Raw genomic sequence first — 72089 nt, 5'->3', positions numbered from 1 at the left:
CTTGAAGTTACATTAAAGTGAAAGTATTTGAGAGAGAAAGGAAAAAAAAAAAAAAAACCTTATCATTTCCAAGGACGGCGTAGTTATGGTGCCTTTTCCTTTCACATCCTGTCTGTCCCCTAGGGTGAATTTCCAGCATTAAGTACACACTTCAAGTATACTGGGGGCTTCCCTGGTGACTCAGATGGTAAAGAACCCAGCTACAATGCAGGAGACCTGGGTTCAATCCCTAGGTTGGGAAGATCTCCTGGAGAAGGGAATGGCAACCCATTCCAGTATTCTTGCCTTGGAGAACCTCCACGAACAGAGGAGCCTTGGCGGGCCACCGTCCACGGAGTCGCAAAGAGTTGGACGCAACTGAGTGCCTGACGCTCAAACACGTCGTCCGTGGCTTTAGTTGTAAACTGCATCGCGTGCTGGCAGAGTAGCACTCCCCGCGACCTGACCGCAAGCCTGGGACCTCTCTCTCTGACCGTAAAGCAGCGGGTGGTGGTGTCACTCCCGAGGGTAACCATGGCTGCCGGGAGCGTGGAGACGGTGCTACGCCGTTCCAGGGTTCTCAGCCAGGGTTCCTGGAGCAGCAGTGCAGCGTCCCCGGGGGAACCGGGTGGCCCTTCAGGGACTTGGGCCCCCCCAGGCCTCGGACACGCGGGGTGGGGCCTTGCAGGTCACTGGGATGCGTGCTGAAGTCTGAGAACTGCGGGCTTTAGCTGCTCCGGTGTAACCGATTTTCTACATCAGATTCCTAGTTTGGTGAGGTTTTAAATTTAAGTCTTATTTTTATACAAAACGATTGCCAGACTTTCACTAAGCTTAAGAAGCAAAATCTCCCTGTAAAATGTGCGTGGCCCTGGCCAAGAGCTGTCAAATGAGAAGTTCTGTGCTTAAGCAGATTGTCAGTGTGTGTGTCTCTTCTCGACAGTATGAAGAATTTATTTAGGCTTGACTGTTTTTAAACACCATAATGAATGTATAATTTATGTTAAAAGTGTGAACCCTTTGTTACAAGGGAAAAGTAATTTTATGATTGGTTGCCTCCTGCCCCATCAACTCCAGCTATTAACTGTCGCATTAGTTCCGCCCCTGCTGTTTGCTCGGAGCCTTTAAATTTCTGTATTTAATTCTTACGATAAATGAGTCACCATGATCCCGTGGAATTAGGTCTTTTCAAAACTGAAACTCTCTCAAGTCACAGAAGATAATCAGCTGTTCAGAATGATACTCTGGATGGCCAGCATTCCAAGAATGTATTCAGACCGAAACTCTGCCTACTGCCTTTTTCCCCCTTTTACACATTAAACAGGTTGAGAACCAAAAAAAAAAAAAAAACTAGGAAACAAAAATTGAAAAGACACATGTCCCATTGTTCATTGCAGCACTATTTATAATAGCTAGTAAATGGAAGCAACCTAGATGTCCACTGACAGATGAATGGATAAAGAAGTTGTGTTACATATACCCATTGGAATATTGCTCAGCCATAAAAAGGAAGGCTTTGAGCCAATTCTAATGAGGTGGATGAACCTACAACCTATTATACAGAGTGAAGTAAGTCAGAAAAGGAAAAATAAATGTCATATTCTAATGCATATATATGGAATCTATAAAAATGGTACTGAAGAATTTATTTAAGGGCAGCAATGGAGAAACAGACATAGAGAATAGACTTATGGACATAGGAGAGGGGAGGAGAGGGTGAGATGTATGGAAAGAGTAACATGGAAACTTATATTACCATATGTAAATTACATAGCCAATGGGAATTTGCTGTATGGCTCAGGAAATTCAAACAGGGGCTCTGTATCAACCTAGCTAGAGGGATGGGATGGGGAGGCAGATGGGAGGGAGGTTCAAAAGGGAGGGGTTATATGTACCTATGGCTGATTCATGTTGAAGTTTGACAGAAAACAAAATTCTGTAAAGCAATTATCCTTCAATAAAAAAATTAATTAATTTAAAAAAAGACGTGTTTGCCTAGGAGAAGTGGAGGGTGAGGGTTGGATTGGGAGTTTGGGACTAGCAGATGCAAATTATTATACAGAGAATGGATAAACAACAAAGTCCTATTGTATAGCACAGAGACCAATACTCAATATCCTATAATAAATCATAATTGTTAAATGTATACAGAGATGCTCAACTCAATAGCAACTAAAAAATATTAAGTTAAAACAGCAAAGAGATGGCATTCCACACCTGATAGATGACCAAATATTAGCTAACAATTATTTATGAAAGAAACTTACAAGGATTATAGTGAAAGTTATATCATCTCCATTGCATGAGTACTTGATCAAATTATACCTACATATAAAGACTCTGATGCTGGGAGGGATTGAGGGTAGGAGGAGAAGGGGACGACAGAGGATGAGATGGCTGGATGGCATCACCAACTCGATGGACGTGAGTTTGAGTGAACTCCAGGAGTTGGTGGTGGACAGGGAGGCCTGGCGTGCTGTGATTCATGGGGTCACAAAGAGTCAGACACGACTGAGCGACTGAATTGAACTGATACACTATGATCCAGATATATTCATCCAGGTATAATTCTCTAAAATATTATCATATAAATTCTTGAGGAAACATGTATTAAATGTTTATTGCAGACAATCCTGTCCAACTTTCAATGTCCCACACTCTTGGCATGGACTTCCTCGGCTTCCTGTTTGCCTTCCCTACCTCTTCCTCACCTCCTCCAATAACCATAGCATCCAGGGACTGGGCTGAGCAGGCAGCAGAATTTTCCAAGAAATAACTTCTCCAAGATGTCCAGTCTGGTGAATGTCTCATGATGAGAGCCACAGGCCGACGTGCTAATTCAGACACGGACTGGTGAAATCCAGCCACTCCAAAGCCTAAAAACAAGTGAGAAAAATTTCTGCCACCAGGAGAAGAAAACCACCACACTCTAGCAAAACCACTGCTAAGTTATCCACTAGCAACATAAGAACTCAGAAGGAGCTAGCTGAAATTACCTTGATTCTCCCCTCCTAACTTGCTGGGCCAATGGAAACAACATTGATGAGTGGAAATCGACCACATTTGGTCCATCAGGTTCTGTATGTGAAAGTGATATGCTCTTTCTGGATATCACACTTTCATCTTATTGTCCACACCAAATATTTCTTTTAAATTTTTTATTTTATATTGGAATATAAGCTGGCTAAAATGTTTGGCTAGTTTCAAGTGTATAGCAAAGTGATTCAATTATACATATACATGCATCTCTTCTTTTTCAAACTCTTTTCCCATTTAGGTTATTATGGAGTATCGAGTAGAGTTCTCTGTGCTACACAGCAGGTCATTTTGGGTTATCTATTTTAAATAAAGCAATGTGTGGCTTTCCCTCAGTGGTAAAGAATCAGCCTGCCAATGCAAGAGACTCGTGATTGATCCCTGATCCGGGAGGATTCCATGTGCCTGGGAGCAAATAAGCCCATGTGTCAGAATTATTGAGCCTGTGCTCTAGAGTCCAAGAGCCACAACCACTGAGTCCACATGACACAACTCCTGAAGTCAGCGTACCCTAGGCCCTGTGCTCCTCCACAAAAGAAGCCGCTGCAATGAGAAGCCCATGCACCCCAAGAAAGTAAGCCCACGCACTACTAAAGAGTAGCCTCCGCTCTCTGCAACTAGAGAACACAGCAATGAAGGCCCAACACAGTCAAAAATAAATAAAAAAATTTTTTAAATATAATACAATGTTCTGCACCAGAACCTATAACAGCAACATCCACAGTCTGTCTGGACATCCTTAAAGACAAACAGAGTATCTTTGACAATTTCAAAGGTTTTGCTGTCAGTTTGTTCTTTTGACTGACTGCAACCCTGTGGATCCTCTGCTCAGATGTATAGACATTCAGTATTTGATCAATAGAGCAGAAAATGACAGGATAACTGGTAAGTGAACCAAGAAATATACAACATAAATCACATAATTTCTGTGCAATGTTAAGGAACTGAAGGCATCTTATCAGGATGCTGCAAATCTTCAGAGCCTCTACTTACAAACTCTGTGGACATCTTACACTGATTCTGCTCTCTGCTTTGTCCTTTGAAGACTGGGAGACTCCCCCAAAACATAAATACTACCAAGAACAGAATTTTATAGCTATAGACACTTATGTTTAAAATGCATACTTGCAAGTTGTTTTTTTCCTCTGTAAAAACATGTTTTTATTTCCTGAACCTATAAAATATTAGAGTGCGTTTTAGCCTAATTCATTATTTTCATGAAGTTATAAAAGACTGGAATCAAGATTGCCGGGAGAAATATCAATAACCTCAGATATGCAGATGACACCACCCTTATGGCAGAAAGTGAAGAAATAAACAGCCTCTTGATGAACGTGAAAGAGGAGAGTGAAAAAGTTGGCTTAAAACACAACATTCAGAAAACTAAGATCATGGCATCTGGTCCCATCACTTCATGGCAAATAGATGGGGAAACAGTGGAAACAGTGACAGACTTTATTTGGAGGGCTCCAAAATCACTGCAGATGGTAACTGAAGCCATGAAATTAAAAGGTGCTTGCTCCTTGGAAGAAAACTTATGACCAACCTAGACAGCATATTAAAAAGCAGAGACATTACTTTGCCAACAAAGTTCCGTCTAGTCAAGGCTACGGCTTTTCCAGTACTCATATAGATGTGTTGGACTGTAAAGAAAGCTGAGCACCAAAGAATTGATGCTTTTGAACTGTGGTGTTGGAGAAGACTCTTGAGAGTCCCTTGGATTGCAAGAAGATCCAACCAGTCCATCCTAAAGGAAATCAATCCTGAATATTCATTGGAAGGACTGATGCTGAAGCTGAAACTCCAATACTTTGGCCACCTGATGCAAAGCGCTGACTCATTTGAAAAGACCTTGATGCTGGGAAAGACTGAAGGTGGGAGAAGAAGGGGAAGACAGAGGATGAGATGGTTGGATGGCATCACCGACTTAATGGACATGAGTTTGAGTAAAGTCCAGGAGCTGGTGATGGACAAAGAAGCTTGGCATGCTACAGTCCATGGGGTCGCAAAGAGTCGGACACAACTGAGTGACTGGACTGAACTGAACTGATAAAAGACTAGGAATTATGTAACTTGTATTAAAATGCAGATATATTTCCAAGTATGCAGTTTAAGCTTTTGCAAAATAAAAAACTTCTACTTTTTACTTTTGTCAGTTCATAATAAGATTTCCTATTACCATTTGTAGCTCAGAGAACACCTAACATACATCTCAAATATAAAAGAAATGCTTCTGAAGGCACTAAAAAATTGTTTTTTGCAACCTTATTTTTGGCGGTGGGAAATTGGAGATAATTGGAGTTAGTTAGGCAATCTGTTTTAGAAAGATAAAGGCTAAGCTGTTACAGAAGAGATCCCAAAATAAAATGCATCAAACAAAATAAAAGAATATTTTCTCCTAAGTCCAGAGATGTATTAGAGAGTCCAGAGTTAAAAACCCAAGTTCCATCGATATTGTTGCTTTGTTATTTCCTAGGTATTTTTTCAGTCAACCATCATTCAGTCAGTAACCCTGGGAAAGACTGATAATTTTTCATCAATACTTATCCTTCCCTTCTACCTTTGAACATGTCCATGTTTTAGACACTTGACTATTCATGTAATATGGAGACCACATTTTTCGGTTCCATGTGGCCAAAGGTGCATGACAGTAAATGAGTTGATAAATGCTGAAGCTGGATAATGGATACAGAAGGATTATTACACTATTCTTCTTACTCAGCATATTAAAAACAGAGACATCGATTTCTGGCAAAGGTCTGTACGGTCAAGGCTAGGGTTTTTCCAGTAGGCACGTATGGTTGTAAGAGTTGCACCATAAAGAAGACTGAACCCTCAAGAACTGATGCTTTCAAATTGTGATGCTAGAAAAGACTCCTGAGAGACCCTTGGACATTAAGATCAAACCAGTCAAACCTAAAGGAAATCAACCCTGAATATTCATTGGAAGGACTAATGCTGAAGCTGAAGCTTCAATACTTTGACCACTTGATGCGAAGAGCCAACTCATTGGAAGAGACTTTGATGCTGGGAAAGATGGAAAACAAAAGGAGAAGGATGAAATGGTTAGATGGCATTGCCAACACAATGGACATGAATCTGAGCAAACTCCAGGAGACAGTGAAAGACAGATGAGCTGAGCGTGCGGCAATCAGTGGAGTTGCAAAGAGCTGGACACAACTTAGTGATTGAAAAACAATCCTTAAATTTTTCAATAATAAAAAGTTTTTATGACTGCTAAATTTTTTAAGCTTTTTTACCTTTATAAAATTGAAGTTAGATGATTTAAAATGTTCTGTTAATTTCTGCTATACGTCAAAAGATTCTGGAATACATACATATATACATTCTTTTTTTATATTCTTTTCCATTATGGTTTCTGATAAGATATTGAAATACTTCTCTGTGTTGTACAGTTGGACCTTGTTATTTATCCATTTTATATATACTAGTTTACATCTGCTAACCCAAAACTTCTTACAGCTTTTAATCTATTTGGATTTTTGAGAATTACAATAAATTAATGAATCAATTTTGGATAACGTAATAAATTTGTATTTTCTCCTGTTATCAAGAAAATATCTTTAATATAGTTTTTCACTTTTAAAATACCTTTTCCATATTGTATCTTTTATCATTGCACAGTCAGTTGCTTCAGTCATGTCCAGCTCTTTGTGACGCTATGGACTATAGCCTGCCAGACTCCACTATCTATGGGATTCTCCATATAAGAATACTGGAATGGGTTGCCATACCGCCTCCAGGGGATCTTCCTGACCCAGTGATCTAACCCACATCTCTTGAGTCTCCTGCATTGGCAAGCATATTCTTTACTACTAATGCGACCTGGGAAGCCCAGCTTTTATCATTATATTTCTATAATCATAAATATTACTTAAATTTAACAAAAAGAGGACTTCCCTTGTGGCCCAATGGATATGAATCTGCCTGCCAGTGAAGGGGACACAGGTCCAATCCCTTGTCAGATAAGACGTCACATGCTTCAGGGCACCTAAGCCCAGGCACCACAACTTCTGAGCTCTTCAATCTAGAGCCCACAAGATGCAACTACAGAGCCCACGTGCACCTCCTGAAACCTGCAAGCTCTAGGGCCCATGAGCCAGAACTAATCAAACCCTGTGCTGCAACTACTGAAGCCTGTGTGCCTATAGCCTGTGCTCTACAAGAGAAACCACCACAAGAAGAAGCAACACTGCAACAGAGGGGTAGACCTGACCATCCACAACCAGAGCAAGTGTGCACATAGCAATGAAAACTCAGTGCAACCAAAAATACCAAAGTAGTTTCCTGAGACATACAGCAAATTCTCATTGGCCATCTATTTTACATATGGTAATGTAAGCTCCACAGGGGCTCTGTATCAACCTAGATGGGTGGGATGGGGGTGGGGTGGGGAGAAAGGAGGGAGGTTCAAAAGGGAGGGGATACATGTATACCTATGGCTGATTCATGTTGAGGTTTGACAGAAAACAACAAAATTCTGTAAAGCAATTATCCTTCAACTAAAAATAAATTTCTAAAAAATATCAAATGAATAAACAAATATTGTTTTCAGTTAACAAAAACAGAAGGAAAGGAAGGAGGGAAGAGACGAGAAGAAGGAAGGAATTCCAAGATTTAGAACTAAGAAATTTTAGAACTCTATATTTTTATCTTGAGAAATTCTTGGCCACCCAAGCGTACCTGTTAGATGATGCAACTCACTGAAACAAGAATAACACAGGGAAGAAATAGTTGGCCCAGGAACTCATTTACATCAGTGCAGGCCTCCTATCTAAGGGCCTCTCCAGGGACCATCAACACTTTCTAAGGTCTAGAGCTGAGATCAAGTCCCTCTGGTCATTGTTAATTTGGAGGCAAAGTCAAGAAATCTTCCTGTTGGACAGAATGACTATAGGGATATTTCCTTGCTCAGAAGCACCACCTCTGCATCTTCTAAAGGAAGGACAAAGTTCAGGGAAGCCCAGGAAGCCTTAACCATATTTGTGGCTTTTGCTCCAGTGTTGGAAAGGATGCCATTCAGGCAGCCTCCACTAAGAGCATCTCTTGTTGGCCTAGAGAACACAGGTGAAGACAAATATTATTCTCATTCAACTCCATTTTCTCCTAAAACTATCCATTCTGAGAACTCATGAGTGTAAAAGCCATAAATAGAGATCAGATTCTTATTTATCATCCTCCTGAATTACCCTTCAGGGGGGGAGAGGTGGACGCTTTTATCTTCCTTTGTTCTAGACTAAACCCTCTATTGTTCCACACGTTCTAGGTTGTCTTTTATCTCTCCTCTTTTTTCCTTTACCATCTCTCTGATACACAGAAGGTGCTCCAAATTTGACTTGATTTTATCCAAATCCTCTGGTAAAAGCTCAGAGAATAGCACAGTCTTCATGGACTCTCATGTTAAATCCTGAGAGTACAGTGTAAATACTGGATATTATAACTTCACAGAAATCCCTTGGAGTCACTGATGTGCACAGCCGTTGCCCCCAATTTGAGGGCTTCCTCCTATCTGGTTTCTGTGAAACCAGCATCTCCGGGGCCACTTCTGCTTGTGTTGACACAGAAGGCGAAAAGGTTTCCGTTTTGTTTTTTTTTTTTTAATTTTTTTTTTAGGTTTCCATTTAGTATCAGAGATATCCATGGAAGACTGTCCCCCAATCTTCAGAATTTCTCAGCTGGAATAGACTTTAGAAACCATCTAGTTTTCTTGATTTGGTTTTTTTTTTTTTTTTTTTTTTTGGTAAGAATGTCAAGTGAATTATCCATGAACTTACAGAGGAAGGTCTTGTGCCATCATCAGCTGTCACAATACCTCTGTCAATCATGCAAACATGCATCATGGACTACCAGCCAGATGGCCAGCCAACGTGTTTATTGCTTGCTCACTATACCAGTGAGCCTTCCTGTGCTTTGAACTCCATTCTTTTTGGAACTGGAAACCGTACTTCTCAGTGCACTGGTGGCTATTTCCAACTCCCTTTGTTTCCTTCTCCAATCTCAATAATCTCTTTTTTCTCTCTTTCCTCTCTAAGTTTGATTCTCTATACTCTTCCTTCCCACTGTCTCCACCTTAGCCAATAGATTATTGCCCTGAGCTGGAAAGGGTTGATGAGGTCTGACATGGCAAGGCTGCCTCTGTCCTGGGTCAGCCCTGAAACTTCTTCATGACACTTCATCCCCAGTAATGCTCCAAGACTCATAGCACACTGGAATATTCTTTTCTGTTCTTGTGCCTCTGAAGGGAATCTCTAATGGTCCATGGAAGTTGGCAACACAACCAGAGTCACTGTGTTTGTTCTCCAAGGACTATCCAACAACCCTCAGATCCAGGTAGTACTCTTTGTAACATTCCTGGTGATTTACCTCCTGACCCTCACAGGGAACCTGCTGATGCTGCTGGTGATCAGGACTGATTCCCACCTGCACACCCCCATGTACTTCTTCCTCAGTCACCTCTCCTTCCTGGATGCTTTCTATGCCTCAATCATGGTGCCAAAGCTGCTAAAGAACCTTCTTTCCAACTGGAAGACTATATCCTTCTTTGAATGTTTCACCCAGATCTCTTTGGTCATATTTTCTGGGGCCACTGAAGCTTGTCTCCTTTCGGTCATGGCCTATGACCGGTACCAGGCTGTGTGCCGCCCGCTGCTGTATGTTGGGACTATGAACAAGAAGGTGTGTGCTGGCCTGGCAGGAGCCTCCTGGGCCATAGGAATGGGGACTGGCCTGCTTAACACTATCCTCCTGGCTCAGCAGGATTTCTGTGGCCCCAACCTCATCCGCAGTTTTGCCTGTGAGCTTCCTCCAATGCTCCTGTTAGCCTGTTCTGACCCCTACATTAGCATTGCCTCCATCCTGACCACCTTGGTGGTCCTGGGCCTTGGTTCTCTTGTCCTATTGGTGGGTTTCTTACACCTGTATTATCCTGACAGCCCTGGGGATCAACTCTGCCACAGGTTGGAACAAGATCTTCTCTACCTGTTCATCTCATTTTCTTGTGGTCACCACTTTTTATGGTTCAGGAATTTTCAGGTACGTCATTGCTATACCTTTGAATGTAAATGTGGGATATTTTTCACACTAAGTAAACTTTCTCTGTAGACAGAGCATTGCAGAGTAGCAGGAAAACAATTGTGCTAGAATCAGTAGGCCTAGATTCTAGTTCTGGCTCTGTTCCTGATGTGTGAATTATTTTTAAAAATCCATTTTCTTTCTGAGGCCTCAATTGTCTACTCTGAAAAATAAGTTAATACAAGGAGTCAAGACTTTCTTACTTTCATTAACCTATGATTTTCAGAGTCATCAAAAGAAAATCACAGGGCCTCTGGTAGACATTTATTCAGTGCTAGACAAGAAAATAAAATAAAATACATCATCTTGAAACAGATGCCATTTCTCCTTCTTTCTGGAAGTTCATGTCTCCACAGATTATTTCTGGTTTATTTATTAGGCATCTACTATACAATAGCTCAACTTTAATATGTATTACAACACAGGAGGAATATTATTAATGTCAACTTCTGATAAGAAACCTGAGTTTCAGGAGTAACCAAGTACCTTACAAAAGTTGCCAGAACCAGCTAGGAATGGAACCTAAATATAAACCAAGTCTCCCTGACTCGAAACTGCAAGTTCTTTTCTACCATGTCTCTCTCAAACATAAACAGCTCTAGCTGATGTGTCCTTGCTTCCTAGGAAACAGTAACTAATGGCCTGTGCTCTCTACTAGTGAAATGGAGATGGATTTACACAAATTGCTCTATACTTTTCTCACTTGTTTGTTACTTGGTAAGAAGTGTGGCATGGGAAAAAATAAAGAAAGGTCTAGGAGAGCTCATCTGAGCCTGAGGACAAATCTCTGCAGCTCTCTTTGTCTCAGCTTCCTCATTTGCCACAAGGGGGTACAAGATTTCTCCTACCTACTTCACAGATATGTTAGGAGGGATAATTTAAAAATTAAAAAATGACAGTAAAATGAATACCTTTTTTAATCAAGCACAGCAAACCCAAAAAGAACATTTCAATGATAATGGCACAATTGCAAAAAAAAAAAAAAAATTAATGTTTCTTTGGAAAATACTCTCAGTAACACTTAACAAGTTACATTCAAACTTTTAATCTTACTCTTTTGGATTCATATCTCAAGCTAAACACAAAATTTTTATATTTCACTTTATTTACAAAGCTTAGCTTGTTTTCTAAGCCAAAGACAAACATACGAAAAAGGACAAAATTTTATTCCACTACACATTATAACAATAATGTGCTATGATTCTGAGGTAACTCCCCATAAATGTTCGGGGAAAATGACAACATTATTTGGACTAGGATATAGTTTTGTAAGGAATAATCATCATATAATGGGAATAAATAGCTGTATATATTAAAAAAAAAGAAAAGGAAAAAATCCTCATATTGTCAACATAATTATTAAGGAAAAGTACTTTGAAAAGTGAAGTGTTACAGAAATGCATGAAATTATTTTTTGTTCTAATCTGTAGCACTTGATATGCTACAGAACTTCCTTTTTCCTTGGGGCAGCTCCTATAATGTTTTGTATAATTCATCTATGGAGGTGTTTAAAGGCAGAAATGACAGACTTCTCACAGATAATAGTCATCTCTAGATGCTTCTACCAGTGATAGCTGACTCAGCCCTGAGCACCCTCTTTGCAGAGTCTGGGGTGGAATGAACCGTGGCTGCCAACATCATTGTGGCCACTGTCCTGAGCTCATTTTATTCCTTTGTGCAATTCTCTTCAAGGTACATGACTCCACCTTCTGGCTCAGCCCTGGAGCAAGTGCTATCCTTGCAGTACAGTGTGGTGACCCCACTACTGAACCCCCTTATCTACAGTTTGAAGAACCAGGAGGTGAAGGCAGCTCTAAGGAGGATGCTGACCAGGAAACCCAGGCTTACCTTCTAAGCAAGGCTCTACTGCTTCTTCATAAAAAGAGGAAAAGTCATGGGAAAGAAGAGGAGATGGAGAGAGCTTCATCTCTAAGCTTAGTTATTTAGAGATGTTTTTCAGCAAGAAAAACAGAAGCCTTAGTTCCTCTGACCCCAGTGCCTTCCCACAGTCAAGCAAGATGGGAAAACCTCCACAGAACTAATGGCAGCCATCCATAGAGGACCCAATCACCACACAAGAAAATCTTCTCAATAAACATCTGGATGATCATCAAAAACCAAAAACAGAACCACTATCTATCCAGCAATTCCACTTTTGGGACTATATCCAAAGGAAATGAAAATACTAACTCAAAAAGTTATCTGCACCCCCATGTTCATGGCAGCATTATTTACAATACCCAACACATAGGAAGAAACTAGGTTTCCTTGATGGATGAATAGATAAAGAGGCATGGATAAAGTAATGGAACATCACTCATTCATAAAAAAAAAGAAGAAGAAGAAACTCTACCATTTGTGACAACATGGATGGACTGTGAAGGCATTATTGTGCTCAGTGAAATAAATCAGACAAAGACAGACAAATACAATATGATCTCACTTACATGCAGAACCTAGGGAAAAGCTGAACTCATAGAAAAAGAGATCAGACATGTAGTTACCAGGAGTGGATGGTAGGAGGAAAGTAAAGTAATTAAAAGGTACAAATTTTCAGGGTAAGATAAGTCCTAGGTGTAATGTACAATATGAAGATTGTAGTTAACACCACTGTATGATGTATAGCAAATCTGGTAAGTGAGTAAATCCTAAGAATTTTCATCACAATGAGAAAAGTTTTTACTTTCTTTTTCCGCTTGCTTTTCTGTATATTATATCTTTATGAGATGATGGAATTTTTTTGAGGAATAGAAAAGAGGTTTATTTCACTCAAACTGAGGACTATCACCCAAAAGACAGCCTTTCAGATAACTCTGAGAAAGTGCTCTGTTTAACCATTTTTTTTAGCATAGACATATACCTTACCAGAACACAGAATACCCATCAAAGATGACCTGGGAATATTCTTTCAAGGTTCCAAAAGAGATAGGTTTAGTAAATATCGAGCGAGATAGCAGGACCCTGGTGTCTAGGAAGAGAACCTTATCTTCAAGAGATTAAATATGGATGTCATAACAAGGGAGTTCTTTATCCTTATCTTCAAAACAGACATTCTTTACCTTAACGTTAAAAATCAGACATGCCGTGATGTGGCAGGTTTTTGACAGGCTCTTCAAGTTCACACAAACTTCAGGCTGAACCATGTATAAGGCAAAATGACTCCCTCAAAACTCAACATATGAAATTTTCTCCATCAGAGGGAACTTTCAAGATTTTCCCAGTTAGAAGTTTCAAGATGATAAATATTAACTGAACATATTGCAATACTCATTTATATATGTATATCGAGCCACTCTGCTGTATGCCTTGAACTTATACATTAACGTATGTCAGTTATCTCTCCATAAAACTAGGGGGAAAAAGTAAAGACTATCTTCACAGCTCCACCAGCCATTTCCACAGCCACTGCTTCTCTCTCTCGTTTCGTGCCTGTCCACCCCTCCTCTTTTGTCCTTCCCTCACTCTTTTACTTTTGTCTATGCACAAAGTGGAAATCTGACCACTAGCAAATTTCCCACTTCGTACTGTGAGGGTCCCGTCTTAATACTGAGACCCAACTCCTACTTGGTTCCCACACTGAAAACTACCTGGCAGAATCTAAAGCTCCAGAGTAACCTGGAAAGAAGTGAAATAAAATAAGTGTGTCATCTGTATTTTTCTTAACTAGAAATACCTAAATCAGAACATAACAAATAATAAATCCTGAATAACTATTTGTTGATTAAGGAATGCATGAAGGAATGAATGATCAGTCTGTCTCAGGAGTCCATTCTCTTGCATGATCCTAGGAAATAGGAGGGCATATTTTCCTCTAAAGCATAAGCCCTGAGAGCAAAATCCTGTCTAATGATTCTGTACATAGTCCTATCACTTAATTGGCTCTCAATTAGTGTGTAAAAAAAAAAAAAAGAATGAATGAATGAGAGAGAAGGGAGAGAAGAAACATATGAAAAGAAACATTTAATTTTGTCCAATAAAATTCCTGCCTTCACAACAATATACATGTCAGCAGAAAGTAGCATGAAAGAGAGATCAGGATAGAAAGAGAGAAAAAGAGCCCATATTTTGCGACACCACTGAGGGTCATACTCATAAGAGCTTGCTGAAACACATGCATTTCGTCACCCCAGCCGGAGTCTCTCCACCACCCACCTGAGCCCAGACCATTTGAGATCCCTGACTTAGCTCAAGACTTGTTCCAAGCCTAGAGGAAGGAGAAGCAGTTGGAGAAAGTAAAACAAAAGCTCAGCTACCAGCCCATCTCCCATTCAGCTCCAAAGAGAGCTCCTTGAAAGACAATAGCAGTTGTTCCATCCAAAAACAGACAGGTCTACAACAGCTGAGACCACTTCTATGCCAGCTTCCTGATTTCTATCTGTTCTCGATCCTTTGACCCTTAGACTACGATCTTCTCTGCAACTGCCAGTTTTCTTCAGCAAAGGCCTCTGAAAATCATGGCCTCATATGTGGCACACTAACAGGGGAAATTTCCAAGATGAAGATATTTCTCTATAGAATGAGGCCAGGGCTAGGAGCTGAGCAAAACAGTCCCAGCTTCAGTAGCATTTCTGTTCTGACCTCTTGGTCCTTTACATTTTCCAGAGCATATGCCTTCCTGAGGGTGTCAGTTCAGTCACTCAGTCGTGTCCAACTCTTTGCGACCCCATGGACTGCTCCAGGATTCCCTGTCCATCACCAACTCCCGGAGCCTACTCAAACTCATGTCCATCACGTTGGTGATGCCATCCTACCATCTCATCCTCTGTCATCCCTTTCTCCTCCCACCTTCAATCGTGCCCAGCATTAGGGTCTTTCCAATAAGTCAGTTCTTCGCATCAGGTGGCCAGAGTATTGGAGTTTCAGCTTCAGCATCAGTCCTTCCAATGAATATTCAGGACTGATTTCCTTTAGGATTGACTGGTTGGATCTCCTTGCAGTCCAAGGGACTCTAAAGAGTCTTCTCCAGCACCACAGTTCAAAAGCATCAATTCTACAGTGGTCAGCTCTCTTTATAGTCCAACTCTCACATGCATACACGACTACTGGAAAAACCATAGCTTTGACTAGACAAACAAAGGGCATGAGGGTGTAACTGAGGCAAAATAATAAGCAGATTGTGAGATCAGTGGAGGAATGGCCATTCAATCCTTCCCTCCCACACAACCACACACAGGGATTATTCCTACAACCCTGTAGACTTGGAGGAAAGCCTTTCACCCCATGATTAAGGAGGGAAATGCACACCTCTGAGAGATGTGACACATTGTGTTCAAATTCAGACCAAAGTCATAGGATGAATATCAAGTTATTCCCTGTGACTTATTTTTCATTAAGTATAGGAAAGGGATGCCCTGTCCACCACTTGCCTGACCCTATATGTCCATAAACAGGCTACTGACCCTCCATTAAGGAGCTGCTGGTCTCTGAAATGAGTGAAACATGGCCTAAATGCCAAAATGCCCAGTGGGTATATAGGGTGTAGGTGCTTTGTGGGTGCTAAGTCGCTTCAGCCATGTCTAGCTCTGTACGACCCTACGGACTGTAGCCTGCCAGGCTCCTCTGTCCATGGGATTCTCCAGGCAAGAATACTGGAGGGGTTTACCATGCTCTCCTCCAGGGAATCTTCTCAACCCAGGGATCGAACCCATGCCTGTTAGTTCTCCTGCATTGGCAGGTGGGTTCTTTAGCACTAGAGCCACCTGGGAAGACCAGGTATATAGGGGAGAATGAGGGAATTAGAAAAATAAAACTTGGCTAATACAGAAATGGGAAATTTAAAGTTTTGGAATACTGGATTGTCAAAGCAAGAAAAGATCTCAGGAAAATCACTAGACCAAAATCTTCGTTTAATAATGAGGAAACTGAGCCACAGAGACAGAGATGACTTAACCAGCTTTGGACCATCAGTGAAAAGCAGAAATAGATTTAGGACTCAAATCTCCTGATTACCCTTCTTCACATTTTTCATAATCAAATTAGAATAAAGTTCTGCAAACACAGTCCTTAATGACCAACCAACTAACAAGAAGGAGTAATGAAATATAGAGTCCCAACCACAAGGCCCCAAGGGTCCAGGTTCTTCTATTGCTCAGCTCTCCTCATCTAGTGGTTCTCAGAAAGAGTTCCTCTCACAGCAATTTGTAAAGGGTGTTTTCTTATCTCAGAGGTAAGGAAATACCTCAAAGCTGCCTCAGGTCATTCATTTCAGAGTCTTTGAGCTCCTGCCCTTACTGTCCTTTTACCACCCCACAACTTTACCTGTCAGAATCCCACCAATACTTCAAAACAAGCTTAAATCTCACTCCTCTCATGAATCTTTCCTTGAGTGCTTTTTCCCACAACCCGCCCCCCCCCCACCAAATATAAATTATCTTTCCTCTTATGAACATTTAGGGCACATTTCTAATCTAATGATACTTATGATACTATATCTTATACTTTAATTACTTCTTAATGTTTATCTTATCTTCCCTACTATTCCTTGACGGAAGAGATGCTTTTAGCCAACATTAGATCCCCTCCATCTAAATGTGGAGGTGACAGAATACTAGTTGAACTATTTCAAATTCTAAAATGATGTTGTTAAAGTGCTGCACTCAATATGCCAGCATATTTGGAAAACTCAGCAGTGGCCACAAGACTGTAAAAGGTCAGTTTTCATTCCAATCCCAAAGAGGGGCAATGCCAAAGAATGTTCAAACTACTGTACAATTTCACTCATTTCACATGCTAGCAAGGTAATGCTCAAAATACTTCAAGCTAGGCTTCAGCAGTATGTGAACTGAGCACTTCTAGATTTACAAGTTGAGTTTAGAAAAGGCAGAAGAATTAGTGATCAAATTGCCAACATCCACTGGATCATACACAAAGCAAGGGAGTTCCAGAAAAATATTTACTTCTGCTTCATTGTCTACACTAAAGCCTTTGACTGTGTAGCTCACAAAAAAACTGTGGAAAATTCTTAAAGAGATAGGAATACCAGACCACCTTACCAGTGTCCTGAGAAACCTGTATGTGGGTCAAGAAGCAACAATCAGAACCGAACATGGAACAATGAACTGGTTCAAAATTGGGAAAGGAGTATGACAAGGTTGTATATTGTCACCTTGCTTATTTAACTTATGTGCAGAGTACATCATGTGAAATGTTGGGCTGAATGAATCACAAGCAGGAGTCAAGATCACTGGGAGAAATATCAACAACCTCAGATATGCAGATGATACCACAGTAATGGCCAAAAGTGAAGAGGAACTAAAGAGGCCCTTGATGAAAGAAAAAGAGGGAAAATGAAAAAGCTGTCTTGAAACTCAACATTCAAAAACATTAAGACCATGGCATCAGTCCCATCACTTCATCACAAATAAAAGGGGAAAAAGTGGAAGGAGTGACAGATTTTATTTTCCTGGGCTCCAAAATCACTGCAGACAGTGACTTCAGCCATGAAATTAAAAGATGCTTGCTCATTGGAAGGAAAGCTATGACAAACCTAAATAGCATGCTAAAAAGCAAACAGATCACTTTACCAGCAAAGGCCTTATACAGTCAAAGCTGTGGATTTTCTCATGTATGGATGTGAGAGCTAGACCATAAAGGAGGCTGAGCGACAAAATTTGATGCTTTCGAATTGTGTTGCTGGAGAAGACACTTGAAAGTTCTTTGAACTGCAAGATCAAACCAGTCAACCCTAAAGGAAATCTACCCTGAATATTCTTTGGAGGACTGATGCGGAAACTAAAGCTCCAATACTTTGGCTATCTGATGTGAAGAGCCAACTCATTGGAAAAGAACCTGATGCTGGCAAGATTTAAGGCAAAAGGAGAAGGGGGCAACAGAGGGTGAGATGGTTACATACCATCACCGACTCAACAGACGAGAATTTGAGCAAACCCCAGGAGACAGTGGAGGACAGAAGAGCCTGGTGTGCTGCAGTCCATGGGGTCCAAGGGGGTCACAAAGAGTCAGACAAGACTTAACAACTGAACAATAACAACAATAAGATCCTCTCCATAGTTCTTTGAATAATCTAAGTGATCAATGAAACTTTGTTGAATTGAACTGATACAGGAAGGAATCTCCATCCTTGGGTTGTTACAAGTTGAGTCCATTTCCTCTTCAGTGGAGATGAAGGTGGCTATGAGCTATGGCCATGTCTACCTCTCCACTCTATTTCCTCCCTTGTCCTCTGGGGAAAAAATACACCCAGCCACTCAAAATCAGGCCCTTTATTCAGGATACCATCTAGCCATCTCATCCTCTGTCGTGAATAAAGGGCCTGATTTTGAGTGGAATACAGGTGGAATACACTGTTGTAGTGCCTTCAGGGGGACTGTTGTTGTTGTTCAGTACACTTCCAAGATTTTCTACAAATAACTTAAAGCCACAAGTTATATCATTTCTAACTCTCTGTGGTTTCTAGCCAAACCAACGAAGTGCTTAGGTTACAGTCCTGAAGAGACCCTTCATACCCTTACTTTAAGTTTCTAGTCTTAAGTTTTATTAAGAGCAATAATATGTATTAAACAGCAATATTTGTGTGATCACCAGCAGCTCTGAATTTGCATGTGATGCAGGAGACCTGGGTTCGATCCCTGGGTGGGGAAGATCCCCTGGAAAAGAAAATGGCAAACCATTCCAGTAGTCTTGCCTGTAGACAAGGACAGAGGAGCCCAAGGACAGAGGAGCCTAGTGGGCTACAGTCCATGGGGTCGCAATGAGTCAGCCACGACTGAGCAACTTTCACTTTCTTTCAAAACCAAGAAAAGATATCCTTTTCATCACTGTTGTTCAGTTGCTCAGTCACGCCTAACTGTTTTCAGTGCCATGGACTGCAGCAAGCCATGCTTCCTTGTCCTTCACTACCTCCCAGAGTTTGCTCAAACTCGTCTCCATTGAGTTGATGATACCATCCAGCCATCTTATCCTCTATCATTCCCTTCTCCTCCTGCCCTCAATCTTTCCCAGTAACAGGGTCTTTTCCAATGAGTCAGCTCTTCGCATCAGGTGGCCAAAGTACTGGAGCTTCAGCATCAGTCCTTCCAATGAATATTCAGAGTTTATTTCTTTAGGATTGACCGGTTTGATCTACTTGCTGTCCATAGGGGAAAGAAAGAAAGTAAGAAAACTTTCTTTTCTTTCTTTTTTTTTTCCAGTCCATAGGGGAAGGGAATGCAAAAGTGGGAAGTCAAGAAATACCTGAAGCAACAGTCAAGTTTGACCTTGGAGTACAAAAGAAGCAGGCAAAGGCTAACAGAGCTTTGTGAAGAGAATGCACTGGTCATAGCAAACACCATCTTCCAACAACACAAGAGACAACTCCACACATGACATCACCAGATGGTCAGTACTGAAATCAGAGTGATTATCTTCTTTGCAGCTAAAGATGAAGAAACTCTAAACACTCAGAAAAAGAAAAAAAAAAAAAGACCTGGAGGTGACTGTGGCTCAGAACATGAGCTCCTTAATGAAAACGTCAGACTTAAATTGAAGAAAGTAGGGAAAACCACTAGGCCATTCAAGTATGACCTAAATCAAATCCCTTATGATTATACAGTGGAAGTGACAAATAGATTCAACAGATTAGATCTAATAGATAGAGTGCCTGAAGAACTATGGACGGAGGTTTGTAACACTATACAGGAGGTGGTGACCAAAATCATGCCCAAGTAAAAGAAATGCAAGATGGTAAAATGGTTGTCTGAAAAGGCCTTACAAATAGCTGAGAAGAGAAGAGAAGTGGAAGGCAAAGGAGAAAGGGAAAGATACACCCATCTGAAGGCAGAGTGCCAGAAAATAGCAAGGAGAGATAAGAAAGCCTTCCTAAGTACACAATGCAAAGAAATAGAAAAAAAAAATAGAATAGGAAAGACTACAGATCTCTTCAAGAAAACTAGAGACACCAAGGGAACATTTCATGCAAAGATGGGCACAATAAAGGACAGAAGTTGCAAGAACCTAACAGAAGCAGAAGAGATTAAGAAGAGGTGGCAAGAATACACAGAAGAACTATACAAAAAAGGTCTTAAACCTGGATAAACACAATGGTGTGTTCATTCACCTTCAGCCAGACATGCTGGAGTATGAAGTCAAGTGGGCCTTAGGAAACATTACTACGAACAAAGCTAGTGGAGGTGATGGAATTCCAGCTGAGTTATTTCAAATCCTAAAAGATGATTGTGTTAAAGTGTTGCACTTGATATGTCAGCAAATTTGGAAAACTCAGCATTGGCCACAGGACTGGAAACAGTCAGTTTTTATTCCAGTACCAAAGAAAGGCAATGCCAAATAATTTTCAGGGTCACTGAAAAAGGGTCAAAAGTTCAGAGCATCAGTCACGCATCTCTGGAGATCAGTCCTAATGTCCAATGGTGTCAATACGGGGCCCAGGGCTCAGAGACAAGTTAGCTTCATGGGGGTACAAAGAAGCACAACAAGGTAGCCACAGGGAAGAGGAATTCCAGGAATAGAAAGAGGGCACAAGCAGCAAAGGCAGCAAGTGTTTCCAACTTCTCACAGAGCCACTGATCCAGCTTCTCAGAGCAGAGTACATCATAGGCCAACCTGATCAAGAAGAGGACAAGGCAAGTTGACTGACAGGATCTCAGCTCAACTTTCATCTAGCTTTGTCTCCTAGAAGGCTGAGGTGGAAGAGTATGGGTGAAAATTAAAACCAAAAAGATTTTCCTGGCCACGTGGCAAGGAACACTGTGCCACCGCCACTTTTTTTTAACTCCAAGAAAATTTTAGGGCCGTGGTACAAAGAACTTGCCTTAGGGTTTAGGTCTAAACAAGCCGAATTAAATGTGCAAGACTTGCTGAAGGAAACCCTGGATCTCGGCCCTCTGTTAGGGAAACCTTGTTAGGAAAATTGTTAAACAGCAGTGGAGTAAATGAGACTTGAAAACTGGAAACCTGAGTCTGCTTAACGAGTTTTGTTTTGAGGACTCCGTTCTATCTTAAAAGACCAAGAAATACAGAAAAAGGGATATGGTGCTGGGATTAAAGTTCTGAGAAAAAGGACAGAGGGTAAAGGAGGAAACAGATCTGGGACTCACCAGGAGTTAATTCCTACTTTATCCAGAACCTTCTTGACATCCATAATGTCATCAGTAAGGTCATCACCCAGGAACTCTGGCAGGAGTTATGGAAGGGAAATGAGAGACCTAAGTGTTACCCAGAAAAGTAATGAGCATCCCTCTTCTCTGGTCCTGCTCTAAACTAGAGGTTTATGCCTATTGCCTTTTATGTGAGAAATCCAATACAGTAATATCTTCCCCTTGTAAGGACTCCCTTCACTTCTCTGGGGCATCTCCAGAGGAATTCTCAACTTAATCAAATGAATTACTCTGGAAATACAGGGTATTAGCTTTCAAGATCCCCAAACAGCTCAGATCATCTACCAGTGAACTTAATGGGACTATTGGTAGATTTGGTGGTAATGACAAATTCTAAGAGCCTCTTACTCAATACAATCAGTTCAAGTCCCACGGCTGATGTTAGGTCCTAGGCAACGAAGCCAGAGGTGTGCTTGACACTGAAAAAAGAAATTATCCCAGAAGTAGACAATCTTAAAAAAGAAAATCAAAGTTGGATGCTCACACTTTCCACTTCCACGTCTTAGTGCAAACCAACAGTGAATAAAACACCTAAGAGACTGGCATACAGATATACATATAGAAAATGAAATTGAGGGAAGTTTTCAGAAATAAACCCACCCATCTATGGTAAACTGATTTTAGACAATGATCAACAACATTAAATTGGGGGAAAATGCTGTTTTCAACAGTGCTAGGCAATTGGCTACCCCGTGCAGAGGAATGAAATTGGACCATTTCCTCCTTCCATATACAAAAAATAACTCAAAATACACAAAAGGCTTAAATGTAAGAAGTAAAATTACAGTCAAAACCCTGTATCCACAGGTTCCATATCATTGGATTCAACCAACTCTGTACTGAAAATATTAGAAAGAGGAAATTACAAGAAGTTTGTAAAGGCAAAAGTTGAATTTTCCATGTGCCAGCAAATTTTTATTGATACATAACATTTACTTTGTATTACAACATTTATATAGCATTTACACCTTATTAATTATTATAAGTAACCTAGAGATGATTTAAAGCATACAAGAAGATGTACTTAGGTTACATGCAAACACTATACCATTTGTATTATAAGAGACTTGAGCATATGTGGATTTTGGTATGCTCAGTGTCCTTGAACCAACCCTCCACAGATACCAAGGAATGAATGTAGAAATGTTCCAGTGAAACATGGGGATAAACCTTTGCAATCTGGGTTTAGTGCTGGTTTCTTAGATCTGAAAGAAAACCACAAGCAATGAAAGAAAAGAAATAAATTGGATGTCCTCAAAGTTAAAAACCTTTGTGCATCAACAGTTACAATTCAGAAAGTGAAAATATAGCCCAGAGAATGTAAGAAAACATCTACACATTATATATCTGATGAATTTTTATCCCAAGAACTTGACCAACAACATAAAGACAAACAACCCAACCTTAAAAATGGATAAATGACTTCAACAGACTGTTCTCCACACAAGACATACAAATGGTCACCAAGCAGATGAAAACATGTCAAACATCATTAGTCATTATGGAGATACAAATTAAAACCACAATGTAACAACTCCTTCATATATTCTAAAATGGTTAAAATCAAGAAATCCTAAAATAACAAAAGTTGACAACAATGCAGAAAAATTGGAACCTTTAAATTTTAATTGTGGAAATGGAAAAGGGTGCTACTTATGTTTACAATATACAACTAACATAGGATTCAACAACTCCACTCCTAGATATAAACCCCAAAGAATTAATAACAGATGTACATATATATTGATAGTAACACTGTTCACAATAGCTAACAAGTAGAAACAACGCAAACGTCCATCAATGGATAAATGGATAAACAAAATGGGGTAGATCCATAAACAGCCATATTATTCACCATAGAAGGAATAAAGCAAAACGGTTTGGCCTCTGTGGAAAATACATGGCAGTTCTTCAAAATTTTAAACATAATTAATGGATGATCCACCAATTTCACATTAGGGTATATAATCAAAAGATTGAAAGTAGGGACAGGAAAAGATATGGGTACACTCATAGTCATAGCAGCATTAACCACAAGAGCAAAAGATAGAAACATATCAAGTTCCCAGGTGGTTCTAGTGGTAAAGAACCACTTGCCAATGCAGAAGATATAAGAGAGAGATGCAGGTTCAATCCCTGGTTCAGGAAGATTCCCTGGCTTAGCAAATGGCAACCCACTCCAGTAGCCTTGCCTGGAGAATCCCATGGTCAGAGGAGTCTGGCAGGCTATAGTCCATAGCGTCACAAAGAGTTGGATATGACTAAAGTGACTTAGCATGCACACACACACAGCACCAATTTCATATGAGGGTATATAATCAAAAGATTGAAAGCAGGACAGGTGAAGATATGGGAACACTCATATTCATAGTAGCATTAACTATAAAAACAGAAGATAGAAACAAACCAAGTGTCCATCGATGAATGAATAAATAAATGTGGCATATACACAATATAATTCAGTCTTAAAAGCTAAGAATACCAACACATACTATTAATACAACATATATTAACCTTAAAATCAATATGATACATGATCTTCCCTGGTGGCTCAGAGGGGTGAAGCATCTGCCTGCAGTGCGGGAGAACCGGGTTCAATTCCTGGGTTGGGAAGATCCCCTGGAGAAGGAAATGGCAACCCACTCCAGTACTCTTGCCTGGAAAATTCCATGGACTGAGGAGCCCTGTAGGCTACAGTCCATGGGGTCGCTAAGAGTCAGACACGACTGAGTGACTTTATGATATATGAAATAACTCCAGTTCCAAAAGGTCAAAAATTATATGATTCCACTTATATGAAATATCCAGAGAAGTCAAAGTCAAAGAAAGAAAGGAGAATGTGGTTGCCAGGGGATGAGGGGAATTTGAGTTTAATGGCTGCAGAGTTCCACTAGTGAAAACTGACAATTTCTGAACACAGATGGTGAGGATATTTGTACAACAATGTGAATGTAGTTTTAATGCCATAGAACTGTACACTTACAATGGCTTGAATGGTAAATGTTTCTATATTTAAGTACAATGAAAAAAGTGAATAAAATGCTGGCACAAACACATGGATGAACATTGAAAACATCCTAAAGGGAAAGAAGCCATACAGAAAAGGGCAGCCAGATCATATTCATCTGGTGAGCTTTAAATCCATCCAGGTTATGAAACTGAGGGAAAGTATAAGTAACGGTTCCCAAAAAAGAAAAGTGGATCAGAATGGAAAAAGACATGTCCTTAGAGTCAGGGCCAGCTGACAAAAGTGGAAGTGAGCCTGTGGAGTGGATTATAATGTGGAAACCACACCAACGTCCTCATTTGGAGGTTGCGTGCTGGTTCCCTGGGAGAGTGTCCTTGTTGTGGAGAAAACACACTAGAATATTTCATGTGAGCAGCAAATGAGTTAAAGTAAAGATGGCTGAAGAATCTAAGAGATAAACAGTACTTTGCACTGCTATTGTGATTTTTCTCTATTCTTGAAAGAGAAAACATTACACTTCCTTATAGAGGCCAAGCCTTACTCAGATGCAATTCATACAAAGTCATGAACCTAATTGCTCATATAGGAATCCACCTGTAATTGAGAGGCACCATGGGAAGATATTAGGAGCCACTATGTCATCAGTGTTGTGGGTGACCTGGATGTAACAGAAGGAATCGGCTTTTTTAATTCCAATTTTTACAGCATTCCACAAAAAAACTAACAGGACTAATAAATGAATTCAGTGAAGTTCCAAAATCAATATACAAAAATCAATTACATTTCTAAACAATAAAAAGCCATCAGAAAGAGAAAGAAAACAATCCAATTTACAATTATATCAAAAAGAACAAAATATCTAGAAATAACTTTAACCGAGGACTTGAAAGACCTGCACACAAAAAACTTAAACAAACTGAGGAAGATACAAATAAATGGAAAGATATCCCACATTTATAGAATGAAAGAATTACTGTAATATTAAAATATCCACCCTACTCAAAGTATATAGTAAAAGGCAATCCATACAAAAATTCCAATGGTATTTTTTATAGAAATAGAGCAAATTATCTTAATATTTGTGGAACCACAAAGGACCCCATATAGCCAAAGTGATCCTCAGAAAGGAGAACCTGCTGGAGGCATCTCACAGCTACAGTATCCAAAATGTGGAACTGGAACAAAAACAGGCTCAAGGGCCAGAGGAGGACAACAGAGACCCCAGAATTAAACCCATGTGGATGCGGTCATTTAACTTAGGAGAAAGTAGCCAAGAACACACCAAGGGGGAAGGACAGTCTTCACAATAACCACTGCTTGAAAACTGGACACCACACATCAAAGAACTACATCAGACACCATCTACTTTGCATAAAGAATTGACTAAAAACCCAGTTTTCCACAATAAGCCCCTGGGGCATCAGCGGAAGATGGACCCTCCCCCACCCATTACCACAGTCACACACAGGAAGCTTCTACTCACTTCTCACCTTTTACTCCCAATGGTGCTTCCACAGGCAGATACTGAGGAAACCCAGGACCTGTCAGCACAGACGCAACTTCAAGTTGTCCTAAAGGCCAAATATCGGCGAGCCCTACAGAGACTGAACTCCTGTTGCATGGACACCTGCCCGGCGCTTCCCAAAGCTCAAGCTCTGGTGGTGCCTCAGGAGACACATCCTTTCAGCTGCTGCTGTTGCTAAGTCCCTTCAGTCGTGTCCGACTCTGTGCGACCCCACAGACGGCAGCCTACTTTCAGCTGCTCACAGAGCCAATTTCACAGAGGAAGGTGCATGCGCGGGCGGGTCAGAGAAGTGGGCTCAGCGCCCCCTATGGTTGGTACAGGGATTGTAGACCGCGTTTTGCTCACAGTTCTCTGCTGGCCAACCTGCTGAACTTATTCAGCTGTTGAAATTCAAACTAAAATGGAATCAAACACCCTATAACTTCTCCGAAAAGGAACAATTCATTTCCAAGGAACAATTCATTGGAAACTGCTGCTGCTGCTGCTAAGTCGCTTCAGTCGTGTCCGACTCTGTGCGACCCCATAGACGGCAGCCCACCAGGTTCCTCCGTCCATGGGATTTTCCAAGCAAGAGTACTGGAGAGGGTTGCCATTGCCTTCTCCTCATTGGAAACTATATACAGTGAAATGAATGCACACATAAACTTTATAACTTAACTCCAAATTCACTCAAAATTATTTATAGGCAAACTTTATATGCAAAACTACTCAAAATTAAAGAAGAAAATCAACATGAGATTGGGTTTGTAGATCAGTAGCTTTGAATTTTCACATACAAAACACAAAAGGCAATCCACAAAGAAAAGTCATACCATAAGAATTCTAAAAATTAAAGATTTCTATTACGTGAAAGAGCTCATTCAGAAAATCAAAGCCAAGTCACAAACTGGGAGAAAAATATTTCCAAACACATATCTAATAAGGGATTTGGCTCAAAAAATACAAAGAATTCTAACACAAGTAATCCCATTAAAAATAGGTAAATATCTGACTGGACACCTGGCTAAAGATGATACACAGATTATAGACAGAAATATACCAAGGATTGGGCTGAGGGGGCTGGGGCAGAAAACAATGGTCCAGCTAAATTCCCTGAGTCAAGTGTGACCCTGAAGTAGTTCTATCCTCCCCAGAGGCCTTAGAGAGACAAAGAGGGAGAAAGGAAAAGAGAGATAGTTATGCTTAAACCTAACTAAAACCCTAATCATTCTTACCATTTTCATCCAATATGGTCTAGGAAGTCTTAGCCATTGTAATTAGATGGAAAAGAGTAATAAAAAGAATCTGACTGGAGAGGAAGAATTAAAATTTTCACTGATAGTAGATGACATGATATTTTATGTCATGATATGATAATATCATGATATGACATGATAATCCTGAAGACAACACCCCAAAACAAACAGAATTCATCAGAAAATTCAGCTGACTTATCGAATACAAAAATAACATATAGAAATCTGTCGTACAGCAAAAGAGACACAGATGTATAGAACAGTCTTTTGGACTCTGTGGGAGAGGGAGAGGGTGGGATGATTTGGGAGAATGGCATTGAAACATGCATAATATCATATAAGAAATGAATCGCCAGTCCAGTTTCAATGCAGGATACAGGATGCTTGGGGCTGGTGCACTGGGATGACCCAGAGGGATGGGATGGGGAGGGAGGTGGGAGGGAGGTTCAGGATGGGGAACACGTGTACACCCGTGGCGGATTCATGTTGATGTATGGCAAAACCAATACAATATTGTAAATTAATTAGCCTCCAATTAAAATAAATAAATTTAAATTAAAAAAAAGAAATCTGTCATAATTCTATACACTGATAAACTCTCAGAATGCGAAATTAAGTGAGCAATTCCAATGACAATGAGATTAATAAAAATAAAATACCTAAGAATACATCTAACCAAAGAGGTAAAAGACTTGTACTCAGAAAACTGGAAGACAACGATGCAAGAAATTGAAGATGACACAAATGGAAAGATATACTGTGCTCACAGATTTGAAGAATTTGTATTATTAAAATGATTCCACACCTTGAGACAATCTAGTGATGTGATGTCATTCTTATCAAAATACCAATGGAATATTTCAAAGAAGTAAAGCAAAGAATTCTAAAATGTATATGGAAACACAAAAGAGCCTGAATAGTCAATAGAACCTTAAGAAAGAAGCACAACTCTGAACATAACATGCTTCCTCATTTCAAACTATACTACAGACCTGGAATCCTCAGTCATATGGTATTGGCACACACACACACAAAGAAAAAGTTCCACACAGATCGATGGGACAGAATAAAGAGCCCAGAAATGAACCCGCACTTATATGGTCAAGTGATCTACGACAACGGAGATGAGAATATACAATGCAGAAAAGGAAGCCTCTTCCATAATAAATGGTGTTGGGAAAACTGGACTGGTGAATGCACAAGAATCAAACTAGAATCTTTTCTCATGGCATCTACAAAAATAACCTCAGTTCAGTTCTGTCACTCAGTCATGTCCAACTCTTTGCAACCCCATGGACTACAGCACGTCAGGCCTCCCTGCCCATCACCAAACCTCAAAATGAATCAAATGCTTCAATGCAAGATCTGAAGTCATGGAATTCCTAGAAGAATATATGGGCAGTATGCTCTTTGACATGAGTCTTAGCAATATTTGGGGGAGATCTCTCTCCTCAAACAAGGAAAACAAAAGGAAAATAAACCGCTGGGAATCCATCCAACTGAAAATCTTTGGAACAGCAAAGGTAATCACTCACAAAACAAAAAGGCACCCTACTGAACATGAGAAAATATTTGCAAAAAAAAAGAGAATGAAATCTTGTGACAAGAAGAATTGACCTAGAGGATATTATGCTAAGTGAGATATGTCAAACGGAGAAAGAGCAATACCTTATGATGTCGTTTATATGTGTATAGAATCTACAAAATGAGCAAATGGATGCATAGATCCCAAGAATATGCTCGTGGTTGCTAGAAAAGAGTGGTAGGGGAGAAGGAAATGGCAACCCACTCCAGTATTCTTGCCTGGAAAATCCCATGGACAGAGGAGCCTGGTGGGCTACAGTCCATGGGGTCGCAAAGAGTTGGACATGACTTAGCGACTAAACCACCACCAATCTATGGCAGAGTGTTTATTATAACTTGATACACATCATTGCAAACAATTTGGCTACAAAATTTGTTTTCCACTTGCATTAATTTTTAAAATTCAAAGTGAATCATCGTATTCTTGTTTTCCAAACTCAGAGCCATTTACATAATATTACCATTTAGAAACAAAACCTGTTAAGAGCACACAGTACTAAAGTAAACAGGTATAAAAGGACTTTTCAGTTATGGCAAATATCTTAGTTACCACTTAGATTTTTTGGCACATTAAAATATGTGAATAGAGTACAAATGGCAAAACCATCTTTCCTGGCCTTTGAATCCACTAGTACTCAATGGATGCAATGAGAAGAGTGATAGTCTAAGTTTACCATACAGATTCTTCAGTAAAATATATGATTTTCATGTTACAGTTGTGCCTATATGACCTCTGTCAGAACTGTTATCAGTAAAAGAGGTTAAGCCTAATATGAATGATAGCCCAGAATCTTATGATTATACATTTATGTTAAAAATGGAGTATTTTATAAAACCTTATGGTGCTGTGGAAAATATTTATTATTTCACTTTTTCTGATACTTCATGGTAGAAACTATTCAGGTAATATAGTTTTAAGTCATTGTAGTTAATACTCTGGTTAATTGGTACTGTTTATCATCTGGGTGTGAAATTGTGTTTTTAGGTCGTCTTATTAGTCATAACTGATAGGGAATTCCCCAAAGCTGATAGACTTCACCAGTTATTTGTGTTTAGCATATCTCTCCCTAAAAACAAAAGCCACATTAAGAAATTGATTTTTAGGTTACTCATTAAAATACCTTGTTAATTTCATACTTCTAAAAAGCATGCAGTAAAATCTTGCTACAAGAGCAATGAGAAGTGGTTAGAATTTCCTGAGTAGGTTTCTCATGTTGAATAGAATATCAGATTCATCCTCAAGCTCCCAGCAGTGTCATGATGACAGGAATATGAATGTTGGGATAGTGTGGACACTGTTGGCTTTCTCTTTATTGCTGCCTCTGTCAGCAGCACCCTCCCACCCCACCTAGTTCTGCTGATACTCTGACAAAGAGATAGGAAGTGCCCTCTCACTTTGCGAAGGAATGTTGAGTATAGCAAAAGAGGTGCTTCATATTTTGGTGTCACTGCTTCCATTTGTTTGTGTGGTCACCACTGCTGGGTGGAGTGTGGAGCAGTGGATGTAAGGTTCCCAACAAGCAGGTGGACAGCTAGCTAGGAGAGATTACAGTGAGCTGTTGTGCTGCTTTGTTACAGGGTGTTCATGGGTGGCAGCAGCAGTTGTCATGAGAGACACGCTTGGCCTACAGTGCTAATGGTAAATGTGTAATGGTAGGTTAGGGCTGGGAGTATGATTTTGGGTCTGTCAGAGGGAACATGGTGTCACTTTTGTTCTTTCTGAAACCCACTGCATAAGGTAGGATAAAAGGATTTCTGCTGAATGTTTAATAGAATGTTTACATTTTTGCATTTTCATGGTTTTTAAAAACAATAATAGGAAGGAGTAGATTTTAAAGAACTTCAGAGCAGTGTATATTCTGCCTAAACTAATGAATGTTTTAAGTTCTAGATGAGGCATCGCCAGCCTTTTCTGCATTGTAGGAGATGTGACAGTGAAGTAGGAAGAACAAACTTTTTGTTGGGCAAGATCGTCTCTTTATTTTACAATTCAGTCAAGTAAAAGGGCGACATCTGGAGTGAGAGCTCTTGCGGAGGGGAGATGCAGTTGGTGAATTCTCTGCTGGGCATCTTTGCTGAGAACACAGGTGGCAATGAGTGTGAATCTGGGGAGAAGAAAGGGAAGACAGGAAAGCCTTAAGAGACAGTGGAGGAAGAAGGAGCAGGCTTCCACCAGAGGAGTAAATTAGTCGCAGGGGAGTGTGGGCCCTGAGAATGGGTCCTGAAAAAAACTGCAGATGGAAGCTGAACAGTTACCAAGTGCTAATGTGCCAAGCATGCCAAGCACAGCATGTGCTCTGCAGAGGAGCAGTATTTTAAAAAAATATTCTATAATCTACGGAAACAATTTTGGTTAAAATGCAGTGTTTTATTTTTTCCTTTATTTTAGTTCATGTCATTTGTGTTTTAAAATATCAAGCAATTTTTTTTTAATGGATTAATGTGGTCTTTGTCTCATGTTTGTGAGCCACTGAAAGTGCACTGAACCTATTCACATGTCTTTTAAGGTGTTGTTTTCATTTGTTTTAAAATTTTAGGAGGGAAAAATGCAAGTGAATAACAGCTTACCAGGCATTAGTTGCCTTATTTTGGAGTTGAATTCTGTAATTTGAAAAAATTCAGTTAAACATGTAATAAATGCAAAGTGATCTAATTAAAAAAAAAAGAAAAGAGTGGTGGGGGATGGCTACACTAGGTGAGAAAGATTAAGAGGTACAAAATTCCAATTATAAAACAAATGTCCTAAGAATGTAATGTACAGCATGTGGAATACAACCCATAATATTGTAAAAACATTGTATGGTGATGAATGGTAGCTAAACAAATCTGATGATCATTTTGTAGTGTATAAAAATATTGAACCACTATGTTGCATTCCAGAAAGCTAATATAATATTGACAGTCAATTACACATCAATCAAAAAAAGAAGAAGAAGAAATACTATCTTAGAAAAGAAAGAGTGTAGTGAGGTAAAAAGCAGATGTCAGATGAAACTGTGAAAAGGTGTGTGTTGAAGAGACCATGTCTGCTGAAGTTCAGGTCTCAAGTCGCTCAGATAAATTGAAGGACTCAAAGAGGTAATGGCATTTGATACTACTAGAGAACTTGCTCATATCTTTGTTTAAATAAGCTTTATTATCTGTTTAAAGAAGGGTTGTTGTTGTTCATTCGCTATGCTATATCCGACTGTTTGCGACCCCATGGACTGCAGCACACCAGGCATTCCTGTCTCTCACAATCTTCTGGAGTTTGCCAAAGTTCAAAGCAAAATTGGGGAAGGTACAAACAGTTCCCATAAGCCCTCTGCTGTGACCTGGCTGAGTCTCCCATCGCTCACCATGGGTGCTCAGAGCCTTCCACATCCAAACTCTATCAACATCCTGTGTGGTGGTCACACACCATGATCACCAGAGTCCAGAGTTTACATTAGGGTTCACACCTGGTGGTGTACATTCTAGGAGTTTTGACAAATGTATGTCACCATGAATACATCCTACTGAATAATTTCACTGCCCTTAAAATCCCCTGTGCTCAGCGTATTTATCACTCCTCACCCCTCAACCCCACCATGAGCCCCTCACATCCCCACTGATCTTTTCATCCTTTCCGTGGTTTGCCTTTTCCCAAATGTCATACATAGTTGGTACTCTATGGTATGCCACCTTTCCAAATTGACTTCTTCTAGTGCTGCTAAGTCACTTCAGTTGTGTCCAACTCTGTGCGACCCCATAGACAGCAGCCCACCAGGCTCCCCCGTCCCTGGGATTCTCCAGGCAAGAACACTGGAGTGGGTTGCCATTTCCTTCTCCAATGCATGAAAGTGAAAAGTGAAAGTGAAGTCACTCAGTCGTGCCCGACTCTTAGTGACCCCATGGACTGCAGCCTACCAGGCTCCTCATCCATGGGATTTTCCAGGCAAGAGTACTAGGATGTATAATTATAGACCAAATTTCTTTATCTACTAAATGAATAAACAGGCTCTATCTTTTATAAAGGGTAGGAAAATTAATCATGCTGTGTGGGATTTTTTTGCAAACTATACCATATAGGAAAAACATAGGCTGAATACAAAAGAAATATTTTCTGTCTCTTGGACACCCATAAAAAACATATATCTTAGTCTTTGACATACAGCCATTCAGCTGTTATTTTGCATTTACTTAAAATATCCTCTGCTAAATAGTTGTGTTCATCTTTAAAAGTAAATTGCTTAAAATTACATTCAGTTTCTTTCTGTAAACCAACATTTCTTCACCTTGACAAAAGAAATACATTGGATACCACCAATGAGCTGTCATCAGCTTTACATTACACTTAGAGGAAAAAAAAAAATCTGAGCCTGAAATTAGTAGAGTTAACAAAATTTTATTGATTTCATATTATTTCAAGATGGTTTTCAAAGCCATCCTACAAGTCCTTATCTGTAATATAAAAACAAAACCAAAGCTATGAGCAATCTTTCTCTCCTGGATTCATTCAGGCCTTGGAATCATTTATATCTGTGTTTTCTACATTTTGATTCTCTTCCACATTTTTATGTACTTGCTTGTGAAAGCACTAGAACAAATTAATTGAAAGAAAAGAAATTGCTCTTCCAGTGAGTAATATGCATTTTAGGTATCCTACCTGTCTCCCCATGGCTCCCTATCTCTCTCATTTCTTTTCAACGCTGAAAAACATTCTGTTACATAGATATAACCAAGTCTATTTGTCCATTCACCTCCTGAAGGACATCATCATTGCTTCTAAATTCTGGCACTTAATTAGAAAGCTGCCACAAACGTTCCAGTGCAGGTTTTTGTGTAGATGTAAATACTCAATTCATCTGGGTCCTTTGATTCCAAGCATTTTGAGGGCTGGACTGTATGGTAAGAATGTATTTCATTTCGAAAGACACAGCCCATATTCACAGAGTTTCTGAAGATGGTAGCTGAGAGCATGTCTGCCTACTGAAGACTCAAGACAAGTAAAGGGGTAGAATTATAGATGCCAGCTAGAAAGATGACTCTAAGACAAAAACCTTACCTCCGCCTTCTTAGAGTTGAAAGCTGGTCCTGAGAATTGAATAGATATAAGACATATTCACAGGAGAGAAGCATACATATTTATTCCCCATAAGTTGTATGTAACACAGTGCACCTTCCTAAGGAAATGAAGGAAGACCAAGAGAAGTGACAAAACCTAAATGGTTTTCTATTGGGTTGAAAATAGAGAGGTGATTGTGGGAAAGGAACTACACTATGTGGGTAGGCTAAGGGTGGTAACAATGATGTTGAATAAGGTCTATTTGTACCGAATTCTCTCATTCTCAATTTTCTGTCCTTGATAATGATGTCACCCTCCTTCGAGGGAGGCAGGACATCATCAGAGGGGGTTAAGGAAGGGAAAGGACATTTTACACACATATATACATACACGCATATACCCATACAGACAGAAAAATAGAGAGGCAAAGACAGAGATAGAGAGACTGAGAGACAGAGAGAAAGAATGAGTAGCAGTCACAGACTTTCCATAAATCAGTCTGTATATTATAACCCAGTTGCAATGTTCATCCACTGGGAGGGGTGGGGATTACACAGGGATGCATGACCAGGAGCCAGGAGCCCTGGGAGCCTTAATGGGGGCAGCTCCCACATAGACCAAGATGAAACACTAAGACTTGAGTCTAAACGTATGTAACAGGAGGGCCTGGAAGGCTGTATGCCAGAGGGGACAATGTCTGAATTTCACTTAATTTCAACCTTCCCAGGGGAACTGGGAAACAGGCAGGGAGGGGAGTGACTTTCCCTTGATCTCACAATAGACCCAGGCTTGTTGCAGTTGTATTCTGTGCTACAGCAGCCCTTTATAAATGTAATCTTTCCTTTGCTAAGTCTGTCCATGGGCCATGTGTGATACCAGCCTATGGGCTTTACAGGCAATACAGGTATATAAGATCTATACAGCTGATGACCTCCCTAGAAAGTAGACACCAGAATGACCCCCACTATTCAGATGGGGAATTGGGGGACCCTGAGAGGTACATGGCTTGCTGAGGGTCATATCACTGTTGAAAAGGAGGAGCTGGGCCTGAACCCAGCTGTATCCTCCAAGTTGGGGCCCTTACCACACCCAGGCCTCCCTGAAACTATGGAGTGGGTTATGTTGGTATCACTGTGTGTAGACATGACATGCAGTCATCAGCTTGAAGGTCCCCTTGGGGAGCTTTGTGAAAGGAGGAAGCCCAGGTAAGGGGACCCCATGAAGTGACTTCATTTCCCTGGCAACAAAATCAACAATCTTGGAACCTGAGTAACAAGGCAACCACATCTAGAGATGCCCCCCTACCCAGCTAACTTGAAGACTCTCAAATGGACATGTTCTGCTGTGTCCCAATGTTCCAAGGTCATAGCCTCAGGAGAACCCATTGTGAGAGCCTTTACTGACACTGCTGACATTGGGTCAGGTCTCACCCCAGACACCTATGGCTATTTGCCTAGAGAAACCTAAAGGTAACACAGGGAGGCCCAGAGTGGACTAGCCCAGGCCAGGACACCACTCTGATCCCACTTGGGTAGTCTTATAGCTTCACATAGATAATGAATTTTAGCCTAATTCATTATTGATATGAAGTTATAAAAGACTACAAACTATGTAATTTGTATTAAGATGCAGATATATTTCTGAGTCACTCAGATATTACTTTGCCAACAAAGGTTCATATAGTCAAAGCTATTGTTTTTCCAGTAGTCATGTACGAATGTGAGAGTTGGACCATGAAGAAGGTTGAGTGCTGAAGAACTGATGCTTTCAAACTGTGGTGCTGGAGAAGACTCTTTAGAGTCACTTGGGTAGCAAGGAGATCAAACCAGTTAATCCTAAAGGAAATCAACCCTGAATATTCATTGGTAGGAGTGAAGCTGAAGCTGAAGCTGAAGCTACCATACTTTGCCCACCTGATGAAGACAACTGATTCATTGGGAAAGACCCTGATGATGGGAAAGATTGAGGGCAGAAGGAGAAGGAAGCAACAGAGAATGAGGTGGTTGAATGGCATCATCAGCACAGTGGACTTGAGTTTGAGCAAACCTTGGTAGATGGTGAAGGACAGGGAAGCCTGGCATGCTGTAGTCTACGGGGTCGCAAAGAGAGCGATATGACTGAGCAACTGAACAACAGCAACAATGTTTCTGAGCATGTAGTTCAAACTCTTGCAATAAAAGTTTTACTTTTACTTTTGTCTGTAGTAATATTTCCTCTTACCCTTTGTAGCTCAGAGATCACTTAACATACATCTCAAACATAATAGACTTACTTCTGAAGGCAAACACAAAAGAATGTGTAACTGCAAACTTTTTTTGGTGGTGGGAAGTTGGAAATAATTAAGGAGATCCAACCAGTCCATTCTAAAGGAGATCAGTCCTGGGTGTTCTTTGGAAGGAATGATGCTAAAGCTGAAACTCCAGTACTTTGGCCACCTCATGCGAAGACTTGACTCATTGGAAAAGACTCTGATGCTGGAAGGGATTGGGAGCAGGAGGAAAAGGGGACAACAGAGGATGAGATGGCTGGATAGTATCACCGACTCGATGGATGTGAGTTTGAGTGAACTCCAGGAGTTGGTGATGGACAGGGAAGCCTGCTGCTGCTGCTGCTGCTGCTAAGTCATTTCAGTTGTGTCCGACTTTATACAACCCCATAGATGGCAGCCCACCAGGCTCCCCCATCCCTGGGATTCTCAAGGCAAGAACACTGGAGTGGGTTGCCATTTCCTTCTCCAATGCATGAAAGTGAAAAGTGAAAGTGTAAATAAAAGCAAAAATAAACAAATGAGACCTAATTAAAATTAAAAGCTCCTGCACAACAAAGGAAACTATAAGCAAGATGAAAAGATAGCCTTCAGAATGGGAGAAAATAATAGCAAATGAAGCAACTGACAAACAACTAATCTCAAAAATATACAAGCAACTCCCGCAGCTCAATTCCAGAAAAATAAACAACGCAATCAAAAAATGGGCCAAAGAACTAAACAGACATTTCTCCAAAGAAGACATACAGATGGCTAACAAACACATGATACAAAAGATACTCAACATCACTCATTATCAGAGAAATGCAAATCAAAACCACAATGAGGTACCATTTCACGCCAGTCAGAATGGCTGCGATCCAAAAGTCTACAAGCAATAAATGCTGGAGGGGGTGTGGAGAAAAGGGAACCCTCTTACCCTGTTGGTGGGAATGCAAACTAGTACAGCCACTATGGAGAACAGTGTGGAGATTCCTTAAAAAACTGGAAATAGAACTGCATTATGACCCAGCAATCCCACTGCTGGGCATACACACTGAGGAAACCAGAATGGAAAGAGACACATGTACCCCAATGTTCATCGCAGCACTGTTTATAATAGCCAGGACATGGAAGCAAGCTAGATGCCCATCAGCAGACGAATGGATAAGAAAGCTGTGGTACATATACACAATGGAGTATTACTCAGCCATTAAAAAGAATACATTTGAATCAGTTCTAATGAGGTGGATAAAACTTGAGCCTATTATACAGAGTGAAGTAAGCCAGAAAGAAAAACACCAATACAGTATACTAACGCATATATATGGAATTTAGAAAGATGGTAACGATAACCCTGTATGCAAGACAGCAAAAGAGACACAGATGTATAGAACAGTCTTTTGGACTCTGTGGGAGAGTCAGAGGGTGGGATGATTTGGGAGAAAGGCATTGAAACATGTATAATATCATATAAGAAATGAATCGCCTGTCTAGATTCGATGCAGGATACAGGATGCTTGGGGCTGGTGCACTGGGATGACCCAGAGGGATGGTACGGGGAGAGGGGTGGGAGGGGGATTCAGGATGGGGAACATGTGTACACCCATGGCGGACTCATGTTGATGTATGGCAAAACCAATACAATATTGTAAAGTAATTAGCCTCCAATTAAGATAAATAAATTTAAATTTTAAAAAAAGAAAGAAAAGTGAAAGTGGAGTCACTCAGTCGTGTCCGACTCTTCGCAACCCCATGGACTACAGCCTACCAGGCTCCTCCATCCATGGGATTTTCCAGGCAAGAGCACTGGAGTGGGGTGCCATTGCCTCCTCTGACAGGGAAGCCTCGTGTGCTGCAATTCATAGGGTCGCAAAGAGTCAGACACGACTGAGCGACTGAACTGAACTGAACTGAACTGAGGACCTCTGTTTTAGGAAAATAAAGGATAAAGCTATTACAGAAAAGGTTCCAAAATAAAGTGAATCAAACAAATTAAAAGAATATTTTTTTCTGAAGTTCAATAGTATTGGATGGTCCAGAGTGAAAAACCCAAGTTCCTTGCATATTGTTGCTTTGTTATCTCCTAGGGATTTATTCAGTCAACCATCATTCAGTCCTTATCTGTGGCAAAGACTGATAATTGCTCTTCAACATCTATCCTTTTCTACCTTTGAACAAGTTCATGTTTTAAGTACTTGACTTCATGTAATATAGAGATTACATTTTTCAATCACATGTGGTCAAAGTGTCAATGAGTTGATAATTGTTGAAACTGGGTGATGGATACAGAAGGATTATTACATTATTCTTTTTACTTCTATATATGCTTAAATTTTTCCATAATAAAAAGTTACTACCACAGTTAAAATTTTAAGTGGTTTTTTTTTCCTTTTTAACTGAAAGTGAAAGTGACTCAGTCATGTCTGACTCTTTGTAACTCCATGGACTATAGCCTCTCGAGCTTTCGGTCCATGGAATTCTCCGTGGCAAGAATACTGGAATGGATAGCCTTTCCCTTCTCCAGACAATCTTCCTGACCCAGGGATCAAACCCCATCTCCCGCATTGCAGGCAGATTTTTTACTGTCTGAGCCACTAGGGAAGCCCTTTTAACTGAAGTTAGATGATTCAAAGTGTTGTGTGAATTTCTACCATACATCAAAAACATTCATCAAAAACATTTATACGAAAAAAAAAAAATTTTATACATTCTTTTTCCCATTATGGTTTATGCCAGGATATTGAAAATAATTTCCTGTGATATATAATAGGACCTTGTTGTTTATTCATTTTAAATATACTAGTTTGCATCTACTAACCCAAAACTGTTTTACAGTTTTTAACCTACTTGGATTTTTTCAAATTGCAAAAAATTAAAGAATTAATATTGGATAACATAATAAATTTGTATTTTTGCCTGTTATCATGAAGTTATTTAAATATACTTTTTGATTTTTAAAATACCTAAAATATCTTTTTTGTATTATATCTTTTATCATTATATTTCTATAATCACAAATATTATTTAAAATTGAACAGAAAGAGGAATTCCCTGGTGGTGTAATGGATGGGAATCTGCCTGCCAATGCAGGGGACATGGGTTCAGTCCCTGGTCCAGGAAAATTCTACATGCCACAGTGCAACTAAGCCCACAGGCCACAACTTCTGAGCACATGCTCGTGAGCCCTCAAGCTGCAACAAATGAGCCCCTGTGCCGCAACTATTGAAGCCCATACAGCCTAAAGCCAGCAAGCTGCAACCACCAAGCCCGTGTGCACACAGACCCCGTGTTCCACAGCAAGAGAGGCCACCACATTGAGAAGCCCATGCCACACTGCAGGGAGAAGTAGCCCCCTCTCTTCACAGCTAGAGAAAGCACACATGAGCAATGAAGACCCGGTGCAACCAAAAGTAACAAATGAATACACACCTATTTCTAAAAAATTTAACAAAAACATAAGAAAAAGAAGGAAGGAGGGGAAAGAGAAAGGAGTAACAAGATTTAAAACTAAGAAACATTAGTTTTAAGGTTTCTAAATCTTAAAAGAGAGACTTTGTTTATAGTCTCTTATAGAAAAGACTCTATCTTCATCTTCAGGAACTCTTAGCCACCCAAGGGTACCTCTTGCAACCCACTGAAACAAGAGTAATACAGGGAGGAATGTTGGCCCTGGAGGACTCATTCAGATCAGAGCAGGCCTCCTGCTTAAGGGCCTCTCCAGGGACCGCCAACACTCTCCAAGGTCTAGGGCTGAGATCAAGTCCCTCTGGCTGTTGTTATTCTGGAGGCAAAGTCAAGAAATTTTCCCATTGGACAGAAGGACTATAGGGATATTTCCTTGCTCAAAATCTCCACCTCGGCATCTTCTAAAGGAAAGACAGTTGTCGGTAGTCCATGAAGCCCTAGCCATATCTGTGGCTTTTGCTCCAGTGTTAGAAAGAATGCCATTCAAATATCCACCACTGAGAGTGTCTCTTGTTGGCCTAGGGAACCCATGTGGAGACAAATATCCTTCTCGTTCAGCTCCATCTTATCTTAAAACTATCCAACCTGGGAACTCTTGAGTATATAAGCCATAAATAGAGATCAGATTCTCATTTATCCTCCTCCTGAGTTACCCTTCAAGGGGAGAGAGGGGAAGACAATATCTTGCTTTGCTCTGCACTGAATCCTCTTGACTGTTCATTTTGCCACATGTTCTAGGTGGTCTTTTATCTCCCCTCTTTTTCTCTTTTACTATCTCTGTGATGCACAGAACGTGGTCCAAATTTGACTTGGCTTCATCCAAATCCTCTACTACCAACTCAGAGAATAGCACAGTCTTCATGGACTCTCATGTTAAGTGATGAGATTACAGTACAAACAGTGGACATTATAAATTCACAGAAATCTTGGAATGGGAAGCCCTTGGAGTCACTGAAGTACACAGCCCTTGCCTCCCATTTGACGGCTTCCTCCTGCCTGACTTCCATGAAAACAACTACTCCTGTGCCACTTCTGCTTCTGTTGACACAGAAGGGGAGAAAGTTTCCATTTAGTACCAGAGATATCCAAGGAAGATTGGCTCCCAATCTGTAGAATCTCTAAGCTGGAACAGATTTTAAAATGTCTAGTTTTTCCAGATTGTCTTTTAATGAGAAACCCAAGTGACTGATTCATGAACTTACAGTGACAGAGAACGGTTTTGTGCCATCATCCGCTGTCACAATACCTCTGCCAATCACTCAAACATGCATCATGGACTATCCGCCTTAGGTCAGCCAAGATCTTTATTGCTTACTCACTATGCCAATGAGTCTTCCTGTGCTTTGAATTCAGATACTTTTGGAACTGGAGAAGAGCACTTCTCAGTGCTCTGGAGGCTATTTACAACTTCCTTTCCTTCTCCAGTCTGAATAATCTCTTTTCTTCTTCCTTTCTAGGTTTGAGCCTCTACATCTTCCTTCCCACCATCTCCACCGCAGCCAACAGATTATTGCTCTGAGCTGGGCAGGACTGATGAGGTCTGACATAGCAAGTTTCCCTCTGCTACACACTCTGTCCTGGGTCAGCCCTGAAGCTTTATTCATAACACCTCATCCCCAGCCATTCTCTGAGACTCATAGCACATTGGAGCATTCTTTTCTGTTCTTGTCCTTCTAAAGAGAAACTCCAGTGCTCCATGGAAGCTGGCAACACAACCAGAGTCACTTTCTTTATTCTCCAAGGACTATCCAACAACCTTCACATTCAGGTAGTACTCTTTGTAATATTCCTGGCGATTTACCTCCTGATCCTCATAGTGAACCTGCTGATGCTGTTGGTGATCAGGACTGATTCCCACCTGCACACCCCCATGTACTTCTTCCTCAGTCACCTCTCCTTCCTGGATGCTTTCTATGCCTCAATCATTGTGCCTAAGTTGCTAAAGAACCTACTTTCCAAGTGGAAGACTATATCCTTCCTTGAATGTTTCATCCAGATCTTCTTCGTTATATTTCTTGGGGGCACTGAAACTTGCCTCCTTTCAGTCATGGCCTATGACCGGTACCAGGCTGTGTGCCGCCCGCTGCTGTATGTGGGGACTATGAACAAGAAGGTGTGTGCTGGCCTGGCAGGAGCCTCCTGGGCCATAGGAATGGGGACTGGCCTGCTTAACACCATCCTCCTGGCTCAGGAGCACTTCTGTGGCCCCAACCTCATCCGCAGTTTTGCCTGTGAGCTTCCTCCAGTGCTCCTGTTGGCCTGTTCTGACCCCTCCGTTAGTGTGTTCTCCATCCTGACCACCATGGTGGTCCTGGGCCTTGGCACCTTTGTCATACTGGTGGGTTCTTACACCCGTATTATCCTGACAGCCCTGGGGATGAACTCTGCCACAGGTTGGAACAAGATCTTCTCTACATGCTCATCCCATTTTCTTGTGGTCATCATCTTTTATGGTTCTGGAATTTCCAGGTATGTCATTGCTAAAACTTTGCCTACAAATGCAGTGTGTTTTTCACACTAAGTAAACTTGCCCTGTAGACAGAGCATTGCAGAGTAGCAGGGAAAGAATTATACTGGAATCAGTAGGCCTAGGTTCCAGTTCTGGCTCTGCTGTGGACCTAATACATGAATTATTTTTTTAAAAATCCATTTTCTTTCTGAGGCCTCAATTGTCTAACTCTGCAAAATAAGTTTATACAAGAAATAAAGACTTTCTTACTTTCATTTAACCTATGATTTTAGAGTCATCAAAAGAAAATCATACTGCCTTTTGCCAGACTTTTATTAGTGGTAGACAAAAAAATAAACAAAGTATATCATCCTTGCAACAGATGCCATTTCTCTTTCCTACTGGAAATTGATGTCTCCACAGCTTATTTCTGCCTTAACTATTTATTAGGTGTTTGTTACATAACAGCTGATTTACATAATCAAGCTCAATTTTAGTATACATCACACCACATCAAAAGAGAAATATTATTAATCTCATTTTCTGATAAGAAACTTGATTTTTAGGAGTAACCAAGTACCCTACAAAACTTTCCAGAACAAGCTAGGAACGAAGCCAAAATAAAAACCAAGTCTCACTGACTTGACACCTCAAGCTCTTTTCTACCACGTTTCTCTCAAACAGAAACAGCAATACCTGATGAGTCCTTGCTTCCCAGGGAACAGAGTAACTAATGGCTTATGCTCTTTACTAGTGAACTGGAGATGGATTTACTAAAATTGCTCTAAACTTCTCTCACCTGCTTTTTACTTTTGGACAGAAGTCATAAGGTGTGAAAGGATAAGGAATGGTCTAGGAGAGCTCACCTGAGCCTGTGGACAAATCTCTTGAGCTCTCTTTGTCTCGGTTTCCTCATTTTCCCAAGGGGGTAGGAGATTTCTCCCACTTACTTCACAGATCTGTTAGGAGAGTGAAATTAAAAGATAAAAAATGACAGTAAGATGAATATCTTTCTTAATCAAGCACACCAAACCCAAAAAAGAATGTTCCAATGATAATGGAACAATTGCAAAAAATTGTTTTCCAATGCTTCTTTGGGAAATATTCCCTGTGCTACTTAACAAAGTACATCCAAACTTTAATTCTTACTATTTTGGAATCATATCTCATGCTAAATACATTTTTATAGTTCACTGTATTTACAAAGTGTGGTTTCTTTTCTAAGCCAAAGACAAATATGTTAAAAAGGACAAAATCTTATTCCACTAAGCACTGTGTGCTGAGATTCTGGGTTAATTCCCCATAAATGTTTGGAAAAAATGACATTATTGGACTAGCATATAGTTTTGCATATGCTAGTCCAACAATGGAACTATCATCACAAGATGGGAACATACAGTTGTGTATATGAGAAAAAAAAGAGAAAAAAATCCTCCTCATCATCATAACTGTTAAGGAAAGATACTCTGAAATGTATGAAGTACAACAGAAATGCATGAAATCATTTTTAGTTCTATTCTAACCTGTAGCATTTCATATGCTGCAGAACTTCCTTTTGCCTCAGGGTAGCTCCTATAATGTTTTGCATAAGATAATTCATGTATGGAAGTGTTTGAAGGCAGAAATGACAGACTTCTCACTGATAATACAGTCACTTCTAGATGTTTCTACCGGTGATAGCTGACTCAGCCCTGAGGATGCTTTTTGCAGAATCTAGGATGGAATGGACCCTGGCTGCCAACGGCATTGTGGTCATTGTCCTGAGCTCATTTTTTCCCTTTTTGCAATTCCCTTCAAGGTACATGACTCCAGCTTCTGGCTCAGCCCTGGAGCAAGTGCTATCCATGCAGTACAGTGTGGTGACCCCGCTACTGAACCCGCTTATTTATAGTTTGAAGAACCAGGAGGTGAAGGCAGCTCTTAGGAGGAGGTTGGCCAGGAAACCCAGGCTTATCTTCTAAGCAAGGCTCTACTGCCTCCTCATAAAAGGAGGAGAAGTCATGAGAAAGGAGAGGAGACAGAAAAACCTTCATCTCAAAGCTATCTCAGCACAAAACACAGAAGCCTTCATTGCTCTGACCCCAGTGCCCTCCCCTAGTCAAGCAAAATGGAAAAACCTCCACAAAACCAATGGCAGCCATCCACAGAGGACCCAGTCACCACACAAGAAAATCTTTTCAATAAACACATGAAGGATCTTCAAAAAACTAAAAATGAAGCCACCATATGTATCAGCAATTCCATTTCTGGGAATATATTCAAAGGAAATGAAACCAATAACTCAGAAAGTTATCTGCACCCCCATGTTCATGACAGCCTTATTTACAACACCCAACACATGGAAAGAACCTAGGTTTCCTTAATGGATGAATGGATAAAGAAGGCATAGATAAAGCAATGGAATATTATTCAGCTGTAAAAATTAGGAAACTCTACCATTTGTGATGACACGCATGGACCATGAAGGCATTTTGCTCAGAGAAATGTCAGACAAATAAAGACAAATGCAATATGATCTCACATACATGCGGAACCTAGGGAAAATCAAACTCTTAGGAAAAAAGGTCAGACACATGGTTATCAGAGATGGGGGGTAGGAGGAAAGGCAATTGGAGGAAAGTAATTAAAAGGTACAAATTTCTAGTGTAAGGTAAATATTAAGTGTAATGTACAATATGATGACTATAGTTAACAGCATTGTATGATATACAAAATCTGATAAGAAAGTAAATCCTAACTAGTAACATCACAAGGAGAAAAGTTTCTTCTTTTTCTTTTCTTCTTGCTTTTCTTTATATTATACATTTATGAAATGATGGAATATTTTGAGGAATAGAGAAGAGTTTTATATGAGCCAAACTGAGGACTATAGCCCAGAAGACAGCCTCTCAGACAACTCTGAGAAACTGCTCCACTGAAGCATGATTTTTAGCATAGTCATATACCTTATCAGAACACAGAACATACATCAAACATTATCCGGGTATATTCCTTCAAGCTTCCAAAACAGACAGGATAAGTAGATATAAAATGAGATAGCAGGACCCTGGTGTCTAGGAAAGGAACCTTTCTTCAAGGGAGTTAAACACAGATGTCATACCTTTATCTTCAAAACAGATATTCTTTACCTTAATGATTGAAGCAGACCTGCTGTGTGCGTTTGACAGTCTCTTCAGATTTAAAGAAACTCCAGGCTGAACCACGTATAACCCAAAATGACTTCCCCAAAACTCAATGTGTGAAATTTTCTCAATCAGAGCTAACTTTCAAGATTTTTCCAATTAGAAGTTTTTAGATGATAGATATTAACTGAACCTATTGCAATACACATTTATATGTATGTGTATGTGTGTGTCTGTATATATATATATTTATATTCTCATGCTGTGTACCTTAAACTTACACATTAATATATGTCAATCAGCTCTCATAAAACTGGGGGAAAAACAGTAAAGAAAATCTTCACAGCTCCAACAGCCATTTCCATTATCTCTCTCCTCTCATTTCTTACCCTTTCAACCCCTTCTCTTTTGCCTCTCCTGCAATCTTTTATTTTTGTTTATGCACAAAGCAGAAATCCAACCACTAGCAGATTTCCCACTTCATTCTGGGAGACTCTTATCTTAGTACTGAGACCCAGCTCCTCCTTTGTTCCCATACAGAAAACTGCCTGGCAAAATCTACAGCTCCAGAGTAATCTGGGAAGAAATGAAATAAAAATAAGTATGCTTCCAACTGTATTATTCTTAGTAATACCTAAAGTAGAACATAGCAAATAATAAATCCTGAATAACTATTTGTTTATTAAGGGGTGCATAAAGAAATGAATGATCAGTCTGTCTCAGGAGTCCTTTCCCTTGCATGATCCTAGGAAAGAACAGGGAATATTTTCCTCTAAAATGTGAGTCTTGAGAGTAAAACCCTATCTTACAGATTCTGTATCCTCAGTGTCTGGTAGTTCCTATTACTTACTAGGCTCTCAATTAGAACAAAAAAAAAATGAGAGAGAAGGGAGTGAGAGAAGGAACATATGGAAAGAAACATTTAATTTATTTAGTCCAATAAAATTCCTGCCTTCATAACAATATAGATGTCAGAGAAAAGTAGCATGGAGGAGAGATCAGGATAGAAAAAGAGAAAAACAGTCTTTATTTTGGGACACCATCCAGGGTCATCTTCACAAGAGGTTGCTGAAACACGTGCACTCTGACCCCCTGTCCTAAGTCTCCCCATCACCCACCTGAGTCCAGACAACTTCAGATCCCTAAAGCGTTTAAGAACTGTTCCAAGCCTAGAGGAAAGAGAAGTTGGAGAAAGCAAAACAAATGCCCAGCTGCCACCTCATCTCCCATTCAGCTCCAAGAACATTCTCAGAAAGACAATAGCAGACCACTCCCATGCCAGCTCCCTGACTTCTATCTGTTCTCAATCCTTTGACCCTCAGGCTAAGATCTTCTTCTCAATTATCAGTTTTCTTCAGCAAAGCCACCTGAAAATCAAGTCCTCATATGTGGCATACTCCAGGTGAAATTTCCAAAATGAGGATATTTCTCTGGAGATGAAGGCCAGGGCTGAGGAGCTAGCAAAACAGTCCCAGGTTCAGTAGCATTTCTGCTTTGCACACTTGGTGGAGCTGGTGCTTTACATTTTCCAGAGCGTATGCCTTCCTGAGGGTGTAACTGAGGCAAAATAATAAGCAGATTGTGAGACCAGTAGGAGGAATGGCCATTCAATCCTGCCCTCCCACACACAACACACACAACACACAGGAATTATTCCTAAAACCCTATCGATTGGGGAAGACTATTATCTCATAATTAGGGAAGAAAATACATGCAATATCCCTGGGAGATGTGTCACATTGTGTTCAAATTCAGATTAAAATCATACTATGAAAGCCAAGCTATTTCCTGAGAGTTTGGTTTCATTATGTATAGGAAAGGGCTGTCTTGTCCACCACTTGCCAGGGCCTATACGTCCTTTAACAGGCAGGCTTCATTTGGGAGCCTGCTGGTCCCTGAGAAAAGAGAAATATGGTCTGAATGCCAAAAGTACCAGCGGTATAGAGTGTAGGAAGAAAGAATTAGAAGATAAATAACTTGGCTAAGACAGAAATGGGGTATCTTGAATGGAATTTTGGCAAGCTGAATTGTCAAAGCAGGATGAGATCTCAGAAAAATCACTAGACCAAAGCCTTCATTTAATGATGAAAAAATTGAGCCACAGAGACAGAGATGATTTGCCCAGATTTGGACCATCAGTGTGACACAGAAACAGACTTTAGGGCTAGATCTCCTAATATCCTTCTTTCACATTTCTCATGATCAAATTACAATGAAGTTCTGCAAACCTACCCCGTAAAGGCCAGTAAAGCAGCAAGAAAGAGTAATGGAGTGCAGGGTCCCAACCACAGGCCCCAGGTGTTCAAATTTTTCAGTTGCTGAGTTGCTGTCATATATATATTTATTTATTTATTTATTTATCAGTTAATTTTTATGGCAGTATAGCTGCTTCCCTGTAGCTCAAACAGTAAAGAATCTGCCTGCAAGGCAGGAGACCAGGGTTCAATCCCTGGGTTGGGAAATTCCTCTGTAGAAGGGAATGCAATCCACTCCACTATTCTTGCCTGGAGAATTCCATGGATAGAGAAGCCTGGTGGGCTACAGTCCAGGGGGTCGCAAAGAGTCAGACCCGATTGAGTGACTAATATACACACATAGCTGTTTATAAGGCTCTTAGCTTCTGCTGCACAGCAAAATGAATCAGCCATATATATATTTCTTCCCTTTTAGATTTCCCTCCCATTTAGGATACCACTTTAGGTGCATCAAGAGGAGTTCTCTGTATTATACAGTATGTTCCCATCAGTTGTCTATTTTATACACAGTATCAATAGTGTGTATGTGTCAATCCCAATCCCCCAATTACTCCCACCCTTTCCCCCTAGGTATCCATACATTTGTTCTGTACATTGTGTCTTTATTTCTGCTTTGCAAATAAGGTCATCTATACTGTTGCTGAGTGCCAGAGAAATGTGCTTTTGAACTGTGGTATTGGAGAAGATACTTGAAAGTCCCTTGGACTGCAAGGAGATCCAACCAGTCAATCCTAAAGGAAATCAGTCCTGAACATTCATTGGAAGGACTGATGCTGAAGCTGAAACTCCAATACTTTGACCACCTGATGCAAAGAACTGACTCATTGGGAAAGACCCTGATGCTGGGAAAGATTGAAGTTGGGAGGAGAAGGGGATGACAAAGGATGAGATGGTTGGATGGCATCACCAATGCGATGGACATGAGTTTGAGTAAGCTCTGGGAGTTGGTAATGGACAGAGAGGCCTGGTGTTCTGCAGTCCATAGGGTAACAAACAGTCAGATACGATCAAGCATCTGAACTGAACTGATACCATTTTTCTAGATTATACATATATGCATTAATATATGATATTTGTTTTTCTCTTTCTGACTTACTTCACTCTGGACTAACTAGGTACATCCATGTCTCTACAAAAGAACAAATTGTGTTCCTTTTTATGGCTGAGTAATAGTCCATTGTATAATCTCCAAAATATAAAAGCAGCCCATGCAGTTCAAAATCAAAAAAAAAAAAAATCAGAAAATGACCAGAAGACCTAGATACACATTTCTCCAAAACAGATATACAGATGGCCAACAAATGCAAGAAAAGATGCTCAACCTAATTAATTATTAGAAAATGCAAATCAAAACTGCAATGTGATATCACCTCACACCAGTCAGAATAGCAATCATCTAAAAATCTACAGTCAATAAAGCTAGCGAGGGTGTGGATAAAAGGGAAACTTTACACTGTTAGTGGGAATGTAAACTGATGCAACCATTATGGAAAAATATCTGGAGTTTCCTTAAAAAGCTAAAAATAAGACTTCCCTGGTGGTCCAGTGGTCGGGCGTGCCAATAGGGAACACGGGTTGGATCTTTGGTCTGTGAAGATTCCAGGTGCCGCAGGGCCACTCAGCCCATGTGCCGAAACTACTGAAGCCCAGGTGCCCTAGAGCCTGTGCTCTGCAGAGAAGAAGCCATCACAATGAGAAGCCCACACGCTGAAACGAAAGAGTAATCCCCACTCGCCACAGCCAGAGGAAGCTCATGAGCAGCAGAGAAGACCCAGCACAGGCAAAAGCAATAAATAACTTCTTAACAATACTCTGCTCTCTGAGAGGGCTTCCCAGGTGGTGCTAGTGGTAATGAACTCACCTGCCAGTGCAGGAGATATAAGAGACAGAGGTTCGATCCATGGGTCAGGAAGATCCCCTGGAGAAGGATATGACAACCCACTCCAGTATTCTTGCCTGGAGAATCCCATGGACAGAGGAGCCTGATGGGCTACAGTCCAACCAAGACCAAAAAAGGCAGTATGAATTATTAGATGTAAGTGGGTAGGAGACAGTCTCCTGATTTTCCTTGATCTTAGAACGCATGGGAAGTGAGGGACCCTACAGTCCATAGGGTCACAAAGAGTCAAACACAGCTGACGTGACTTAGCACACATACACTATCTGAGATTGTTTTCTTCAAATGAGTCATGGGGTACTGGGAGAGAAATGGAAGCCTGGCCAACCAGATCAGCATGAAATGGCTCACACAAACCATCCTCACATTGCATAGAGTGAAATACAGATTTCTGGTATTCAGTGTTTTAGTGATGTTGATGAATTATTGATAACCTTTGCTTCACATACTTTTCTTTCAGACTGAGGTAGCCATATTTAGTTATCTATACCAACATTTCTTATTGTTTCCAAATATCCACATGACTACCTTTTAGAGAGTTTGATCTGGACATAAGGTGCTATCTCTACATTGATTCAGTGGTATTAAATGCTAAAAGAGTCATTTAAAATAAGTAAATAAATTGTTTAAAAAACTAAAAATAGAACTACCGTCTGACCCAACAATCCCACTACTGGGCATTACCCAGAGAAAACCATAATTCAAAAATACACATGCACCCGAATGTTTACTGCAGCAGCATGGAAGCAACCAAATGTCCATCAGCAGAGGAGTGGATAAAGAAGACATGGTTCATCTATTGTTTCTAGAAAGATTACCTCTCACAGTAGTTTCTGAAGGGTAGATTCTTATCTCAGAGGTAAGGAAATACCTCAACCCCCTTCAAGTCACCCATTTCAGATTCTTGGAGCCCCTGCCCTTCCTGCCCTTTTCCCACTCCACATCTCTACCTGCGAAAATCCCACCAACACTTCAGAACAAGCTTAAATTCATTCCTGTGCCATCGGGGGCATTGAGCAAGGATCAAAAGTCAGAGCACCAGTAACATATCCCTGGAGAATAGTCCTGAATGTCCAATGGTGTCACTACAGGGCCCAGGGCTCAGACACAAATTAGCTTCAAGAAAGTACAAAGAAGCAAAATAAGGTAGCCGTAGGGAAGAGGAGTTCCAGGAAGAGAAAGAGGCAGAAGCAGCAAAGACAGCAGGTGTGCACAGCGCCTCATAGAGCTGCTGATCCAGCTTCTCAGAACAGAATGCTTTATGGGCCAACCTGATCAAAAAGGAGACAAGGCAAGTTGACTGGCAGGATCTTAGCTCGACTTCGATCTACCTTTGTCCCCAGGAAAGCTGAGGTAGAAGAGTGAGGGTGAAAACTAAAACCAAAAAGATTTTCCTGGCCAGCTGGCGAGAGACACTGAGCCACCTCCATTTTTTAAAAAACTCCAAGATAGTAGGGCCGTGGTACAAAGAGCTTGCCTTAGGGTTTAGGTCTAAACAAGTGAAGTTAAATGTGCAAGACCCGCTGAAGGAAATCCTGGGTTTCAGCCCTCTATTAGGGAATCCTTGTTAGGAAGATTGTTAAACAGAAGCAGAGTAAGTGAGGCTTGAAAATTGGAAACCTGAGTCTGGTTGATGATTTTTGTTTAGAAGACTACATTCTAGCTTAAAATACCAGGAGATAAAGAAAAAGGGCTAAGGTAATAGAACTAAAGAGCTCAGAAGAAGGAGAGGAAGGTAAAGTAGAAAACAGAACGGGGACTCTCCAGGAGTTAACTCCGACTTTACCCAGAATCTTCTTGACACACAGAATGTCATCATCCAGGAACTCTGGCAGGAGTTACAGGGGGTGGGAAATGAGAGAGCTAAGTATTACCCGGAAAGGTAATGAGTATCTCTGTTCCCTGGTCCTTCTCGGATCTAGAGATTTGTGCTTGTTGTCTTTCTATATGAGAAATCCAATACAATAATGCCTCCCCTAGGTAAGGGCTCCCTTCGCTTTTCTCAGGCATCACCAGAGGAATTACCAACTTCATCAACTGAATTACTCTGAAAATGCCAGAGTATTACACTTCAAGATCCCCAAAGAGCTCAGAATATCTACCTGTGAACTTCAATAAGCTATCTGTGAATTTAGTGATGATGAAAGTTTCTAACAGCCTCTTGCTCAGTATTATCAAGTCCCACAGTTGATGTGGAATCCAAGACAATGAAGCGAGAGGTGCGCTTTACACCAAAAAAGACTGTCACAGTGGTAGGCAATCTCAAAAAGAAAATCAAACCTGGAGGCTCACACTTCCCATTTTCACATGTTAGTACAAAGCAACAAACAGCAAATAAAACGCTAGGAGACTATGAGGCATAAAGACATACATACAGATGAATGAAATGGATTGGAGATCCCCAAAATGAACCCACCCATCTATAGTGAACTGCCTTTGGACAATAGTTAACAATATTAAATTGCAGGAAAAACGTGTTTTTAAAAAATGGTGCTGGGCAATTTGCTATCCACATGAAATTAGACTCTTTCCTCCTACCATATACAAAAAATAACTTAAAATACATAAAAAGCTTGAACGCTAAGAAGTAAAATTACAACCAGCACACCATATCCACAGGTTCCACATCTATGGACTCAACCAACTCCAGATTGAAAATATTAGGAAAAAGAAATTACGATGTTTCAAAAAGTAAAACTAGAATTTGCCATATAAAAGCAAATATTTACATAGTATTTACATTGTAATTACAATGTTTATATAGCATTTACATTATATTAGCTGACATAAGTAATCTAGAAATTATTTAAAACAAATAGGAAGATGTGCCTGTGTTATATGGAAACACTATACCATTTTACATAAGAGACTTCAGCACACATGGATTTTGATGTGCCCGGATGTCTTTGAACCAATGCTCCACAGATACCAAAGGATGACTGTATAAATGCTCCAATGAAACATTGGGATAAATCTTGAATTTAGTGGTGATTTCTTAGATCTGAGAGCAAAGCACAAGCAATGAAAGAAAAAACAGATTAAATGGATTTCCTCAAAATTAAAAACCTTTTTGCATCAAAAGTTCAAATCAGAAAGTGAAAATATAGCCCACAGTATTTAAGAAAATATTTTCACATTATTTATCTGATACATCATTATCCAGAGTATATCAAGAACTTTTGCAGTTTGTCAACATAAACAAGCCAAGTTTAAAAATGAATAAATGACTTCAATAGACCATTCTCCACACAAGACATACAAATAGTCAACAAGTAGATGAAAACATGTCAAACAACATTAGTTATGATGGAAATGGCAAATTAAAACAGCAATGCAACAATTCCTTCACATACTCTAAAATGGTTAAAATCAAGAGATTGGCAACAGTGTGAAGAAATTGGAACCTTTAAACATTATTTGAAAAAATGGAAAAGATGTAACCTAGGTTAAGACTATAAATATACAATTAACACATGGTTCAACAACTCCACTCCTAGATATATACCCCCAAAGAAATGATAGCAGATGTAACGACACATTGATAACAGCACTGCTCACAATAGCCAATAGGAGAAACAAAGCAAATGTCCATCAAAGGATCAATGGATAAACAAAATGGAATTCATCCATAAACAGCTGTATTATTGACCAAAAAAGAAATAAAGTAAGATGGTTCAGCCACTGTGGAAAATAGTATGGCCATTCTTGAAAAACTTAAACCTAGAATTAAAGTATGATCAATTCATTCCACATCAGGGTATATACTCAAAGGACTGAAAGCAGGGACTAGAAAAGATATAGGTGCACTTATATTCATAGTAGCATTAACCACAAGAGCAAATGGATAAACTAAATGTGGCATATACACAAAGTAATATAATATAGCCTTAAAAACAGAAGCACCCATAAATAGGTGCTGGATTTTGTCCAGTGATTTTTCTGCAGTTATTGAGATTATCATATGATTTTTATCTTTCAGTTTGTTAATATGATATATCACATCGATTAATTTGCATATATTGAAGAATCCGTGAATCCCTGTCATAAATCCCTCTTGATTATGGTATATGATCCTTTTAATGTGTCAATGGATTCCGTTTATTGGTGTTTTGTTGAGGATTTTTGCATCTGTGTTCATCAGTGATTGTTGTTGTTCAGTTGCTCAGTCACGTCTGACTCTTTGTGACCCCGTGAACTGCAGCACGCCTGTCTTCCAATATCTCCCAGAGTTTGCTCAAATTCATATCATTGAGTCAGTGATACCATCCAACCACCTCATCTTCTGTTTCCCCCTTCTCCTCCTGCTTTCAATCTTTCCCAGCATCAGGGTCTTTTCCAGTGAGTCAGCTCTCCCCCTCAGGTGGCCAAAGGATTGGAGTTTCAGCTTCAGCATCAGTCCTTCCAATGAATGTTCAGGACTGATTTCCTTTAGGATTGACTGGTTGGATCTCCTTGTAGTCCAAGAGACTCTCAAAAGTCTTCTCCAGCACCACAGTTCAAAAGCATCAGTTGTTTGGCCCTCAACATTCTTTATGATCCAACGCTCAGATCTGTACATGACTACTCGAAAAACCATAGCTTTGGCTAGGCGAATCTTTGTTGGCAAAGTAATGTCTCTGCTTTTTAATACGCTATTTAGGTCTCTCATAGTTTTTTTCCAAGGAACAAGCATCTTTTAATTTCATGACTGCAGTCACCATCCACAGTGATTTTGGAGCCCAAGAAAATGAAGTCTGTCACTGTTTCCATTGTTTCCCCATCTATTTGCCATGAAGCGATGGGACCGAATGCCATGATCTTTGTTTTCGGAACGTTGAGTTTTTCTTTTTTTTTTTACATATTATTAAAACTACTTTACTTTTTTTTTTTAATCTTTAATTCTTACATGCGTTCCCAAACATGAACCCCCCTCCCACTTCCCTCCCCATAACATCTCTCTGGGTCATCACCGTGCACCAGCCCCAAGCATGCTGTATCCTGTGTCGGACATAGACTGGCGATTCGATTCTTACATGATAGTATACATGTTAGAACGCCATTCTCCCAAATCATCCCACCCTCTCCCTCTCCCTCTGAGCTAGATGTCCATCAGCAGATGAATGGATAAGAAAGCTGTGGTACATATACACAATGGAGTATTACTCAGCCGTTAAAAAGAATTCATTTGAATCAGTTCTGATGAGATGGATGAAACTGGAGCCGATTATACAGAGTGAAGTAAGCCAGAAAGAAAAACACCAATACAGTATACTGAACGTTGAGTTTTAAGCCAGCTTTTTCGTTCTCCTCTTTCACCTTCATCAAGAGGCTCTTTAGTTCCTCTTTGCTTTCTGCCATTAGGGTGGTGTCATCTGCATATCTGAGGTTCTTGATACTTCTCCCAGCAATCTTGAAGTTTCTGCTTCATCCAGCCCGGCATTTAGCATGATGTACTCTGCATATAAGTTAAATAAGCAGGCTGACAATATACAGCCTTGGAATACTCCTTTCCCATTTTGAACCAGTCCTTTGTTCCATATCCAGTTCATCAGTGATATGGGCCTGTAATTCTTTTTTTGTGGTATCTTTGTCTGGTTTTGATATCAGGGTAATGGTGGCCTCATAGAATGAGTTTGGGAGTGTTACTCTCTCTGTAATTTAATGAAAGAGTTTAAGAAGGATAGGTGTTAGCTTTTCTCTAAACTTTTGATAGAATTCACCTTTGGAAGCTTCTGACTCTGAGCTTTTGTGTTGGAAGATTTTTGTCATAGTTTCCATTTCAGTGCTTGCGATTGGTCTGCTCATATTTTCTGTTTCTTCCTGGTTCATTTCAGAAGGTTGTACTTTTCTAAGAATCTGTCTGTTTCTTTGAGGTTGCCCATTTTATTGGCATATAGTGGCTGGTAGTAGTCTCTTAGGATCTTTTGTATTTCTGCATTGTCTGCTATAACTTCTCCGTTTTCATTCCTAATTTTATTGATTTGAGTCCTCTCCCTTTTTTTCTTTATGAGTCCGGCTAATGGTTTATCAATTTTGTCTATCTTCTCAAAGAACTAGTTTTTAGTCTTATTGATCTTTGCTTTCTTTTTCTTCATTTCTATTTCATTTATTTCTGTTCTGGTTTTTATGATTTCTTTACTTCTACTAACTGTGGGGGGTTTTCATTCTTCTTTTTCTAGATGCAGCAGATGTAAGGTTAGGATGCTTATATGATGTATTTCTCATTTCTGGAGGTAGGATTGTATTGCTATAAACTTCTCTCTTAGAAGTGTTTTGTTGCACCCCAGAGGTTTTGAGTCATCATGTTTTTGTTGTCATTTGCTTCTAGGTATTTTTATTTCTTTTTAAATTTGTTCAGTGATCTCTTGGTTATATAGAAGTGCATAAAATAACTTCAACATCTTTTTTCACCTTAAATGTTTCATCATTTTATTTTTATAAGCATAAATATTATTTAAAGTATAACAAAATGAGAAAGAATGGAAGGAGGGAGGAAAGAAGGGTAGGAATTCCAAGCTTTGAAATAAGAAACCTTAGAACTCTATTATATTTTTTCTTTAGAAATTATTGGCCACCCAAGGGTACCTCTTAGATGATGCAACTCTCTGAAACAAGACTAATACAGGGAAGAAATTGCTGGCCCTGGAGAACTCATTCAGAATAGAGCAAGCCTCCTTCCTAAGGGCCTCTCCAGGGACTCTTTAGATACTCTCCAAGGTCTAAAGCTGAGATAAAGTCCCTCTAGCCACTGTTACTCTGGAGGCAGAGTCAGAAGTCATCCCATTGGACAGAAGGACTATAGGAATATTTCCTTACTCAAAAGCCCCACCTCTGCATCTTCTAAGGGAAAGTTGTAGGAATCACATGAAGCCTTACTTATATCTGTGGCTTTGTTCCAGTGTTAAAAAGAATGCCATTCAGGTATCCTCCACTGAGAACGTCTCTTGTTAGCCTAAGGAACCCAGGTGAAGAAAAATATCCTTCTCGTTCAGCTACATCTTCTCCTAAAACTCTCCAATCTGGGAACTTGTGAGTGTATAAGCCACAAATAGTAACTAGACCCTCATTCATCATCCTCTTGAGTTAGCCTTCAAGGGGAGAGAGGCCATCACTTGGTGTTCCTGTGGCCTGGACTAACCCCCTCACTGTCCATCCTACCAGGTATTCTAGGGAGTCTTTTTTCCTCTGCGCTTGTTTTTACTATCGCATTACTGTCTCTCTTATGCACAGAAGGTGGTTCAAATTTGACCTGGCCTTATCCAAATCCTCTGGTACCAACTCAGAGAATTTATTGTTTTCACAGACTCTAGCGTTAAGTCCTGAGATTACAATGCAAACAGTGAACATTATGAATTCACAGAAATCCTGGAATGGGAAACTGTTGGAATAACTGATGTGCACAGCCCTCACCTCCAATTTGAGGGCTTCCTCATGCCTGGCTCCCCTGAAACCAGACTATGACTGTGCCACTTCTGTATGGGTTGACACAGAAGGGGAGAAATTTCCATTTAGTACCAGAGATATCCAAGGGAGATTGTCTCCAATCTGTTTTGTTTAAATATTTGTTCACTTTTATTTATTTATTTGGCTGCACTGCATCTTAGTTGTGACACTCAAGATCTTCAAGCTTCGCTTTGTGGTATGGGGGATTTTTAGCTGTGGTATGAGAACACTTAGTTGAGGCATGTGGGATCTAGTTACCTGGCCAAGGTTTGACTCTTGCCTGCCTGCATTGGGAGTGCAGCGTCTCAGCCATTGGCCCCTTAGGGAAGTTCATCTGCATTCTTCAGAATTTCTAAGATGGTATGGACTTTAGAAACCATCTAAAGTTTTCCAAGATTTTTTTTTTTAAATAAGAAGTGCAAATGACTTATTCATGAACTTACAGTGAGAGAGAAAGGTCCTGTGCCATCATCAACTGTCACAATACTTCTATTAATCATTCAACATGCATCATGGACTATCAGTCAGATGGTTGGCCAAAAACTTTATTGCTTACTCACTATGCCTGTGAGGCTTCCTGTGGTTTGAACTCTGTTGCTTTTGTAAGTGGAGAACAGCCCCTCTCAGTGCTCTGGAGACTATTTCCACTCCCTTCGTTTCCTTCTTCAGTCTGAATGGTATCTTTTCTCTTCTCCTTCCTTTCTAGGTTTGATTCTCTACACTCGTCCTTCTCACCTTTTCCACCTTATCCAATAGATTATCGCCCTGAGCTGGAAAGGGTTGATGAGGTCTGACATGGCAAGGTTACCTCTGCTACACAAACTGTCTTTGATCAGTCCTAAAGCTTTATTCATAACACCTCATTCCCAGCCATGCTCTGAGACTCATAGCACACTGGAACATTCTTTTCTGTTCTTGTCCCTCTGAAGGGAATCTCTAATGCTCCATGGAAGTTGGCAACACAACCAGAGTCACTGTGTTTGTTCTCCAAGGACTATCCAACAACCCTCAGATCCAGGTAGTACTCTTTGTAACATTCCTGGTGATTTACCTCCTGATCCTTACAGTGAACCTGCTGATGCTGCTGGTGATCAGGACTGAATCCCACCTGCACACCCCCATGTACTTCTTCCTCAGTCACCTCTCCTTCCTGGATGCTTTCTATGCCTCAGTCATTGTGCCTAAGCTGCTAGAGAACCTCCTTTCCAATCAGAAAACTATATCCCTCCTAGAGTGTTTCACTCAGATCTCCTTGGTCATATTTTCAGGGGGCACTGAAACCTGCCTCCTTTCAGTCATGGCCTATGACCGGTACCAGGCTGTGTGCCACCCGCTGTCGTATGTGGTGACTATGAACAAGAAGATATGTATTGGCCTGGTGGGAGCCTCCTGGGCCATAGGAATGGGGACTGGCCTGCTTAACACCATCCTGCTGGCTCAGGAGCACTTCTGTGGCCCCAACCTCATCCGCAGTTTTGCCTGCGAGTTTCCTCCAGTGCTCCTGTTGGCCTGTTCTGACCCCTCCATGAGCGTTGCCTCCATCCTGACCACCATGGTGGTCCTGGGCCTTGGCACCCTTGTCCTAGTGCTGGTTTCTTACACTCATATCATCATGACAGCCCTGGGGATCGACTCTGCCTCAGGTCAGAACAAGATCTTCTCTACCTGCTCATCTCACGTTCTTGTGGTCACCATCTTTTATGGTTCAGGAATTTTCAGGTATGTCATTGTTAAACCTCCAGAATGTAAATGCAGGATATTTTTCACTCTAACGTAACCTTGAACTAAAGAACAAAACATTGCAAAGTAGCAGGAAAAGAGTTGTACTGGAATTCAGAAGTCCTGGGTCCTATTTATGGCTCTTTTGTGGACTAGATGTGTGAATTATAAAATATCCATTTTCTTTCTGAGAGTTGAATTTTTACACAGTTAAGCTTAATTTTAATATGTATTACATCACAAAAGAAATATTATTAACCTCATTTTCCAATTAGAAACCTGAGTTTCAGAAGTAACCAGGTACTTTATCAAAGTTGCCGGAACAAGCTAGGAATCAAATCAAAATATAAACCAAGTCTCACTGACTTGAAACCTCAACCCCTCTTCTACCAAGTTTCTCTCAAGCATAAACAGCTGTAGTTGATGAATCCTTATTCCCAGGAAACAAAATAACCAATGGCCTGTGCTCTTTTCAAGTGAACTGGAAATGGATTTGCACAAGTTACTCCATACTTTCCTCATCTGGTTGTTACTTGGAGAGAAGTCAGGAGTGGGAATGGATAAGGAATGATCTAGAAGAGTTCACTTGAGCCTGAGAGCAAATCTCTCCAGCTTTCTTTGTCTCAGTTTCCTCATTTGCCATAAAGGAATAATAAAATTACTCCCACCCACTTCACAGAAATGTTTGGAGGAATAAACTAAAAGATAAAAAATGAGAATAAAATGAGTATCTTTTTTATTTAAGCATGTAAAACCCACAAAGAACTTTCCAATGAAAATGGCACAATTGCAAAAAAAAAAACAACAACAACTTTAATGCTTCTTTGGGAAATACTCCTTGTGACACTTAAGATACACTAAAAATTTTAATATTACTATTTTATATTCATATCTCATGCTGAACACATATTTATCTTTCATTTTATTTACACAGCTTGGATTATTTTCTAAGCCAAAGACAAACGTGCTTAAAAGGACAAATGATTGTTCCACTAAGCATTAGAAAAATGATGTGCTGTGATTTGGGGGTATTTCTCAGAGTCATAAATGTTAGGAAAAATGATAGCATTATTGGACTAGCATTTAGTTTTGTAAGGTACAATCACCACAAGATTGGAACATGCATATATAGGGAAAAGAAGAGGGAAAAAATCCTCATGTTATCACCATAACTATTAAGGAAAGTCACTTTGAAAACTGTGAAGCGCTACAGAAATGCCTGAAATTTTCTTTAGTTCTAGTCTAACCTGTACCATTTGATATGCTGAAGAACTTCCTTTTTCTTTGGAAACTCCTCTAACATTTTGCATAATATCACTCATGTATGGAGGCATTTGAAGGCAAAAATAAGTGACTTCTCACTAATAACACAGCCATTTCTAGATGCTTTCTACCAGTGATAGATGACTCAGCTCTGAGGACCCTCTTGGCCAATCTGGGATGGGATGGACTGCGGCTGGCAATGGCATTGTGGCCACTGTCCTGAGCTCATTTCTGTCCTTTGTGCAATTCCCTTCAAGGTACATGACTCCAGCTTCTGGCTCAGCCCTGGAGCAAGTGCTATCCATGCAGTACAGTGTGGTGACCCCGCTACTGAACCCCCTTATCTACAGTCTGAAGAACCAGGAGGTGAAGGCAGCTCTTAGGAGGATGCTGGCCAGGAAGCCTAGGCTTACCTTCTAACCCAGGCTCTACTGCCTCCGCGTAATCAAAGAAAAATTCAAGAGAAGGAAGAGGATGTATAGAGAGTTTCACTTCAAAGCTATCTCAGCATGAATTCTTCTCCACAACAGAAGCCTTAGTTCCTCTGACCCCTGTGCCCTCATCCAGTCAAGCAAGATGGGAAAATCTCCACAGAAATGATGGCACTCCTCCACAGATGACCCAGTTACCACGCAGGAAAATCTTCTCAAAAACCCTACAGAGGAATTCTCAGAAAACAAAAATAGAACCACCTTATGTCCCAGCAATTCCACTTCTGGGAATATATTCAAAGGATATGAAAATACTAACTTAAAAATATATCTACACACCCATGTTCATAGCAGCATTATTTATAATAGTCAACATATGGGAAAGAATCTAGGTTTTATTAATGGGTGAATGGATAAAGAAGGCATGGGAAAGCAACTGTGTATTATCCAGCCATAAAAATGAGGAAATTCTACCATTTGTGACAACATGGATGGACACTGAAGACATTATACTCAGTGAAATAAGTCAAAGAGATAAAAACACTATATGATCTCACATGCAGAACCTAGGGAAAAACCAAACTCATAGCAAACAAACATGTAGTTGTCAGGAGTGGAAAGTAGGAAGAAACGGAATTGGAGGAAGGTGATAAAAAGGTCCAAATTTTCAGTGGTAGGTAAGTACTAGGGATGTAATGTACAACATAATGACTAATTAACACTGCTCTATGTTACATAGGAAATATGTTAAGAGAGTAAATCCTAAGAGTTCTCATCACAAGCAAAAAAATTTTTGTCTGTTTTTTTGCTTTTGCTTTTCTGTTTTTTATATGTTTATTTTTTTGGACATGATGGACTTTTTAGGAATAGAAAAGAGTTATATCTCAGTCCCAGTGAGGACTGTAGCCCAGGAGACAGCTTCTCAAATAACTCTGGGAAACTGCTCAGTTGAATCTTTTCTTTTTAATAGTAATATAACTTCTCAGAGCACAGAACATACATCAAATGTGACAGGGGTATATTCCTTCAAGTTTCCAAAACACAGAAGTTTAATAAATATGGAGTAAGACAGCATAATGGTCATGTCTGGAAATGGAACCTTATCTTACAGGAAATGTTAATATGGATGTCATAAGGAGGGAGATTTTTATCCCTGTCTTCATAACAGACATTCTTTCTTTACCTTAATGATTGAAGCAGATATGCTGTGTATGGCTGACAGGCTCACCACATAAAATTCAGGCTGAACAATGTATTAGTCCAAATGACGTCCCCAAAACTCAACGTGTGAAAATTTTTTCCATCAGAGGGAATCTTCAGGTTTTCCCAGTTTGGAGTTTTGTGATGATGGATATTAACTGAACCTATTGTAATATTCATTTATATATGTATATCTGAACATCATGCTATATGCCTTGAAACTATACAGACTTATACAGTAATGTATGTCAATTATCTCTCCATAAAACTGGGGATCGGGCGAGTAAAGAATATCTTCACAGACCCCCAGCCGTTTCCACAGCTATTGCTTTTCCCTCTCATTTCCTGACTATTCAGCCCCTCCCTTTTGCCTCGCCCTCACTCCTTTGCTTTGTCTATACACAAAGTGGAAATCTGACCACTAGAAAATTTACCACTTGATTTTGGGAGAATTCCATCTTAGTACTGAGAGCCAGCTCCTCCTTTGTTCCCACACCGAAAACTCCCTGACAAAACCTACAGCTCCAGAGAAACCTGGTTTCAGAAAAGGCAGAGGAACCAGAGATCAAATTGCCAACATCAGCTGGATCATCGAAAAAGCAAGAGAGTTCCAGAAAAATATCTATTTCTGCTTTATTGACTATGCCAAAGCCTTTGACTGTGTGTGTGGATCACAATAAACTAGGGAAAATTCTGAAAGAGATGGGAATACCAAACCACCTGACCTGCCTCCTGAGAAACCTATATGCAGGTCAGGAAGCAACAGTTAGAACTGGACATGGAACAACAGACTGGTTCCAAATATGAAAAGGAATACGTCAAGGCTGTATACTGTCACCCTGCTTATTTAACTTCTATGCAGAGTACATCTGAGAAACGCTGGGCTGAATGAAGCACAAGCTGGAATCAAGATTGCTGGGAGAAATATCAATAACCTCAGATATGCAGATGACACTACCCTTATGGCAGAAAGTGAAGAAGGACTAAGGAGCCTCTTGATGAAAGTGAAAGAGGAGAGTGAAAAAGTTGGCTTAAAGCTCAACATTCAGAAAACGAAGATCAAGGCATCCAGTCCCATCGCTTCATGGCAAATAGATAGGGAAACAGTGGCTGACTTTACTTTTTTGGGCTCCAAAATCACTGCAGATGGTCACTGTAGCCATGAAATTAAAAGACGCTTACTCCTTGGATGGAAAGTTATGACCAACCTAGACAGAATATTAAAAAGCAGAGACATTACTTTGTCAACAAAGGTCCATCTAGTCAAGGCTATAGGTTTTCCAGTAGTCATGTATGGATGTGAGAGTTGGATCATAAAGAAAGCTGAGCACTGAAGAATTTATGCTTTTGAACTGTGGTGTTGGAAAAGACTCTTGAGAGTCCCTTGGACTGCAAAGAGATCCATCCTAAAGGAGATCAGTCCTGGGTATTCATTAGAAGGACTGATGTTGAAGCTGACACTCCAATATTTTGGTCACCTGATGCAAAAAGCTGACTCATTTGAAAAGACCCTGATGTTGGGAAAGATTGAAGGCAGGAGAAGAAGGGGATGACAGAGGATGAGATGGTTAGATGGCATCACCGACTCAATGGACATGAGTTTGGGTAAACTTTGGGAGTTAGTGATGGACATGGAGGCATGGCGTGCTGCGGTTCATGGGGTCGCAAAGAGTCAGACACAACTGAGTGACTGAACTGAACTGAACTGAAAGTAGAACATAGAAAACAGTAAATCCTCAATAACTATTTGTTAATTATGGAGTGAATGAAGGAATGAATGGTGGATCAGTCTGAGGAGTCCTTTCTCTTGTATGATCTTAGGATATAGAAGGGACTCTAAGCCTGTAAGCCTGTACTCCAAGCCTATATTCCAAGCCTGTAAGCCTTGGAATATAGCAGATAGAGGTGTGATAAATCAGACCAAAACACACAGCATAAAAGGTCTTACAGAGTTCTGTCTCATCACATTCATTTTAAACAAGGAACTAATATCCAGAAAGTTAATGGACACTGAAGTTGAAATTATTAAAATAAAAAAATTTACCTAAATAAATAAAATTTTAAAATGAAGTATAAGTCTTGAGAGCAAAACCATTTCTAAGCCTTCCGTATTCCCAGTGTCTAATAGGTCCTGTCACTTAATTGGCTAACAATTAGTGTGCAAAAGAAAAAAAAAAAGAATAAGAGAGAAGGAACATCTGAAAACAAACATTTAATTTTGTTTAGTAAAATTGCTGCCTTCACAACAATACAGATGTTGTAGCCACACATTCCAGGAAACAAACTCACTCAGAAGGACAATGCAGATGGTGGAGTGCAGTTTATTACACCGGCGGGCCCAAGGCAGAGTCTCCTCTTAGCCAGGGACCCTGACCAGCATTTGTGAAAATCTTTTATACCCCATGTGTACGTGTCTGAACCCACCACTCCAAATTCCTTGAGACTTACATAAACCAAGGAAAATACAATCCCAATAACCCCAACATTCACGTGCTGTGCTAATGTGTTCAAACAGTCAAACAATTAGCCAATAATCAATAAACCCAAGGTTACACTCTGATAGATACAGAAAAATTTATGGCCTGTCTGGAGGAAGGGGTGATTAGTGTATGTTTTCTCTTAGGCGATGAGTAACCTAGATACGATCTTCAAGGTTCCCCTGTCTGGAGGGGGTCTTATCCTTCTGTTGTTTTCATAGGCACTAAACACAGAGTTCAGAGTCCACTGGAAAGGTGGCCGAGCATGATCAGCATGAACAGGCCTAAGATGGAGTCCAGGCCCTATGAATTCCTTCTTCACAGATGTCAGAGGAAAGTAGCATGGAGGAGAGATCGGGATAGAAAGGAAGAAAAAGAGTCCATATTTTGAGACATCATCCTGGGTATTCCTCCCAAAAGCTCACTGAAGCCTGTGCACTGTGAGAACCCCTGACTTGAATCTCTCCACCACCCACCTGAGCCTGGACCACTTCATAGCCTTGACTGGTTCAAGAGCTCTTTCAGGCCTAAAGGAAGGAGAAGTAGTTGGAGAAAGCAGAGCAAATGTTCAGCTTCCACCCCATCTCCCTTCAGCTCCAAAGAGAGTTCTCAGAAAGACAACAGCAATTGTTCCATCCAGATACTGACAGGTCAACATCAGCCAAGACCACTTCCGTGCCAGCTCCCTGAATTCTATCTGTTCTTGATCCTTTGACCCTCAGGCTAAGATCCCCTCCTCAGGTGTCAGTTCCCTTCAGCAAAGCCCTCTGAAAATCATGGCCTTATATGTAGTACACTCCCAGGGGAAATTTCCAAGATGAGGATATTTCTCTGTAGATAAAGACCAAGGATGTACAGCTGAGCAAAACAGTCCCAGCTTCAGCTGCATTTCTGCTCTGACCATTTGGAGAAGCTTAGCTTTACATTTTCCAGAGCATATGCCTTCTTGAGGCTGAAACTGAGGCAAAGTTAAGTAGATATGTGAGATCAGTGGGAAGAAGGGCCATTCAATCCTGTCTTCACATACAACCCAACCACATACAGGGATTATTCCTACAACCCTGTAGACCTGGAGGAAAGTCCTTTACCCCATGATTAGGGAGGGAAATGTATACAGTACCCTCTGGGAGATGTGTTCCATTATGTTCAAATTCAGACTAAAATCATAGGATGAATACCAAGTTATTTCCTGAGACTTAGTTGCCTTTAAATATAGGACAGGGATGTCCTGCCCACCATTTTCCCAGCCCTACATGTCCCTAAATAGGCTATGGGGCCTTCATTAGGGAGCTGCTGGGCTCTGAGACAAGAGGAATATGGTCTAAACGCCAAAAACTCCAGTGGGTATATAGGGTAAGAAGAGGGAATTAGAAAATATAACTTGGCTAATACAGAAATGGGTGATTTAAACTGAAGTTTTGGGATATTTGCTTTGGAATGTCAAAGCAGGAAGAGATCTCAGAAAAATCACTAGACCAAAACCTTCATTTAATAATGAGGAAATTGGACCATAGAGGCAGAGATGACTTGCCCAGCTTTGGACCACCAATGAGAAGCACAAACAGATTTAGGACTCAAATCTCCTGATTACTCTTCTTTCGCATTTCTCATAATCAAATTAGAATAAAGTTCTGCAAACATCCTCCTTAATGATCAAACAAGAAGTAGCAGTAATGAAATCGAGTCCCAAAAACAAGGCCCAAGGGGTCCAGATTCTTCCATTGCTCAGCTCTCCTCCTCTACTGTTTTCAGAAAGAGTTCCTCTCACAGCAATTTGTGAAAGGTATTTTCTTATCTCAGAGGTAAGGAAATAACTCAAACCCCCTTCAAGTCATTCATTTCAAATACTCATTTGAGCTCCTGCCCTGGCTGTCTCTTTCCCATCACACATCTTTACTTGTCAGAATCCCACACCAATACTGCAAAGCAAGCTTCAATGTCGCTCCTCTCATGAATCTTTCCTTGAGCTCTTTTTCCCACAGCTCCCCCACGAAATATAAATTATCTTCCCTCTTATGAATACTCAGGGCACATTTCTAATCTCTCTCATCATATTTATGACACTATAGCTTGCGTTTTAATTAATCCTTAATGTTTATCTTATCTTTCCTACTATTCCTTGAGGAGAGAGATGGTTTCAGCCAACTAAAGATCCCTTCCATCTAAGGTGGAGATGATGGAATTCCAGCTGAGCTATCTCAAATCCTAAAAGATGGTGCTGTTAAAGTGCTGCACTCAATATGTCAGCAAATATGGAAAACCCGGCAGTCACCAGAGGATTCGAAAAGTTCAACTTTCATTCCAATCCCAATGAAAGGCAATGCCAAAGAATGTCCAAACTACTATAAAATTTTGCTCATTTCACATGCTAGTAAGGTTATGCTCAAAATTCTTCAAGCTAGGTTTCAGCTGTAGGTGAACTGAGAACTTCCAGATGTACCAGCTGGTTTAGAAAAGGCAGAGGAACCAGAGATCAAATGGTCAACATTCACTGAATCTTAAGAAATCAAAGGGATTCCAGAAAACCATCCACTTCTGCTTCATTGACTATGCTAAAGCCTTTGACTATGTGGATCACAACAAACTATGGAAAATTCTAAATGAGATGGGAATACCACATTGCCTTACCAGTCTTCTGAGAAACCTGTATGCAGGTCAAGAAGCAACAGTTAGAACTGGACATGGAACAACAGACTGGTTCAAAATTGGGAAAGGAGTACATCAAGTCTGTATATTGTTACCCTGCTTATTTAATTTCTATACAGAGTACATCATGCAAAATGTTGGGCTGGGTGAATCACAAACTGGAATCAAGATTACCAGGAGAAATATCAACAATCTCAGATATGCATATCATATCACTCTAATGGCAGAAAATGAAGAGGAACTAAAGAGTTTGTTGATGGAGTAAAAGAGGAGAGTGAAAATACTGTCTTAAAACTAACACTCAAAAGACTATGATCATAGCATTTGTCCCATCGCTTCATGGCAAACAGATGGGGAAAAAGTGGAAGTAGTGACAGGTTTTATTTTATTGGGCTCCAAAGTCACTGCAGACAATGTCTGCAGCCATGAAATTAAAAATCCCTTGCCAACCTAGATGTCCATCAACAGATGAATGGATAAAGAAGCTGTGGTACATATATGCAATGGAATACTGCTCAGCCATAAAAAGGAATGACGCACATGAGTTAGTTCTAATGAGATGGATGAACTTAGAGCCTATTATACAGAGTGAAGTAAGTCAGAAAGAGAAATATAAACATCATATACTGACACACAGACACATACATATGGACTCAAAAAGATGGTACAGATGAATTTATTTTCAGGGCATCAGTGGAGAAACAGACATAGAGAGCAGACTTATGGATATGGGGAGAGGGGAGGAGGGGGAAGATGAGATGTATGGAGAGAGTAACATGGAAACTTACAATACCATATGTGAAATAGATAGCCAATAAGAATTAGCTGTGTGACCCAGGGAAGTTAAACAGGGACTCTGCGACAGGCTGAAGGGAGGGGTGGGAAGGGAGATGGGAAGGAGGTTCAGGAGGAAGGGGACATGGGTGTACCTATGGCTGATTTTTGTTGATGTGTGACGGAAAACCACAAAATTCTGTAAAGCAATTATCCTTCAATTAAATTTTTTTTAAGTTGCTTGCTCCTTGGAAGGAAAGCTATGACAAACTTAGATAGTATATTAAAAAGCAGAAACATTACTTTCTGCCATCAAAGGTCCATATATTCAAAGCTATGGTTCTTCCAGTAGTCATATATGGATGTGAGAGTTGGACCATAAAGAAACCTGAGCATTGAAGAATTGATGCTTTTTAATTGTGGTGCTGGAGAAGACTCCTGAGAGTCCCTTGGACTGCAAGGATATCAAACCAGTCAGTCCTAAGAGAAATCAATCCTGAATATCCATTGGAAGAACTGATAATGAAGCTGAAGCTCAATCCTTTGGCCACTGATGTGAAGAGCCGACTCCTTGGAAAAGATCCTGATGCTGGGAAAGATCAAAAGCAAAAGGAGAAGGGGGAGGTGAAGGATGAGATGATTAGACAGCATCACCAACTCAATGGACATGAATTTGAGCAAACATCAGGAGACAGTGGAACAGAGGGGCCTGGCATGTTGCAGTCCATGGGGTCACAAAGACTTAGATACTTCATAGCAATTGAACAACAACACTGGAATCTATTTGTCACCTCCACTGTATTATCATAAGAGATTTGATAATATTATCATAAGGATATTGACTATGCCAAAGCGTTTTGACTGTGTGGATCACAATAAACTGTGGAAAATTCTGAAAGAGATGGGAATACCAAACCACCTAACCTGCCTCTTGAGAAATCTGTATGCAGGCCAGGAAGCAACAGTTAGAACTGGACATGGAACAACAGACTGGTTCCAAATAGGAAAAGGAGTCCATCAAGGCTGTATATTGTCACCCTGCTTATTTAACTTATATGCAGAGTACATCATGAGAAACGCTGGACTGGAAGAAACACAAGCTGGAATCAAGATTGCTGGGAGAAATATCAATAACCTCAGATATGCAGATGACACCACTCTTATGGTAGAAAGTGAAGAGGAACTAAAAAGCCTCTTGATGAAAGTGAAAGAGGAGAGTGAAAAAGTTGGCTGAAAGCTCAACATTCAGAAAATGAAGATCATGGCATCCGGTCCCATCACTTCATGGGAAATAGATGGGGAAACAGCGGAAACAGTGTCAGACTTTATTTTGGGGGGCTCCAAAATCACTGCAGATGGTGATTGCAGCCATGAAATTAAAAGATGCTTACTCCTTGGAAGAAAAGTTATGACCAACCTAGATAGGATATTCAAAAGCAGAGACATTACTTTGCCAACAAAGGTCCGTCTAGTCAAGGCTATGGTTTTTCCTGTGGTCATGTATGGATGTGAGAGTTGGACTGTGAAGAAGGCTGAGTGCTGAAGAATTGATGCTTTTGAACTGTGGTGTTGGAGAAGACTCTTGAGAGTCCCTTGGACTGCAAGGAGATCCAACCAATCCACTCTGAAGGAAATCAACCCTGGGATTTCTTTGGAAGGAATGATGCTAAAGCTGAAACTCCAGTACTTTGGCCACCTCATGTGAAGAGTTGACTCATTGGAAAAGACTTTGATGCTAGGAGGGATTGGGGCCAGGAGGAGAAGGGGACAACAGAGGATGAGATGGCTGGATGGCATCACTGACTTGATGAACGCAAGTCTGAGTGATATCCTGGAGTTGGTGATGGACAGGGAGGCCTGGCATGCTGCAATTCATGGGTTCGCAAAGAGTCAGACACGACTGAGCGACTGAACTGAACTGAAGGATCATACCTGAATTGCCTAGTGGTTTTCCCTACTTTCTTCAATTTAAGTCTGAATTTTGCAATAAGGAGTTCATGATCTCAGCCACAGTCAGCTCTAGGTCTTTTTTTTGCTGACCATATAGAGCTTCTTCATCTTCAGCTGCAGAGACTATAATCAGTCTAATTTCAGTATTGACCATCCTGTGATGTCCATGTATAGAGTTGTCCTGTGTTGTTGGAAGAGGCTGTTTGCTATAACCAGTGGGTTCTCTTGGCAAAACTTTGCCCTGCCCACTTTGTACTCCAAGGTCAAACTTGCCTGTTATACTGGGTATCTCTTGACTATATACTTTTTTAAAATATAAATTTATTTATTTTATTTATTTTATTTTAATTACTTTACAATATTGTATTGGTTTTGCCATACATCAACATGAATCTGCCACAGGTATACATGTGTTCCCCACCCTGAACCCCTCTCCCTCCTCCCTCCCCATACCATCCCTCTGGGTCATCTCAGTGCACCAGCCCCTATTATACATATTTCAATGCCATTCTCCCAAATCATCCCACCCTCTCCCTCTCCCACAGAGTCCAAAAGACTGTTCTATACATTGGTATCTCTTTTGCTGTCTCGCATACAGGGTTATTGTTACCATCTTTCTAAATTTCATATATATGCTTTAGTATACTGTATTGGTGTTTTTCTTTTGGCTTACTTCACTCTGTGTAATCAGCTCCAGTTTCATCCACCTCATTAGAACTGGTTCAAATGTATTCTTCTTAATGGCTGAGTGATACTCCATTGTGTATATGTACCACAGCTTCTTATCCATTCATCTGCCGATGGACATTGACTATATACTCTTGCATTTCAATCCCTTATGATGAGAAGGACATTTTTTTTTTGGTGTTAGTTCTAGAAGGTCTTATAGGTCTTCATAGAACCATTCAACTTAAGCTTCTTTGGTGCTAGTGTTGGCGCATCAGCTTGGATTACTGTGATGCTGAATGGTTTGCCTTGGAAAGGAACTGAGATCATTCTGTCATTTTTGAGATTGCACCCAAGTACTGCATTTCAGACTTTTTTGTTGACTATGAGGGCTACTCCATTTCTTCTAGGGGATTTTGCCCACAGTAATAGATATAATGGCCATCTGAATTAAATTCACCCATTCCTGTTCATTTTAGTTCACTGTTTCCTAAAACGTTGATGTTCACTCTTGCCACATCCTGCTTGACCAAGTCCAATTTACCTTGACCCATGGACCTAACATTCCAGGTTTCTATGCAATATTGCTCTTTACAGCATTGAACTTTACTTTCATCACCAGACACATACACAACTGTGTGCCATTTCTGCTTTGGCCCAGCTCTCTTTCTGGACCTATTTTTCTATTCTTCCCCAGTGGCATATTGGACACGTTCTGACCTAGGAGGCTCATCTTCTGGTGTCATATCCTTTTGCCTTTTTATATAGTTCATGGAGTTCTCAAGGCAAGAATACTGAAGTGGTTTGCCATTCCCTTCTCCAGTGGACCATGCTTTGTCACAGCTTCACTGAGTTACACAAGTCCCTTTGCCACAGTACTGTGATCCATGTGATCATTTTTGTTAGCTTTCTGGGATTGTGGTTTTTATCCTGGAAGCTGTGGGATTGTAGTTCTTGTTTCTTCTGACTGCCTTCTGATGGATGAGAATTCAAGGCTTATGCAAGCTTCCAGGATGGGAGGGACTGGCTGTGTAGGAAGCTAAATTTTCTTCTGGTGGGCAGAGCTATGCTCAGTAAAATTTTAGTCTAATTATCTGCTGATGGGTAGGGTTGTGCTCCCTCCCTGTTAGTTGTTTGGCCTGAGGCAACTCAGTCTACAGAGTCTACAGGCTCTATAGGAGGGCTATTGGAGAACTTCAAGAGGACTTATGCCAACACATGCCTCCCAGGCCCCAGTCCCCGAGGCAGGCCACTGTTGACCCTCACCTCTGCACGAGACCCTCAAACATTCACAGGCAGGTCTGGCTCAGTCTCCTGTGTGGTCACTACTTTTTTCCCCTGGATCCTTACATACACAAGGTTTTGTTCATGCCCTCCAAGAGTCTCTGTTTCCCCCAGTCTAGTGAACATTCTATAATCAAGTCCTGCTGCCCTTAAAAGTCAGACTCCCTGGGGATTCTCAGTCCCTCTGTCAGATCACCAGGCTGGGAAGCCTGAAGTAGGGCTCAGAACCTTCACAACAGTGTGAGAACTTCTTTGGTATTATTATTCTCCGATTTGAGGGTCGCCCACCTGACTGGCATAGGATTTGATTTTAACCTGATTACACCCCTCCTATGGTCTCATTTCGGCTCCTCCTTTCTCTTTGGTATAAGGTATATTTTTTTTGGTGGGTTCCAGCCTCTTCCTGTATCATAATATTTTACAAGACTGCTTGTGCTCCTCCTTTGGCCTCCTTCCTCGCAGGCTTGCCCTGGGCTCCTACTCAGTCTCTGCCAGCTTTTCCTGGTTCTCCTTGAGCTCCCTAGTGCAGGCTGTAACCACCACTGCCGCCACCACCAATCAGCTGCCCAGCTGAGCACAACCAGCTTCATTCATGTGTGAAGTAAGCGTGTTCCTGGCTGAGGCTGCTCATGTGTCCACACATTCCTGGCTGATCTAAAGAATGAGCACATACACATGGGTCACAGGAGAAGCCCAGCAGAAAGTCAAATCCAGAGCATCCCAACTTTGAATATGCTCTTCACTACCTATCTCTGTAGCTAATAGAGTACCTAATGTACCTCTCAAACATAATAGACTTGCTTCTGAAGAAACTAAAAAAAAAGCAACCTTATTTTTTGTAGTGGGAAGTTGGAGGTCAGTTAGAAAATCTGTTTTAGAAAGATAAAAGCTTAAGCTATTACAGAAGAGATCCCAAAATAAAGTGTATCAAACAAAATGAAAGATTTTTTTTCTCTTAATCCCAGACATGTACTTGATAGTCCAGAGTGAAAAATCCAAGTTCCTTCTATATTGTTCTTTGTTATCTCCTAGGGACATTTTCTGCAAATATGGGCACAATAAAGGACAGAAATGGTATGGGCCTAACAGAAACAGAAGATATTAAGAAGAAGTGGCAAGAACACACAGAAAAACCGTACAAAAAGAATCTTCACGGTCCAGATAATCACGATGGTGTGATCAACAACCTAGAGCCAGACATCCTGGAAGGTGAAATCAAGTTGGCCTTAGGAGGCATCACTACGAACAAAGCTAGTGGAGGTGAT

General features: G+C 40.4%; 3 protein-coding genes across 3 annotated transcripts; all 3 read left to right on the top strand.

The window, feature by feature from the left end:
- The first annotated feature begins 9294 nt into the window (after positions 1 to 9294).
- Positions 9295 to 11962, top strand: LOC128048109 (olfactory receptor 8S1-like). The gene is given in 3 exon segments (XM_052640552.1): positions 9295 to 9942; positions 9944 to 10068; positions 11800 to 11962. Coding segments are annotated over 3 exon segments (936 nt in total).
- Positions 11963 to 40965: 29003 nt separating this feature from the next.
- Positions 40966 to 43679, top strand: LOC128048108 (olfactory receptor 8S1-like). Its single transcript, XM_052640551.1, has 2 exons — positions 40966 to 41738; positions 43517 to 43679. The coding sequence occupies exons 1-2, from the start codon at positions 40966 to 40968 to the stop codon at positions 43677 to 43679; spliced, it is 936 nt and encodes a 311-aa protein (XP_052496511.1).
- Positions 43680 to 57360: 13681 nt separating this feature from the next.
- Positions 57361 to 59816, top strand: LOC128048107 (olfactory receptor 8S1-like). The gene is made up of 2 exons (XM_052640549.1): positions 57361 to 58133; positions 59654 to 59816. The coding sequence occupies exons 1-2, from the start codon at positions 57361 to 57363 to the stop codon at positions 59814 to 59816; spliced, it is 936 nt and encodes a 311-aa protein (XP_052496509.1).
- Positions 59817 to 72089: the final 12273 nt, after the last annotated feature.

The sequence above is a fragment of the Budorcas taxicolor genome, chromosome 5 (assembly GCF_023091745.1).
Source record: "Budorcas taxicolor isolate Tak-1 chromosome 5, Takin1.1, whole genome shotgun sequence".
In the NCBI taxonomy this organism is placed as follows: Eukaryota; Metazoa; Chordata; class Mammalia; order Artiodactyla; family Bovidae; genus Budorcas; species Budorcas taxicolor.
The sequence above is the reverse complement of the archived record's forward strand: the minus strand, read 5'-3'. Positions and strand labels throughout refer to the sequence as shown.

Excerpts from the sequence above, each read along its gene's own strand:
- LOC128048107 (XM_052640549.1), top strand. The coding sequence starts at position 57,361 with ATGGAAGTTGGCAACACAACCAGAGTCACTGTGTTTGTTCTCCAAGGA. Across the intron at positions 58,134-59,653 it reads TATGGTTCAGGAATTTTCAG|GTACATGACTCCAGCTTCTG; the intron begins GTATGTCATTGT and ends ATTCCCTTCAAG.
- LOC128048108 (XM_052640551.1), top strand. The coding sequence starts at position 40,966 with ATGGAAGCTGGCAACACAACCAGAGTCACTTTCTTTATTCTCCAAGGA. Across the intron at positions 41,739-43,516 it reads TATGGTTCTGGAATTTCCAG|GTACATGACTCCAGCTTCTG; the intron begins GTATGTCATTGC and ends ATTCCCTTCAAG.